General features: G+C 38.1%; 4 protein-coding genes across 12 annotated transcripts; 3 read left to right on the forward strand and 1 right to left on the reverse strand.

Moving 5' to 3' along the window:
* LOC109714120 (GDP-L-galactose phosphorylase 2-like) lies at window positions 22,730-23,789 on the forward strand. Its single transcript, XM_020238562.1, has 4 exons — window positions 22,730-22,922; window positions 23,001-23,060; window positions 23,199-23,385; window positions 23,484-23,789. The coding sequence occupies exons 1-4, from the start codon at window positions 22,852-22,854 to the stop codon at window positions 23,787-23,789; spliced, it is 624 nt and encodes a 207-aa protein (XP_020094151.1). The 5' UTR covers window positions 22,730-22,851.
* On the reverse strand, window positions 31,095-41,550 carry LOC109714106 (BUD13 homolog). Of its 7 annotated transcripts, none has more exons than XR_002217246.1 (11): window positions 41,155-41,548; window positions 39,989-41,039; window positions 39,826-39,890; window positions 39,637-39,692; window positions 35,426-35,529; window positions 34,291-34,363; window positions 34,037-34,217; window positions 32,023-32,116; window positions 31,810-31,862; window positions 31,459-31,549; window positions 31,095-31,247 (listed from the first exon to the last, which is right to left on the reverse strand). XR_002217246.1 is itself a non-coding variant. In XM_020238542.1 (8 exons), the coding sequence occupies exons 1-8, from the start codon at window positions 41,369-41,371 to the stop codon at window positions 32,031-32,033; spliced, it is 1,833 nt and encodes a 610-aa protein (XP_020094131.1). In that variant the 5' UTR covers window positions 41,372-41,548; the 3' UTR covers window positions 31,679-32,030. The 7 variants fall into 7 exon arrangements, 2 of the variants coding, with proteins under 2 accessions (XP_020094131.1, XP_020094130.1); XR_002217244.1 differs by having other exon boundaries at window positions 31,810-31,899; XR_002217245.1 differs by having other exon boundaries at window positions 32,018-32,116.
* LOC109714495 lies at window positions 50,262-58,527 on the forward strand. 2 transcript variants are annotated; one of them, XM_020239150.1, is made up of 4 exons: window positions 50,262-50,355; window positions 50,484-50,599; window positions 56,950-57,396; window positions 57,478-58,527. In XM_020239150.1, exons 2-4 carry the CDS (start codon window positions 50,489-50,491, stop codon window positions 58,141-58,143), a joined length of 1,224 nt encoding a protein of 407 aa, XP_020094739.1. In that variant the 5' UTR covers window positions 50,262-50,355; window positions 50,484-50,488; the 3' UTR covers window positions 58,144-58,527. The 2 variants fall into 2 exon arrangements, with proteins under 2 accessions (XP_020094739.1, XP_020094738.1); XM_020239149.1 differs by lacking the exon at window positions 50,262-50,355 and having other exon boundaries at window positions 50,380-50,599.
* Window positions 63,265-64,659, forward strand: LOC109714477 (E3 ubiquitin ligase complex SCF subunit sconC-like). Of its 2 annotated transcripts, none has more exons than XM_020239119.1 (2): window positions 63,265-63,815; window positions 64,339-64,659. In XM_020239119.1, the coding sequence occupies exons 1-2, from the start codon at window positions 63,582-63,584 to the stop codon at window positions 64,393-64,395; spliced, it is 291 nt and encodes a 96-aa protein (XP_020094708.1). In that variant the 5' UTR covers window positions 63,265-63,581; the 3' UTR covers window positions 64,396-64,659. The 2 variants fall into 2 exon arrangements, with proteins under 2 accessions (XP_020094708.1, XP_020094709.1); XM_020239120.1 differs by having other exon boundaries at window positions 64,343-64,659.

Here is a 65,658-nt window from a genome sequence, read left to right on the forward strand (position 1 = left end):
AAATTTAGATTTTAAATTTTAAATTTAAGTTTCAAATCTCAAATTTTAAATTTTAAGTTTAAGAGAAAATTTAAATTTTGACATTTCAGATTTTAAAAATTAAATTTAAAAATGTGAAAAATTAAAATTTAAAATTACAAGTTTTAATTTTCAAATTATAAAATTCAAAATTTTAATTTTTAATTTTAAATTTCAAATTCAAAATTTTAAATTTTAAATTTTCAAATTTAAAATTTTATTTTACTTTTTGTCACGCCCCGGATTATCACGTTTCCCCGGGCACACATAGAAATATTTCATGTATACGAAGCAATAGCTGTAATATACCGAAACTTCGGTAAAGAATATCGAACTTTAGTCAAATTGACCAAAGTGCGAAGTCGATAGCTTCGGAACGTTTCGGAAAGTCTGAAATGCATAAAAGTGAGTTATATAGGGTATAAGGACCTTTGAGAGCATCAAGGAGAAGAATCAGCCAAAACTGGGTAAAAGTGCTCTCGGGGACCGGTCCCTCAGTAGGAGACCGGACCCTGTACGCGTAGGAAGTCTGGCAGCATTCAGCGCGCAATTTTGCTCTCGAGGTCCGGTCCCTACATAGAGGGACCGGTCCCCGTACCCAAAATCTGCCTAGTTCGGGCAGTGCACAGTGTGGGTTGTTTGGGGGCCTAAATGCAATTGTGTGCACATGGGGTTAAGTATGAGGTTGTAACTCATTTCCCTCTCACTCTCCCTCACATTAGCAACAATGTGGAGCTCTCTCTCTCTAGGAAGTCTCTCTCTCTCTCTCTCTCTCTCAAGGGGTGGAGCAAGAGGTGGATTTGGTGGAGAAGAAGACAAAGGAGTGGAGCAACTTCCTCTTCTTCTTCTCTAGCACCAAGATAGGGGAGCTTTTAGAGGTAAGCCTTGAGCCCTCTCATGGTAGAACCCTAAAATGGAGTTGAAATGACCTAGAAATGGATTTAGTTGCATCTCTAGGTGTAAATGAGCTTGCTCTTGCTTATAGAAGAGATCAAAAATGGTGCTTGTTGTAAGGTAACATAGTTAGGGCACCCAAATTGAGGTTTTTGTCCTAGGATGATTGCAAGGCAAATTGACCTTATAGAAACCTAATTAGGAGTGTTTCCGACGCGTTGGTGAGCTCGGTTCGTCGAAACGACAAGTCTACGTAAGTATTTTGGGAAAAAAGCCTAATTTGGTTTCGTTTTGCCGCTGGCGAAGAAATAGGCGGCTAAAAATCACGAGAGTTGAATCCTAGCACCTTAGCAACCCTACGAGGTGGGTGGTGCTCTCCAAACTCTTTGAATTTCTTTTTATATCTAAATTGTCACTTATTGAGCATATGTATATGTTAATCTTCATGCATTGTAGGGTGATTGGGTATATGTTGTTGCATGCTTTGAGTTAAGATGCATATAAGATGATTGTGAACCAACAAAGAACTTGTAAACCCTATGTATGCGTGATTGGTGATGAAAAACCTTGATGAGGTAAATAACAATGTGACACTATGACAAGTAGATCGAGTGGCATTAGTAAATGCAATGAAACACTAGAGTTAGTGTGTGGCATTAAAGAGTCGAGAATTGCTAGTGAACAAGTGTGGCACTAATGAACGAATTGGATGCTAGAGCATGAAACACTAGAGTTAGTGTGTAGCATTAATGAGAATTGAATGCTAGAGAATTGAGAACAAAGGACATGTAGTGTAAATGACACTAACGAAAGTAGAGAATGCAGGTACATGTGAAAGTTGACAATATGACATAACAAACTTATAGTTAAGGGTCATATGAGCATTGCATCCTTATAGTTAAGGAATGGATTGAACTTAGAATCCTTATAATTAAGGATTGGATCATACTCGCCTTACGTCTTGGCTCCCCCTCGTGCGATGAGCTCCGGAGTAGTCATTACTGGGTCGTAGTAGTCTCCCCAGAGGACGGTCTCGTCGGATCGTAGTAGTCTCCCCAACAATTGGGATTATGAGTTAGTGAGTTGCTTTGGCGAAACCTACGGGTTAGCCAAGAGATTGGGCTTTGAGATTGAGATCTTGCATTCATCATGAGTATTATATTGAGCATAATCATTGATTATTTATTGTTCAGGCATATTAGCTGCATTTGTATAGTTCGGTTACTATCTATCTCGTATTTCTTCTATTATGCCTGATTTAGACCTAGTGGGAAAGTCGGTGAGGTTAGTGGCCGAACCCACTGGGAACTTTGTTGTAGTTCTCACCCTACTATTTTCACAGAGCCGGGACCTAGCGAGCCGGCCGACGATCGCGGTAAAGGTATCACGCCGTAGACAGTGACCGCCCGAGTCGGTTTATTACTTGTTTAGTTGCATACCCCATTTTGGTACATATCTTCTTTTGTCTTGAAGATGAAAATTGTATAAATGATAAATGAAAGTAAGATTTCTATTTTGAGAAGACCATGTGATGTTTAGTTTAGAATCTTTCACTTTTTGCTACTGTTTGCCCTCGTGCAAGCCATTGTGTATGTTTCCGCTTATGCATTCTCTCTACTTGAATTGTACATGTGTTGAGCCTTGGATGGACAGGGGAGGTGCTGTCCGTTCGGCGTCTGTTCGACGTGCCCGAACCGACCAAATAGGACCGGTCTCGGGGCGTGACAATAGCTGTATATGTAATCACAACATAACTACAACCAGTAGTATAGAGCTGCTAAACTGAAAATAAACATATATATAAAATCTCGAGGGGTTTCTGTACATACAAAATGTCCACAACACAACTCGCTCCAGCGAGTTTCCGGACAACATAACCATATGTACAAGAAAGTCACAAAACTACCTGTGGAAGGTACTCCTTTAGCACGGCAATAAGTTTGGTAGGGATCTAGCTCGCGACTCCCTCCCCACGGTCCGAATCAGTGACGGCAGCAGCCACGGACGAAGGCTCTGCAAAAAGGGGTCAACCACTAGGTGTGAGAACTACTGCAAAAAGGAGTAGTCCTCAGTGGGTATCGCCACCGATCTCAACGGCCCACCCACCAAGTCTACAAAAAATATGCACAAAGATAGTAAAAAAAACTGAAAAAACTCTACAACTATATGCCACTATACTATCGCTAACCCACACAGGCTATCTGTAGATAAATAGAATATGCATCACTCTGACCCAATCTCACTAGGACTGCCCAAACGGACCCACCCTACCTGTAGGCAAACTACACCGTACACCACTCTCGGGGATGGCCGGTCTAAGTAAACGGTCCAAAACGAACTCGGCACCCCAGCACGAGCGTAACTTCAACCTACACTAATCTCGGTAATCACCACGTACTAACAGCGGCGATACAAAAGAACCACAACTCCTAAAGCTAAAATTGGTAACTTTTCAGAAAATGACAGTGTCACGACCCAGATCCGACTGCTCAGATCTGAACCGCAACAACCGGCCACGAATTCAGAGGAAGAACCTCCGAAAACGGAAGGCCTTAAATTGATCCAAAGCCACCATCTCAGTTAAAAACTAAATAATTTATTAATTAAAACGAAACTAAACAATAACTCCTAAATGTCCATATGATCGATTTTTGCGGTTCAGATCCGAGCAGTCGGATCTGGGGCGTGACAGCTTTAGTGGTATCAGAGGAAGAACCTCCGAAAACGGAAGGCCTTAAATTGATCCAAAGCCACCATCTCAGTTAAAACTAAATAATTTATTAATTAAAACGAATCTAAACAATAATTCCTAAATGTCCATATAATCAATCTCATGTCAAAATAAATCATATGTCCAAAATTTGAAATCTATCTAACGAGTTCTCGCCGGCCAATTATCTCATACGCCCCGACTCTCGGTACCTGAAATAGTAGACAACAAAAGTAAGCGCAATGCTTAACAAGAAATCTACTTCAAGAATAACGATAATTTAAATTTGAAACCACAAAGGTCATAATTTAGAGCATCTCCACTCTGTCGCTCTAACTGCGAGAGCTATAATTACGCGCCGTTTCTCCTTGGAAACCGCGTACCGGATAAATCCCTCTCCTCCGAGGAATCCGACCGCAACAGTCATATCCAATAATAGAATATGATAATAATAATGTGCAAAATAAATGAACCATGTCTGTCAATAATAACTATAAAATCCACTCGGATGTATCAACAATTAGTAAACAAAACAGATAATAATTATGTCCCGAACCCACTCGGATCCGCATATTTTCTACCGTTTGCATAAAGTAGCTATTTACTTGTCTCTATTAGTGCTCACAAATTCGTCACGTTCTAAGATTGAGGTTTTACGGCCGTCTCAGCACCTCGCTCTCGTTTTTTTTCCTCTCCCCCACGATTGTCGGATCTTGCTCCCGCCGGCGGCCACGCTTGCACAAAGAATCTAGCAACAATATTTATTATTATAATATTTTTTTTGGCCGTACACCCTTCCTAAATTATCTATTTATAGGTGATTAATTAGGGCTAAATCTCAATCCTACTCTAACTAGTATTAGAGTATAATTAATCCGAAAATCAAATCCAACCGAATCCGCTTAATCCGACGGTACAAATAAATCAAAAAATATTTAATGACGGGTTTATCACAAAACTACAATCATGGCCACATATTTAAATTCTAATTTAAATTATTAGATATGGGTATTACATCCTTTTCCCTTCGATCCAATATCCGGATAGGCTACTCCTCGTATGATAGGTCCTCTCTCAGCTGAATTGGAGAATAGTCGATGACATGTTTTGGATCTTGAACATACTTTCGCAGCATCGACACATATGCACCCCAGCAAGAGAAGGCAATAATGCTACTTGGTACGCCATGTTGTTGACTCATTCCAGTATTTCAAAAGATCCAATGTAACACGGAGAATGAGGCGACGTGGGAGCCGGAAGAGGAGATACGGAGTAAGTATCCTCAGCTCTTTCCAGATTCTGTTAAGTAAATTTCGGGAACGAAATTTCTTTTAAGGGGGGTAAGATGTAATACCCGTATCTAATTAATTTAAATTAGAATTTAAATATGTGGCCATGATTGTAGTTTTGTGATAAATCCGTTATTAAATATTTTTGATTTATTTGTACCGTCGGATTAAGCAGATTTGGTTGGATTTGATTTTCAGATTAATTATACTCTAATACTAGTTAGAGTAGGATTGAGATTTAGCCCTAATTAATCACCTATAAATAGGTAATTTAGGGAGTGTGTACTGCCAAAAAAAATATTATAATAATAAATATTGTTGCCGGATTCTTTGTGCAAGCGTGGCCGCCGGCGGGAGCAAGATCCGACAATCGTAGGGGAGAGGAAAAAGAACGAGAGCGAGGTGCTGAGACGACCGTAAAACCTCAATCTTAGAACATGACGAATTTGTGAGCACTAATAGGGGCAAGTAAATAGCTACTTTATGCAAATGGTAGAAAATATGCGGATCCGAGTGGGTTTGGGATATAATTATTATTTGTTTTGTTTACTAATTGTTGATACATCCGAGTGGATTTTATAGTTATTATTGACAGACATGGTTTATTTATTTTGCACATTATTATTATCATATTCTATTATTGGATATGACTGTTGCGGTTAGATTCCTCGGAGGAGAGGGATTTATCCGGTACACGGTTTTGGAGGAGAAACGACGCTTAATTGTAGCTCTCGCGGTTAGAGCGACGGAGTGGAGATGCTCTAAATTATGACCTTTGTGGTTTCAAATTTAAATTATCGTTATTCTTGAAGTAGATTTCTTATTAAGCATTGCGCTTACATTTGTTGTCTACTGTTTCAGGTACCGAGAGTCGGGGCGTGTGAGATAATTGGCTGGCGAGAACTCGTTAGATAGATTTCAAATTTTGGACATATGATATATTTTGACATGAGATTGATTATATGGACATTTAGGAGTTATTGTTTAGTTTCGTTTTAATTAATAAGTTATTTAGTTTTTAACTGAGATGGTGGCTTTTGGATCAATTTAAGGCCTTCCATTTCGGAGGTTCTTCCTCTGAATTCGTGGCCGGTTGTTGCGGTTCAGATCCGAGCAGTCGGATCTTGGGCGTGACAGACAGTGTAAGGTTTAATAGGTTTTCTCCTAAGTTAATTCCAAGTCCAACATGTAAAATGATTCTAAGCTCTAAATTCAGATTCTATACAACCTATGCAAATCAATGAATTGAGCTATCAAACATGGTTCTACACATACAAGCATACATGATGACAAAATTCCAACTTAGGAGGAAATCCGTCGATTTCGGTAAACATCAACCCACCTCAAGAAGCTCGTTCAACAATGGCGAGAAGTCGAAAGGAGGGAATCCACGCGCTCACCCGGCCTCCAATGACGCAACCGCGATGCACACACGCTCGAACGGCCCTCCGTATCGATGTCGAAAACCACCCGAGCTCAAGCCTCGACCTCCACCACGAGCGACGTCCAAAACTAGAGAGAAAGATGGAGTAGAACAAAAGTCCTCATCTCTGAGCTCTCTACACCTATATAAAGGTGAAGGATAAGGTTGAGGTTATCGACACATCAAAGGACCAAACTACTCCTTCACCTACTCAAAAATCTAGCTGGAGTACCGGTACTCCACTTGAATATTGGTACTCGGCCTTCAACCCGCAGCCTCGCACACTGGGTACCGGTACCAGCCCTATGCAGTACCGATACCCGGGCTCGATACCGATACTCGAGAGATCGGTATCGGTACTCAGCATCACCTCACGCAAACGCGAGAGCATCATGTTCTGAAATTCTACTTGAGTACCGGTACTACTCTTTGGTACCGGTACTCAACACTGAAATCCTACACTTTGCGGATTTCAGTGTCAGAACTCTACTCTCGCCTCGCGTTGAGTCCGTTTAGCGTCCATTTCGCGCCAAAACGACTCCGACTTGTTCCGACACTCTCACGACGTGTCGACAAGTTGCAGATGTTGAAATCTCATGGGCAACCAAACACTAGAGACACTACACTTTTAAATTTCAAATTTCAAAATTTTAATTTTAATTTTAAATTTTAAATTTTAAATTTTAAATTTTAAATTTTAAATTTCAAATTTTAAATTTTAAATTTTAAATTTTAAATTTTAAATTTTATATTTTAAATTTTGAATTTGAAAATTCAAAATTCAAAATTCAAAATTTAAAATTTAAAATTTAAAATTTAAAATGTAAAATTTTAAATTTAAATTATGAGTTTTGAAATTAAATTTTAAATTTTAAATTTTGAATTTCAAATTTCAAATCTTAAATTTGAAATTCAAAATTTAAATTCAGATTGGAAAATTAAAAATATAAATTTAGATTTAAAAATTTAAAATATAAAATTTTCAAATTTATTTTTTGTACAAATTTAAAATTTAAAAATTATACTTTTAATTCATGTGGTATCCCTGATGTTCAGCTGGAGAGGCTTGTCGACAGTTCTGGAGAGTATCGGGACAAGTCCGAGTCACGTTGGCGCGAAATAGACGCAAAACGGACTCAGCGAAGACACGGGAGGAGGACTTGGCATTGGAATCTGCAAACAATAGATTTTCTGCTTGTTGTACCGGTATAACCATCAAGGCGTACCGATACACTTTCTGTACCGGTACAACATCAGGGGTGTACCGGTACACTTCGACAGATTTTGCGCAGCTGCTCTCGGGTTGCCATTTGTATTGGTACATTTGCCCGTGTACCGGTACACCAGGGTAGGTAAGGGGCTTTTTGGTCTTTTCTTCCCTCGTTGTTTTTACCCACCCCTTCTCCCTCCTATATAGGATAGAGAGAAGCAGAGAGGAGATGTTTTAGCTGTGCTCTCTCTCTCTCTTGAGCTTGGCCGTACGTGCGTAGGAGAAGCTTGGGTGGTATTGGAGTTTCGTCGACGTCGCGCCGCGGTGCCGTTCGAGTGTACGTTTATCGTCGTAGCATCGCGAGGAGGCCGGGCGAGGGTGCGATTTCGCCGTTCTCGATGTTGCGCCGGATTGGGATTAGCTATCGAGGTGGGTTAAACGTCGGTTTGTCTTCTAAGTATATAGTTGGTCGACATGTGTTGTTGTGTTGTTAGATTTTGCTCAGTTCATGAATTTTGGCATATTCCATGTAAAATCTGAATTGGAGCTTCCTCGTTGCATGTATCTACTAGCACATGTTGGACTGGAATTTGACTTAGGAGAAAACAACGATTATGACCTGTCATATGCTTAAACTACCTGATTTAGCTCTAGGAGCCGTTGTTATTTTGTATCGCTGCAGTATCAGTGTGGTGGATACCCCAGGTAGTTTAGATTTCAGTTACGCTCGCGCTGGGATGCTGAGTGTATTTTTACTGTAGTGTTCAGACTGTTTCGGATTGTTGGGGGCCGTCGGGGTTGACGGTGAACCCCCATCGCCGTTTTGGTGTAAGATTGTGCCGAGGGCACGTGACCTGTTGGTTGTTAAACCAGTTGGACCCGGTTACTTGACTTTGGCTTGTGAGAGCCTAATTGAGCTTGACAGAGATACGCTGCATACTCGGTTGGGTAGCTCCCACGAGTGCCACTCCGGAGACGGGTGTTGTGCTTTCGCGTTGGTGTCATTCGTGTAGGTTGGACTTGCTCTTCACGGACCGATTAGTGTAGAGGTAGCTGTATAGTCGCAATCGGGCGGGATGATTGTGTTCACAGTCCCAGGGACGGGTATGCTTACAATCCCAGTTGGATTGGGTCAGAATTGACATTTCCTACAGCTGGTTAGTATAGAGCATGATATTGTAGTGACTTGTAGCTGTAGATTTCCTTCCAGCATTCTTCTACTATCTTTGCTCTCTTCTGTAGACTTAGTGGGTGGACCGATGATGTTGAGGGCGGCACCCACTGAGGACTACTTGTTTTTACAGTAGTTCTCACGCTCTGTTGTTCCTTTTCGTTTTGCAGAGCCATTATCATCGGCTGCTGCTAATCCTGATCGTGGCAAGGGCGTCGCGAGTTAGAGCCCTACCAGACGAGCCAGAGCTAGTGGAGTAGCAGCTGCAGGTAGTTGTAGTTTTTGAGTTCTTATACATACTGTAATTACTGTTTCTCGCGAGGCGAGCTTTTGTATACGGATGTTGTATGTATAGTGAACTTCTATTTGCTACCAGGTTATGTTTTGTTCCTTATAGCTCTATACTACTAGTTGTAGTATTATTTTTTTTTCACAGGTACTGCTATCGCTTCGTATACAGGGAAAATTTTTTTATATACGCCAAATTTGTCGGCATGCCTGGGGAACGTGATATCCGGGGCATGACAATTCAAATTTTAATTTTTAATTTAAATTCAAATTTTAAATTATTTTAAAATAAAATTCAATAAAAATATTAATATATGCAAGCATCATAATTTTTTTGCTAAACAGCTTTAAAAAATCAATTTAGAAAAATCACTTTTATCTAGACTCAACCAAACACTCTACAGCGCGCTTTTCACCAAAATCAATTCTCCAAACCAAAACCACTTCTGCAGAAATCACTTTTCCAGAAGTTAGGCCAAACAGGCCCTATGGCACTGTTGTCTTTATTTTCTGATTTTAAGGATTAGATTGCTTTACTGAATATGATTGAAATTTGTTTCCTTCTATACACCCCCGCAAGATGGCGGATCTGTCGAATATGCCCATCTTTTATCGTAGAAGTTGAAACCGATTGGTAGAGAGTGCCTTGATGAGCGCATCGGCTAGTTGATCAAATGATGATATATGAGAAACCTGAAGTGATCCTTTAGATATGTGATCACGAACAAAATGATAATCTATAGCGATATGCTTCAGACAAGAGTGGAACATTGGATTGGCGCAAAGACAAGTAGCGCCAACATTATTGCAATATATAGTTGGCTGATTTTTTATCTTGATACCAAGTTCATGAAGAAGGGATTGTATCCATATTATTTCAGCTGTTGTGGCAGCAATAGCCTTATATTCTGCTTCTATTGACGACCGAGCTACGGAACGTTGCTTACGAGAGCACCAAGAGAGAGGATTATGGCCCAAAAATACCAAGTAGGCAGCAGTAGAGGTATAATCATCACGATTACCAGCCTAATCAGTATCCGAATAGGCTCGCTCATAGATGAAGTGAAGAATTTTTCTTGAGATGAAGACCATGGTAGATAGTAGCCTTGAGATAACGAAGTAGACGTTTTAGTGCAGTCCAATGATTTTGAGTTGGAGCATGCATGAATTGTGATAATTTATTTACGGTAAAGGAAATATCCGGTCGAGTAAGAGAGAGATATTGAAGGCNGCCTCCAACAAGTTGTCTACATTCTGTAGCATTAATTTGAGGTAAGCCATTATTGAGAACCAGCAGAGTGGAAGAAATTGGTGTTGACACCGGCTTAGCACCACACATAGTCGCTCGGTCAAGTAGGTCACATATATACTTTATGTTGCGAGAGAAATGGCCCACTTGGAGTAGGAATCACTTCAACACCCAAGAAATAGTAGAGTGGTCCAAGGTCCTTCAGAGAAAATTTATTGGATAGAGCATGAATAAACTTAGAGATAACGGCGGCATTATTACCTGTGATCAAAATGTCATCCACATAGACTAACAAATAGATAATGACGCCATCACAAAAGTAAATGAATAACAAAGCATCTGATTTAGACTGGACGAACCCATTGGCAGTGATAAAAGAGCTAAGTTCAGTATACCATGCACGCGGTGCTTGCTTAAGCCCATAAATAGCTTTTCGAAGCCGACACACATGAGTGGGGCGCGCCGAATCAATAAAACCAGGAGGTTGTTGCATGTAAACCTCTTCATGAAGAGTACCATGAAGAAATGCATTGTTAATGTCTAATTGTTGAATAGACCACCCCTTAGCAAGAGCAATATTCAAGACTAAGCGAATTGTTGTTGGTTTGATTACCAGGCTGAAAGTGTCCTCGAAATCGATGTCGTGGCATTGATGGAATCCTTTTGCAACGAGTCTAGCTTTATACTTATCGATGCTTCCATCTGAACGTCGCTTGATGCGAAAAATCCACTTGCAACCGACAAGATTTTGGGATGATGTTGCTGGAATGAGTTCCCATGTGCAATTTTGTATTAAGGCATTGAACTCAACGAACATTGCCTCTCGCCATTTCAGATCTTTCATAGCTTGAGAGATAGTTGTGGGTTCAAGAGAAGGTGGTAATGGATGTGTGGTGGTGGCAAAGACTTGTTTTGGTTTATAAATATTGTTTTGTGATCGTGTGACCATACGATGGGTCCATTGTGATGATGAGGGCTGAGAGTTAGGAGTATCAATAGGATTAGGGGAGAGTAGTAAGGAGTCATTTGTGGGTGAAGGTTCAGGGTTTAAAGAATGATCATGTTGGTTGGGAGAAGTATGCTCTGTTGGTGGAACAAGTGTAGAATCAGAGTCGGTAGCTAATGGTGAAGAGTTTGAGCTTGGGGGATTGCTCTCAATAGGTAAGATCTCATGTGGTGCTAAGTGCATTGGTTGCATATTGGAGTGGCATGACGACTTAGGTATGGGGTTTGTGGAACAAGGCACGAAATTGAAGATAAAAGCTATTGAAAAAATAGAAACACCAGGAAACTAAGATTCATCAAATACTACATGCCTTGAAATAAATACTTTATTAGTAGTTGGGTCAAAACATTTGTAGGTACTTTGCGTAAGAGAGTAGCCAATAAAAATGCATGGACGAGATAGTGAGTCAAGTTTGTGTTTAGAGTAAGGACAAAACCAAGGATAGCATAAGCATTCGAAGACCTTAAGCTTAGAGTAATTAGAAGGTTAACCGAATAATTTTTCAAAAGGAGATTTGAAGTCTAAAATAGGAGTAGGAAGGCGATTAATTAGATAAGTAACTGCAGAAAAAGCATGTGACTAAAATGTAGAGGGCAAAGATGCTTGATGATGTAAGACGGTGAGACCTGTCTCGGCAATTTAACGATGGCGACGTTTCGAAATGTCATTGTGTTTAGGTGTGTGAGGTGGGGTGGTAAAATGAGAAATATCATATTTAGAGAGAAATGATTTTATCTTTAGATATTCTCCCCCACCATTACAGTGCAATGAGATGTTATGAGTATTAAAGAAATTATCAACAAGTCTTTTGAAGTTAGAAAATATATTGCAAACATCTAATTTTTGCTGCATGGGGTAGAACCAAATATATTTAGTAAAATAATCAACAAAATGACATAATATGAAAAACCGTCAATAGAGGCAGTTGGTGCAGGCCCCCAAACATCAGTGAAGATAAGTTCAAGAGGTTTGCTACTTGTAAAACTAGATAAAGAGAAGGAAAGTTTATGACTTTTATTGCAATGACAAGATTCACAATTACTAATAGAATTAGATCTTGACGTACAAGGAAGAGAAAATTGCTTGATGACATAATAGAGAACACGTGAAGAAGGATGCCCAAGTCGTCTACGCCACTCATTCATAGAAGTTTTGATGCTCGTAAATGCAACCGGCGTAGCACTAGTCGTCTGAGAGAATCGATAGATGCCATTGTCATCAGGACCATGCAGGAGAGACGCCCCCGAGCTCAGATCCTTTACCACAAAATGAGAGGGAAAAAATTCAACAGAGACTTTATTAGTTTTGCAAAATTTTGAAACAGAGATAAGATTTTCTTTTATAGAAGGAACGAAAAGAACATTAGACAAATGAAAAGAAATAGAATGTGATGATAGAAGAGAAGAACCGGTATGTGTAATCGGCAAACTTGACCCATCTGTTGGTATTAGATTAGGATTCTCCCCTTATGGAATATCCTAATATTTATCCTAATCTAATTATAATTATTTAGTCCCATATTGAATAATAATCCTAATTGGATTATTGTATATTTCTATAAATATATGAGACTAAATCTCCCATGAAAATAATATATGAAATAAATATTCTCCTTCTCTCTTCGCGATCTACGGTACGTGCCTATCCATCCTTGGGCTAGGGTTTGCGGTATGGCTTTGCATCTGCTTCTCCTTAGGTGGAGCAGGACCGGATGCTGGAGCGGTTCTCTTCGACTTTGCATTCGTGAGGACGACAATAACACATTTCCGCTTGCGCACCAACATTGGTATCAGAGCAGGTTATATAAGGGCGATCAATTGTAAGTACCTTAATTTTTTTTTTTAACAATTTAGAAATTAAATGTTGCGGACGTAGTTGGCGGGCGCGGCAGGAAGTATTGTGATGATTTTTCTTTGGATGAGAGGCTAATATCTTTCGAAATTTAAAAATAAAAAAAAACAAACGTGGCCTCGTGATAATACACGATGAGGTGTATCACGACACATTCATCTAATTTTGTCATCACATAGCATGGCCGAAGCCATACGTCCTCATAGGCATGCATGCATGCCAGCACAATCATCATGACAACAATTAGCATTTATCTTTTCTTATTTCCAAAAGCATTGTTTTAAGTTTATATTTAATATCATCTTAGATTTTAATGCAATTAATTGATTAGTTAATTAGTTAGACTTATTAATCTGACTTGTTAACATGAATTTGCTAATTAAGGATTAGTTGCTCCAAGTGCTGTTATTTGCATCATACAACAAGTATATATTGATACAATGAGCATGCAATTTTGTCATTACGAGCCCATGAATCATAGCGTCTATGATCATTAAGGGGGGGGCTATCATCAGTTGGCTTCTCCATTGAGTTTTCAAGATGATCACCTAAGCCTTGCTCATGGAGAAGATATTGTATCTTATGCCGCCACACGTCATAATTTGTCCCTTGCAAGGTCTCGGCCTTCAGGACATCCGTCAAAAAGCTTTTCGATGCAATTTATACTACAGTTTAAATAGCACAATTAGCTAATAAGATGTCGGGTATACTTATTTATTTATTTATTTATTTATGTTGACACATGCTCAGACTTTCATATTTCAAAATTCTAATTAAATTAACGTAAGCGCACTCGATGCCCAAAACTATACTGAAACGTATAGAATCAAAGTTCGGAGTTAACGCTTTTGTTAATCCAATTAGGAAGTCAAATATGACAAGACCACTTTCGGAACAAACAAGGCCTATTGGTTTCAAGCACCATCAACCAATTAATGAACAGTAGGCCTGTTAACAAGGGCAACCCTTATCTCGTCAATCTAATTAAATGTAATTAGATTTACTTCACAGTCCAATAATAACATTGAGGTTTATACAAATATTCATTGATAATGATTAATATCCACTAATTAAGGAACGATTATAATATTTTGCTAGAACTCAATATACAGAGCATGTATGGCAAAGTAATTTAATATCTGCCACTACAACAGAATTAGGTTATAGGGACACATGTTTGGGATACTTTTGAGTAAGTGTCCCATTTATACTAAAACTTAAAAACACATCTACTAATGCCTAAATATAAAGCCCAATCCAACCAAAAATAAAAGATTACTCTACTCAACCCACCACACCCAGTCCATTTGGTCCGATTACAAACAGAAAAGAAAAAAAAAGAAAAATCAATTACCATCTTTTCTTCTCTCTTCACTCAATCCACTGAAATTCTAGACGAAGAGCCTTTACTGTCGTCCTCCTCCGCCACCGCAGCCAACGAGATAGAGTTTCGACAGTTGCTAAATGATTAAATAAGTATTGGTAAATTAGCAGCACTCTTTTAGGTTATAGCGACACTCTTTAACTGTCACTATATACCTAGCGACCCCACATATAGCAACACTTTTTAAAAGTGTCGGTAATTTTAGTTAGCAGCACTTTTTTGACATGTACCTACATTTAAAAGTGTCGCTATAGACCGTTTTTGTTGTAGTAAAACTGCTTGTTACTTGATACTTGGTAGCATGCGTAACGATTTAATTAAGCAATTTGAAATTCACAAAACTGCTAAAGAGATGTGGTCCGCTGTCAAGAAAGCATTTGGAAAATTGGACGTCTCGCGTATACAGGCTCTAACTATGATGTTCGAGACGTACAAGATGCCTACTGGTGATTCTATCATCTCAGAAAAATGGGCACCATGATTCGTGATCTTGAAGAAGCTGGAAGTCCCCTTTCTTCTACCCAACAAATTACAGGTGTACTTAGGTCTTTACCAGATTCCTGGGATACTATGAAAAAGGTGCTAATTCACAACAATCAGATTCAATCTTTTGAAGACCTATCACACCATCTTATCTTGGAGTCTGAGCTTGCAATCACTGAAGCCGCAGTCACCGCTCTCGTCACATAGCATAAGGAGCCAAAAGGTCAAAACTTTCGATCAAAAAGAAAGAATACTTTCTGGAAGCCATCAAAGAAGCAATTTAAGAAGAAAGGAAATAGACGGTTTGTTGGCCAGAAACCGGCCTCCAAACAAAAGCAAAAGTATCCTTTCAAAGGCAAAGGTTGCAACATTTGTTGGATTTGCGTACAGGAAGGCCACATGAAAAATGACTGTAACAAGTCCAAGGTATCCCATCTTGATAATTCTTTTTTTGATTCATCTATTCTTTCCCCATCTTTGGTTTGCACTGAGGCTTTCCTTGTTGATTCAAATTGTCCGTCTTGGATCCTTGACTCAGGAGCCTCAAAACACATAACTTTTGACCGGAGCGGTTTCGCCTATTTTAGGAGCATTCCAAGGGGACGGCACAAAATATTTCTTGGGAATGACGCCATAGAGGAAGTGATCTGGGTGGGAGAATACCATCTTCGGACACCGATTGGCCGGACGTTGATTCTCAAGGATGTTTTGTATTCCCCTAAAATGCGAAGAAATTTAGTCTCTGTTTTAGCATTAGTATCTGATTCATTTGATGTTAGATTTTTTAAAAATAGAGCTTCTATTAAATTTCATGACGTCTTGTATGCCTCGTGCAACATTCTCAATAGTCTATTTATTCTTGAGTTGGATTGCTGTGTTAATTGCACTTCTTCTTTCCATTCCTCTATCTCTTCTGGTGACACCCGAATCATTGATTTTGTCATTTGGCATAATAGATTAGGGCACATCAGTCAGGACCGTTTGACTAGATTAGCAAGGGATGGTCTCTTAGGGTCGCTACCTCATGTTCAGCTTCCCAAGTGTATTTCTTGTGTTCAAGGAAAACTTACTAGAAAGCCCTTTCCCAAAGCTACTAGATCAAATGGGTTACTAGATATCATTCATTCTGATATATATGGTCCAATGAATGTCCGAGCTAGAAATAATGCTTATTACTTTATCTCTTTCATCGATGATCACTCGCGATTCGGATATGTTTACCTTATTTCCCATAAGCCGGAAGCTCTAGATTGTCTTAAGAAGTATAAACTAGAAGTAGAGAATCAGCTTACTAGAAAGATCAAGATACTTCGCACTGACCGGGGTGGTGAATATACTTCTCTTTTGTTCAAAACTTTCTGTGAGGAGCATGGCATTAAAAGACAATTCGCTATGCCTTATTCTCCACAATCAAATGGTGTAGCTGAAAGGAGGAATAGGACACTTCTTAACATGATAACGTCAATGATAGGCCAAGCCAATCTTCCTTTATCTTTCTGGGGAGATGCCTTATTGACTGCAACATATATTTTGAATCGAGTTCCCTCAAAGTCTATTCCAAAAACACCATATGAGATATGGATCAGGAGAAAGCCAATTTTGGGACACATGCGCCCTTGGAGCTGTTCTGGACATGTTCGAATTCCCTCCCATTTGACAAGCAAATTGGATTCTCGAGCCGTGGAGTGCATTTTTATTCGCTATTCAGAACATTCTAAAGGGTATGTCTTTACGTAGTGGTGGAGAGTTAGCAGAGGTGGAGTCTCATGATGTCGAGTTTTTTGAAGACTCTTTTCCTTATAGATTTGTGCATCGTGAAGCTGATGAACTTCATGAGACTTTAGATCCAGAAATTCCTATTAATGTAAATGAGCCTAGTGGGAGCAATACTAATACATTGAATAGCTTCCAACTTATTCGACGAGGAGAGTGTCAACGAATTGCAAAGAAATATTTTGAAATTGAAGGAAGAACAACAGCCGTTGTTTCCATTGATGCAGATGAGCCAACAACTTTGCAAGAAGCACTTGATTCACCGAATGCTGACAAATGGCTAACTGCAATGCAGGAGGAACTTGACTCTATGATCAAAAATAAAGTTTGGGAGTTAGTTAGCCTTCCAGCTAACAGAAAAGCAGTTGCAAATAAATGGGTACTCAAAATAAAGAGAACGGCAGATGGATCCATTGACAAATTTAAAGCTCGGCTAGTAGCAAAGGGCTTCACTCAAATAGAGGGAATAGATTATGAAGAAACATTTTCACCTGTAGTAAAATTCACATCACTTCGGTTGATATTATCCCTTGTAGCCCGACTAGATTTAGAATTATTTCAAATTGGATGTAAAAACTACTTTTTTAAATGGTGATTTGGATGAAGAGATTTATATGAAGCAACCTACTGGTTTTGTTGTTCGAGGGCAAGAGGACAAAGTTTGCAAACTTAGAAAATCCATTTATGGTCTTAAACAATCCTCGCGAAAATGGTACACCAAATTTCACCTGGCCATTATCTCTTTCGGTTTTTCCATGATTGAAGAGGATCATTGTGTTTATGTGAAGCGACTAACAAAAAGTTTGTTGATTTTGTCGTTATATGTTGATGATATTTTACTTGCTGGAAACGACATGCAATTGATTAATGCAACTCGTGATTGGTTATCCTCAAATTTTGATATGAAGGACATCGGCGAAGCCAATTACATTCTTGGTGTGAAAATTGTGCGGGACAGCTCAAAAAAATTTCTTGGTCTTTCACAGGAGACCTATATTAAAAGGGTTTTAGAACATTTTCAAATGTAGGATTGCAAACCGATTGATTCTCCCATCGATAAAGGACAAAAACTCTCAACCGCTATGTGTCCTTCTTCTACTCAAGAAAAGGCTAATATGAATCGAGTACCTTATGCTAGCGCAGTTGGCAGTCTCATGCATGCAATATTATATACTCGACTAGATATAGCTTTTGCAGTAGGATTAGTAAGTAGATACCAAAGTAACCCAGGAATGGGTCATTGGAATGCTGTAAAGCGGATTCTGAGGTATCTTCGTGGCACTTCGGATTATATGCTTTGTTATGGGGGATTTGATCTACATATTAAGGCTTATACTGATGCCGATTGGGCAAATGACCTAGATGATCGTAAATCTACTTCAGGTTATCTGTTCTTGTCTTGGGGTGGTGCTGTATCTTGGAGGAGCAAGAAACAGAAAACTATTGCTTTATCAACGATGAAAGCGAAATATATTGCTTGCTGTTCTGCAACGAAGGAGGTAGTTTGGATTCGCCGTTTCTTATGTAGTCTTGGAATTCTTGACTCTGCCATAGAACCAATCAAGATCTTTTGTGATAGTACTGCTGCTATTGATTTTTCTAAAGATGCTAAGTTTCATGATAGAACTAAACATATTGATACTACGTACCATTTTGTCCGTCTCATGATAAACGAGAGAAAAAAAGTAGTGATATCTCATGTTCCGTCCAAAGAGATGTTGGCTGACTCTCTTACTAAGCTAATTCTTCGTGATGCTTTTTTGTCTCATGTTCGAGCCATGGGACTTCGTCGGTTTTGAGAGATTTGATAACCTAGTCTGTTATGAGATTGTAATATAGTTTTGATAGTTCTTTTATCTAACTGTTAAATATATATATAGTATTTTTGTCACTTGTGCTCATTGATGTCATAATCTAATTTCAAACTTGTAGCTTGTGTGGTGTGTTTTTGTCGGTATACCATTTTATATGTATTGCACATTATGACACATGCCGCGCCATTTTATAGCGCCATGTCAAGTTTATAAGGTTAAATTAGTCGGCGAGCTAAGGTATGCTTTATCTCAGGCAATACCACCCTCTAAGCCCAAGAGGCTCGATGAGGATGAGACTTGTGCGTTGCGCACGATCAGCCGCTCCGACCATATTATCTTAGTGGGAGATTGTGTCTTCGAGCAGATCTCCAATACGATCGGGCCTTTGGCAGGTCGCTAAAACCGAATGAGATCAATGCCTTGGGCATTGGACATCTCAAGATAGACTTTTAGTAAGTTGATTTCGGTTTGGTCGGAATGAGATTCTTATAGTAAATTGAGAATTGACATGAGAGATAGTATTGCACCTTAACACATATATATCACTCATGTGGCTCGTAGGGGCCGGTAGGTGTTGCACCTTAACCGTGTAGTGTGTTTTACCCGACTGTAATTGTTTAAAGGGCTTACGGAGCACCTTTGATACATACCTGACGTGTTGCACGTTCCCCAGGACCTCATTACCAACAACGACGTGATCACTCTAGAATCGTCGTTATGAGATATTACAGCCGGTCTTGTAGGTGACCTTCATGACCTGAAAACTCATTGTTCCATCATAGAGAGCAGTTGGCTAATACCTGCTTCTTTGATTTACGTACCTATGGTTATGTTTATGATTTAGCCGAATGGGCGTATTTTGGGAAAGCGATCAGCCATATGTTTCTCTAACATGGACAGAATAAGAAGAATCCATCAGTTTATACTTGATTTACATTCACTTTGACCTTTGACTAGCCCGGGCTTATAACTATTGTTGTAAAACAAAAGGACATATTTTAAATAAATCTATATATATGTAAATAAATAATTACAACATGTTTTCTTAAAAGGTCAGAGAGATTGTGCATGTAATGAACCATTGTGGTCTCGAGTTGAGAGCTTTGGTTTTAGTATTTACTTGATGGGTCCAGGTCAGGCTGGCAGAGCGAGATGTACCGTGATCGGTCAGGTGGAGATTTGACATGGTTTCTCTCAAGAATCGAGAGAGAGGCACTCCAGAGGTCCCACACTGCATCCCTTCTTATATGCACCGGTTAAGATCGTCTAGGGAGATGTGATAATTATGATGCCAAATTTTTAATTCTGTAATATCCCTCAGGGGAGAAGTGGGAGATGTTGGTATTAGATTAGGATTCTCCCCTTATGGGATATCCTAATATTTATCCTAATCTAATTATAATTATTTAGTCCCATATTGAATAATAATCCTAATTGGATTATTGTATATTCCTATAAATATATGAGACTAAATCTCCCATGATAATAATATATGAAATAAATATTCTCCTTCTCTCTTCGCGATCTACGGTACATGCCTATCCATCCTTGGGCTAGGGTTTGTGGCGTGGCTTTGCATCTGCTTCCCCTTAGGTGGAGCAGGATCGGACGCTGGAGCGGTTCTCTTCGACTCTGCATTCGTGAGGATGACAAAAACACGTTTCCGCTTGCGCACCAACACCATCACCCACTACTATCTCATCTGGATCATGATACTCCGTGAAAGGTTCACATGATGTGTTGCAGCCAAGTCCATCAACCAATCTTGAGCAGTAGGTCGGTTGGAAGATGTAAAGTTGATCATGGGTTCAGAAGGTGGATGTAGTTTGTAACACTTCTTGGCTGTATATCCTGAACGATCACAATATTGACATGTAACGTTGGTAGACAGTTTGTCGGTACTTTATCATCGCTGTGTATGTGATGGAGGAAATTCAGCTTTTCGATAGAAGTTGGGTGGCCGAGAGGGTCCGTGTTGATTGTTGTTGCGTTGACCATTGTTGGATCTTGGATTTTGTCGATTATAGCTGTAACCAAGAGATTTGGTACCTTGGCCACTAAATCTTCTAGTGAAATTTGCTATGAGGACTGTTGCATCATGTGACATTTCTTCTTTCTTCAAAAAATTTTCGTAGTCTATTAGTTTATCATGCAATTCTTCAATAGTAATTGGATTCTCTTGCGCTTTCATAGCAGTTNCTGAGATTTCTTTAAATTCTGGACCTAGTCCGTTAAGTGTATAAATGACAAGATCAATATCATCAAGTGGAGAATCCACTATAGCTAGCTCATCAGCTGTTGTCTTGATAAGTTGAAGATATTCAGAGACAGATTTTGTATCTCGCGAGAGGGAAGAAGGACGATCTTTTAGAGACATGACTCAAGATCGAGACTTATTGGCATATAGATGAGCAAGCTTTTGCCATGCCTCACACGACGTCGCCATGCCTCACACGACGTCTTGGCAGAGGCAATGAAGGACATGATATTCTCAGATGTTGATGCTATTATAGCATGCAACAATAGTTGATCTTGACGCACCCAAAGAGCAAAATCTGGATTTGGTGTGGGCTTCCCGTCATTCATAATTGTTGAGGGTGGACATGATTTGCTGCCATCAACAAATCCCGTCAGATAGTAGCCAAAAAGGAGTGCATTAAATTGTGCGCGTCATGACGGATAATTCAAAGGAGTTAATTTAAGAGGCAATTGAGCTGTTGCATTAATAGAGATAAGATTAGTTCTTGTATTTTGTGGTAGAGAGGTGGAGGCTATGTGAGGAGGACTATTATTTATAGGATTCTCTTTTTCCATAGCAGAGCATGTTGCCAGTTAGGCTTGTGGCTCTGTACCATATAACAAAGGTATTGGGTTAAAAGATTTCACACTTTATTATTCTTCAGGATAAATATTTATATACATATTAGAGAACATTCTAGAGACTATTTTACAAGAAAATAATAAAATATATGGCAAATAATTATCAGCTTGATATATTTTCTTCTATAGGATGATCCAATCAATTTCCTTATAAATGGGCCAGATTTGAAAAGCTTCTTTCTATGGCACTGCTATCTTTATTTTTTGATTTTGAGGATTAGATTGCTCCATTGAATATGATTGAAATTTGTTTCCTTCTATAGATCCAAGATCTTAGAAAACTAACTAATTAGCAAGTGATCAGCGCAATGCACGGCTTTGTTGCACTTTAATTTTCATCTTTACGTTTATAATATATATATTTTTTACGTTTGATCTAATTGAGAAGTCACTGATATTCAAATGCTTTTTAATTCTGTAACTTGTGTTAAAGTTTTTATTTTATTTTATATTTTAAACTACCCGTTTTTATTTTAAGAATTATATAAAGGTAGAAAAAAGAAATAAAAATTAATTATCTATTGTAAATTTCATATAAGAATTACAGAATAACTTGAAGAAAATAAATTTCTTAAATTGTATGGTTGATAAAAATTAGAAAAAATTTGTATTTAATCGTTATTTTGAAGAATCAAAAGGATATCTATCTATAATTCTTATGAAAGTCCGTTCTTTTTGTCCACGTGGCAACATTAGCTTAATTTAATTTTTGTGGCCCTACCTGTCATCTTAACATACTTTACTAATTAATTAATGGATGGATAATTTTAACTTTTGTGGGCCCTACCTGTCATCTTAAGATCCACCCAACCAAATTTCTTTTCGCACTCTGCTTCCCATTTAACTTTCCCTGCTTCTAATTAACTTCGTCTTCTACCTCCTGCTCCTTCGCTCGCCCCTCTAGATGCTGCTCCGACTCCTGTTCCCTCTCTGGACGGAATGTTGGGCCGAGTTCATGGTTGGCCCTTCTTCCGGTCGCGCCGTTTCGTTTTGGCTTATTCATCCCCTCCGGTCACGAAAATGATTCGGATTCATTCTCCGTGGTCCCTTCTTGCTGCCTATATAATATGCCTTTGAAAAAAATTTCTTTGCAACAAAAAAACTTTATTTCTCTCCTGATTTTTTCCATCTCTGATTTGGTAGCGATCGATGGTATATATATTTTTTCTTTCTTCCTTAGGGCTCTTTTTTTTAACACAATTGGAGCTATTATTGAATACCTTTAGCATATTGTTTGCAATGTGTTGTGACAGTTTGAAAATGGCTGAAAAGATTTTTTTTTTAAAAAAAAGAAAACAAGAAAGGAAGTCGAGCTCAAATTGCATCCTGTCTGATTCTTGCTTTGGGGCATTGTGAAATTTTCGGGTATCAAGACATCTTTACAGCCTTGGTGTTATTCCGAAGGACAATGATGCCTGCCGAGGTTCCTTCACTGCTGAGGATGGTCGGAGTTTACTGGACACTTTCCTCCTCTCTCAGGTTGATAACTTTCTAGAATTGGGATCTATTTCTAATTGCTTTTGGATTTTAATGTAATCTTCTACTTTACCATCATAGTGGGAATCTCATGCTTGGAGGGGTTAGCTTGAATACGATGTCACTGCCTGCGAATTTAAGGTGCATTTTCAAGGCTTTTAATTGACGCAATCAGTCTTCCAGTTTAGTTTTTAGGCTTTTAGCACATTCTCAGAATGACTCTGTCACTCTGCAGGTTATCAGTGGTAGAAAGAAGTTTATTGTCTAATTGAATAACAGATGGAATGCACAATTTCTTAAGGAATTTGAAAACAACTTCCTTGAACCGTTGGGATTTTTAAAGTCAAACTACATGAAAAATTGCAAGAAGGAAATACTCTTCTGCGTTTGCCAGGGAGAAAAGGAGAGCTCTGAGCTACTACCTTTGATAGTGCTACCTAAAGATGGAGTTCTGATCATTGCTAATGTAAGTATGAATCTCCAGTTCATACAAATTAAACTTAAACTATGTGCAGAATACTTTTTGAGTTGTGGTTATGATTGGTCCATGTCTTTTTGTCTAAGGGGAATCCTGTCGAGTACGGTCATGTCTACTTGGTGCCTTATGTTAGCCACCAGCTACCGCTGTTTTGGGACCGAAAGATATTAGGATTAGTCACACAGATTGCTGTTGAAGTTAATAATTCCTCATTTCGAGTTTTCCTTGACAATGCCTCTACAACTTCTGGTCATATACATTTTCAGGTAGTCTTGCTGACATTTTTTATTTTTTGTACAGCACGCAAATCATATCCATATCTGTCTATTAAACTTTTCTCCTTAATTTCATATATGGATCTCATAAGCATAAGCCCACCTATATATGCTTAATGTTACACTTTTTAACAACTGGTTCCAAGTAGAGAGACTTTGTTTGGAGAGCTCGACAACCGTCATGTTAGACCGGGTTTTTTTTTGTCTTGATTATGCTTTTTTAGTGAGGCCTAGGTATCTTATCTTTGAATTTCAGCTCCTTTGTTTCGAGTGATGGTTGCAAATGTTTGCATGTCTCAATGTCAGATTTTTAGGAAACTAAGGAGTCTATCTTATGGCCTTAACAGAGGCGACATGCCTACATGCCTACACATAATCCTAGATGTTGGGTATGAGTGAAATAGAATAAATTGCATGCTGCAGAGGAATTTTAGGGTAGCTCAAATAACTATAACTATGTGGGAAAGTTAAAGAGTGATGATGTTAGATGATTGTGATGGGTTAATGGGCAAGAATTTTGAAAGATTTCTTGAAAAATATGACATACAATATATTTGTGGTTGTAAATTAAAAATTGGAGTGCTCTCTAACGCAAACCTCCTCGCACTTTATGAGTACCACAAGTCTTCTAGCCATCTTTTATATTTTAAGGTTTACAATTTTGAAGTTGTCTCAACTATATTTTTCCTGCATTGATAGCGGATTGTTTCACATGGGCTTATTTGAGCTTAATCGGTAGTGGTTTTAAATGTGTTCACTTCTTGCGGTCATTATAAACCACAGGTTTTGTATCAGGAGTCCTCTGACCAAACATTTATCACATCAGTGAAGTTGACAACCTATCGTTTTCTTATGTTGTTTTTGTTTTACAAATATGAGTAGAGGGCATTCAATCACATAGATTATGAAACAATTCTGTTTTTTTTTCTTTGTCTGCAACATTTCTTTCATTATTACGTTCGCTGCAGTTGGGATGACAAAGATGCAACAATGGTGGATTGGAAACCAAATTCACTTTGTTGTTTTAAAGGAAATAAGGTAGATAATAAATTTGGTCTAAATTCTTTGAACATCTTCTAAGCTCCTCCAAACCTCAATTCGTATGTAATCATGCCTTACATTTCTCTAAAAAACCACAGGGTACTCACTTGATATAAAAATAAAATCATAGGGTACTAACTTGATACAAAAATAAAATCACAGGATACTAACTTGATACACTTTAAACCACAGGGTTCTAAAATGGAAAAATACGAAACCATAGGGGGTTTTTGAAGTTTTCTCTAAAGTTATTCTATAATTCTTTGTTATATATGCCTGTTAAGCAAACGTTGAAAAATTGAAGTAGGTGAGTTATACATATTTTAAATCTCAGTAGTTTTCTGGTACTTCATATAGTTTGATACTCTTTTGATATGCTATAATTGTTACACTAATTATATTTGATGATTGTTTTATGAAAGTTATTAGTATACCTGAGTTTTGCATGATATGCCATATCTCTTCAACATAGTTAATTCAATTTTTGAATGATTAATTTTTTTTTTCCAATCATAATGTATGTTTTTTTAAAAACAATATTTTTTTGTTGATATTTCATTCTCTACAAATTTTTACTTTAGTAGTATTTACCCGGTACAACGCGCGGGTCACTACACTAGTGATATAAGAAACCTTCATTATTATCTTTCATGGTGGAGGAAATTAATTTTTTATAAAAAAATTAATAGAAAAAAAAAGCATGAAGTTAAAAAGTGAAATTTGTATATGCTAGGGAAAAAAAATCAATAGAAAAAGAAAAGTGAACCTAAAAATTAAAGTGCATATTAGAAAAATCGTTAAGTTTAGAAACTTGCATATATTATAGTCTCATTGAAGAGAACGAAAATTTGACACTATCTTTTGGGAGTATTTTTAAGCTATTTCTAATTTAGCATGTTCTTAATTACTGGCAAGCTTTGACACGGGTTTATTTTAATTTTTTTGGTTTCAATAAACTTTTATAATTTTATTTTGAAAGATTTAAATAAATAATTATGAATATATACTATATATATCTTACTATACTCATCAATTAACATACATATAAGCTTTTTGTAAGTAAAGTACAACTATACCTGATGTAGAATAGAAATTAAGATACAATAATAAAATTCACAAGTATAATAATTATTTAAATTTACATCTTTACATAGAGATGACTGCTTAATTCCGCATAGATCGTCGCGCTTGATCATATGGCAGATTGTCATCTGCAGATACAAGATTTATTTGACAATATTGATATAAGTATTGCTCGTATTGTGAGAAAGTCATATATTCTCGATATTACATTCATATTTTTTTTCTTTCATTCTTTTTAAAAATATCTGATCAAAATTTATTTGGGAGATCGATTTTTATTCTCCTGATTCACCAAAAGCTTTGCGGTGCGACAAATTTTGACAAAATATTTTGTGAAAAAAATAGATGTCTGCGTTGGAAGCGGAGGGATCGCATATGTCAATTAAAAATTTGCTCATATATTGATAAATAAGAAGTTTAAAAAAAAGTATCCGTCAAAAAGCAAAAAAAAAAAAAGTTGAAAAAAAGATAACAAAAGTGAAAAAAAAAAGACAATATANGGGGGTGGGGGGTGGGTGGCTCGATACCCTAGAGAATAAAAGAAAAAAAGAAAATGCCAAAAAAAGGGCCAAAAAGGAAAAAATAAAATAAAATAAAATTGGGCGGCACGCACAGTACGTGTCGCCGGCACGCACCTGCGTGCCGCTTTGTCTCGAGCGAGACAGAGAGGGAGGGGGGGTTTCTCCAAGAGTCTACATTCCTTTGAAGTTATATTACACTATTTGGAGATACATTGCACCAATTGGTGAAATTGTTGTGCGGTAGCACCAATTTTCACTCTTTCATAAGTACCTTACTAGTAAAAAAACGTCGACGATATCATTACGTTTACGCTTATTCCTCGAGATATGTTCTTGCATAGTAAGGAAAATATTACAACATTTTTCTCTCGGGAAGGAAAACCGATCGGCTACTACACAACCCAAGGATAACAAACGTCTTTTCTCCTATTACCCAATGGTTCTTCACGTGCATTTTCCGTTGCATTACTGCACAGACAATTTGCACTCTTCAAAGTATATATTGCAGTATTTTCGTTTCTGCAGACAAAAGTTTGCATTATTGTGGTTATTGTTGTATGTTTAAGGCAATAAAGTAATCCTTTTAAGTGATGTTGCACAATTTCTAGCTAGTTAAAAGTAAATCTCCCATATAATTGTGAACTTCAATCCTTATGTTGCACTATTTGATACATTATTTCCACCAGGGCTTTAGGATTCTCCTAACATAAAAGGAGGGTAAAGGTGATGCTACCCTTCGTCAAGGAGGTGACGGCGATGTAGGGCGTTCCCTATAAACGCAACTAGTGCGACGGCGGCGTCAGATGATGGTCGTCCGTCGCATCTTCCTCATCTGCAGTGGCTATAGTGGCGGCAGGGCCGGTGGGCGAAGCTCTTCATCATCATGTTTGTTTCGGCGACGCAGGTGGAAGTTCTGGAGGTGGAAATAAAAGTCGTCATGGCTGCCGACGGGGTGGTGCCCACAGCGGCAGCTGCCGAAGGGGCAAGAGGCGAATGAATCGTCGATGAGAAGGTGGCAGTTGTGAGGGTACGATCTAATAAATCGACGTTAAGATCGACTCCCACTATCTGGAGTGCTTCAACTGCTGCAAGCCCATTGGCCCTCTTCTCTTTCAGGTTTGAAAACTTTTGTAGGTCTTTATTACTCTTGCTCGATTCTATTTTTTACTGATTGTGGAGTCTTTTTCCGAACATGATAGAGCGGAGATCCGAAGGGCTCACAGCAACTGAAGCGCTTCAGGTAGTGCGAATCAATCTTAATGCCGATCTGTTTGGTCCTATCCTTCCCAACAACATCCTCTTTCTCGACCTCTTCTTTGCCTCACTCCCCTTCAGTGGCGGTGGCCGCTATCAGTACCACCGCTGCTGCCAACCACGACGACTTTATTTTTCGCCCCCGTAACCACCGCCGCTGCCGCTGAAACAAGTACGACGAGGAAGACCTTCGCCCATTGCCGCCATAGCGACTGCGGACGAGGAAGACGACAACCCGGCGTAGACGAAGAAGACGACGATGACTAGAAGGTTGCATAACCCGACGCGGAGCTCATTTAATGCCCTGGTAGGCGCCGTACGACTCGCGTTCGACTCGATATTTGGCCCGCTCGAGCTCGACTCGAAATTAAATGAGCCGAGCTTGAACAAAAAAAAAAAGGCTCGAAATTCATTTTAAGCCGAGCTTGAGCATTACTCGGCTCGTTCGAATTAGGCTCGAAAAGCTCGAATGAATATATATATATATATATATATATATATATATATATATATATATATATATATATATATATATATATATATATATTATATATATATATATATCCCAAGCCGATGATATGATAATAATCATGCTAGCGGGAGCATGAGTATTCAGCAAAAGCTACTAACTCGAAGGCTTAGCTGCTAGGTATGACAATTTGCAATAGATCTTGTAAACTTTGTAGATCTTTAGTTTAAAGTATTAAAAAGCTGTAGTAAATGGAATGCTAGTTTTCGAGTGTTTTAACTATTAAAAATTGCCGGCCATATCTTATGAACGATCAAATTGCCACGTTTTCTTAGGCTTATCCAACTTAAAAACTATCTTTTAAGATAAGTGATGGATCTATTTCTAATTATTGAGGCTAGAATTTAACTTCCTAGGCTAGTAAGTAAAAATCCTGTAGCAAGCTAAAACTGGCAAGTAAAATACGGGTAAACTACCTGAAATAATACTAAAGCTTTTAAATGCTTTAAATAAAAGATCTCAAAGTTTATGTGATCTAGTATAAATTGCCTCACCTAGCAGCTAAGCCTTCGAGGTAGTACCTTTTGTTGAATACTCATACTACAGAGTATGCATGGCTACTATACTATTATGAGTATTGGAGCCCTATACTCATAATTGTTTCCATGTGGAGCTTCCGAATCGACGATCCACTCCGTTAAATATGATCTAGTGTATTTGAAATCTAGAAAATAAATTTCGTAAATTTCGAAATCATAATAAAGCTCCATCAAATGGGCATAAATGAACGGTCAAAATCGAACGATGTCCTAAAAATGAGATGATCGGATCTTCAATTTAAGATCGGATTATATAATCTTTATCTAGGTAGTGAATAGAATTTCTTATCAAAATTCAACCTATTCGGATTCTTTTGCACCGTTAAACTAGCAAGTATTCTATACGGCCGTTAAAAATTATCAATTTTGTGAGCTTTTTGATCTGTAAGGTAAATGATGTGAAAATTATGAAATTTGATTTCTAGATGTTTCAAATGTTCTAGATAACGTTTAACAGTATGATCGTCGATTCGGAAGCTCAATCATCGAAAACGACATATGAGTAGGCGATCGACTAATAATAGTATAGTAGCCGAACCCTATATATATATATATATATATAATATATATAATTATTATATATATATATATATATAGAGCTACTATGCTATCGACAGTATAGAGATCTGGTGCTTTCGATTTTTGATTCTTAGATCGCCCTTTAATCATTTTTCTATCTTTGGATTAATATTATTATTACCTTGTAGGAACCATTCAATATCCTAGCACGTTTGGTTCGGGGATAAGCAGGGATACGAAAGTTCCCTGCTATTCCGCCAAACGGATATTTTTTACCGGATATTTTATCGGTCAAGCTTGCTATTCCCGGTTATCCCGGAATAGCAAGCTTTTTACTATTCCACCATTTCGGTGGAATAGTGCTATTCCCATGCTTAATTTCAAACTTAATTATAATTATAAAATAAATTAACTAAATTATATAAATATAAATATTATATATTATAATACATTATTTTTATTATAAAATTATTAATTGTGCTATATTAATATCATATTATTTATATTTAAATATTATAATAATTTTATAATAATTATATTATATAAATAAATTAAAATTTAAATTAAAAAATTTAAAATTAAAATATTATAATAATTTATGCAATCATCCCAACCATACAATTCTTAATCAAATGGTCAAAAATTCGGAAGTATCAAATCCTCTATATTTTTTATAGCATAGTAATTCTACAATATATGTATATTAAAAAAATATATAAATATAATATATTTTAATTATATATAGGCTGAGTGAATAATCTGAGTTTAGTTAAAATTGGGCCAATGTTGTTGGCCCATAAAAACAAACCCAATAGACAAATAAAAGAGCAAAATTTCACTAAATTTATACATTTTTTCTTTCTTTCTTTCTTTCACAGAGCTCTAAATTTTCAATATGTTTCTCTCTTTCTCTTTTTCTGTCTCTCACCCTAAGTGGCCAAGCCGGAAGCCCTCCAAGTTACCAAGTAACAGTATATGCCCGTCGTTGCCTACCTTGCTATTAATTGTATGCTTGGGAAGATATACAGAATATTTTTAAAGTAAAAAATTTTTATTCATATAAAATTTTAATTTTAGTTATATAGGATTGAATAGTTTAATCTAATATTTACCTATATAATTTATTTATTTTTTACTGTGTAAATGAAAATAAATAATATGGAATTGAAGAGCTTAAATTTAGGCTCGAAATTAATTTCAAGCCGAATTTGAGCCGAGGTAAGCTCGCTCGAGCTCGGCTCGTTTCCACCCCTAAATTTTTGTTAGGTGGCGAAAAATTCGTACTAAATTTACAAAATCGAAAAAAGACGGCCCAATTTTGCAAAAGTTGTAGATTTTTTATGCAAATTGGCCTTCTTATAATCTTAATTTTTTTTTTTTGTACATGATGTAGAGTAGTTAATTTGTGGATTATTGGATAATTATAATTTAGATTCATTTTTTTTTTATTTTAGGTTCATCTCCCTTTTACCGTCCAAGGTGAAAATCCTCCCATTACTGTATCATTATTTATATTTTTTGGAACTTTAAAATTGATAAATAATTGATACTGCACCTACCATAGATGGTTAAAAAGCAGCATTTTATGTATTAAGTAGCGTTATGAATATTTTTTTTCTTCTAACAATTAGATTTTTTATTCATACATAGAAAATATTTTACACCGAATCGTTTAATTTTATTTGTATTTCAAGTCTATTCAACAATAAATTTGGCTTTTCAAGGAAAATTCTATAAGCATTTGATGATGTCAGTAGAAGAAATTAATAGTTGACCTTTCAAAAAAAAAAAATTATATTAGAAAACATGTAAGTTTCTTCCATTACTAATTAAGATTATATAGAAGATTCATTTGTTACCTTATTTCAAAATATATAGTTTTATATCTTCACCTTTTCAAAATTATTAGCACTAATATATTTATAAAATAGAGAAGTATAGGCAGCAAAGCGCAAACCCTACACTAATATAAAAAGCTAAAGAAAGAACAATAATACAAAACGAGGCCTGAGTTTTAGATTTTCCCATTGACAAACAAACCTCGTTTGGCGTCCTCGGCCATACATCATCGAGCTCCGCTGCTTAAAATCTGTGTTTAACAAAGCAAAAGAATTACCGACCGTCCCTAGCGCAAGTAGCAAAAAACTTGACAGTTGGTACCAAAGTTCCAAATTCGAATCCTAATTGATTCACATTTCCAGCTAAGTTTATTTCTAAAAAAAATAAACGAAACGGTTTCATGCTATCTTTCTTTCAAAAAAAATAAAAGAAAAACAAAGCAACAGAATTTGCAACAATACCAAAATGAGAACTTAGTCAAACATCTGCCCAATGGACCCAGGAGTTGCAACTGTTGTTATGCGACAATGACAGAGGCACGACAGTCCAATGCTACAAAAGGCAACAACTCAAATATCAGGAGAAAGGCAATGGCCGAATATTAGTTAGCATCACAAAAAGATCCAGCCATGTGAAAATTCTATTATCCTTGAAAAGAAAATTTTTTTAAAAAAATCTGAATTTACTAGTACAGTGATAAGCACGGCAAAAGATGCTACTATATTCATATATAATTGATCTAAACAGACAGTGAAAAATTACAAAGTAGTTATCCAGATTCGCAAACCGTGAAGAGCAAAAAATTTGCATACCTCTCCGCTCTAGAAACCAGGAGATTCCTGTCGTGTAGAAACACGATCGGTGACTGTGAATATCAAAAAGGAAGAACATTTCTCGCTCATCTAGGTTACAGCAAAACTTTTAAGAATGATACCAACTTACACAAAACAACAATATTCCAGTATAGCAGCAGAAGCTTTATAGTGCAAATATACAAGGAATTATCTAGCAGGATGGTACCATACTGAGCGTGTCACATATCAGAGACGGACCATAAAAAAGCTTCTTGCTCGGTTGCCTGCTTCTCGTTCTGTCTCTTAAACAATTCTTTCTCAAATCCTGCAAGTAGCGAAAGCAAAAATATCACAAACATCATTCTTTGCAATACACAACATGTGCTACCAAAATTCTTCAAACTTCTCTACAGACTGAATGTACTTTATAGAAGTGCTACACTTTACGGTCAACGACATTTTAATCACCAAAATGAAATATAACTACAAATACTAACCCCTTGACTGATGCTTCGACCATCTAATTCATCATAAACATGGGCAAACTATATAAAAGACTGGTGGAAAATACTATTATCTGTTACGCATTTTCAGTCCTTAACGTGTTGAGATCACTCAATTGCCTATTTCAGCTTTTTAAGGAACCTTAGGGTGGCATAGCAAGCCAGATTTCTTAATCAAAAGCTTGTGTTATATTATACATCATATATCTCACAAGATCTTCAAGTCTCCACCGCTAAAATTTATCCGTATTATTATAGCAGATGTTACTAAAAGAAAATGGTGGAAACAAGCATATATCTCACAAGATATATTAAAGCTTGTAACATATTATACGTCATATATCTGACAATACTTCCAAGTCTCTATTGATAGTTCTCCATATTATTACAGCAGATTTTACTCCAAAGATAGTAAAAACAAAATATATCATCAAACAAGTCAAGAACTAGGTAAATATAGAAAGCAGAGCAGTTGAAATGAACTAACTTGGGGCATCCTATTTACCTCTTAGGGCGTTTGGTTTGCGCTATCTTTTTAAGATTCCTAGTAATTCAATAGGAATAAAAAAATATGACGGTGTTTGGCTAAACATACTAAGTAATTTAGCTGGTAATATTAGATTTACTTGGGAATGAGATTCATCCCAAAATAGTAATCTCATTTCCTTGAGGGAGGGTGGGTATCCTCATATTAATGGATTAGAGTAATCATAATATATCTAATCTCTTTCTTTTTCCCTACCCGCCGGCTAGTTGGTATTATTTTTCTTTACATTCCAACCTCGTATCTCTCTCTAAACTTATTTTTTTCTCTCTAAACTTCAACTCTTTTTCTCTCTCTAAACTAAGCTCTCTCTCCCCCTCTAATCTCGACTCTATTTCTCTTCCTATTTCTTTAATTATGCTCTCTCTCTCTCTAACCTATGTTCTTTCTCTCCCTTTTTTCTAAAAAGATGTTGAAATTTTTTGTGGCATTATCTAAAATTAATTAAAAAAACAAATAAATAAATTGTATATTTTTTGTAAACTTAAATAACATGACTAAATAATATAACCGTGCGAACCAAACACAGAAATGCCACATTCTTAGTAATAGGATGAATAGAAATAAGATTCTCGGACATCTTTTTATTGCTAGTAATCTTTCATAGTGCGAACCAAACGCACCCTTAAAGCAATATAAGATCTTACAAACTGCATGTCAAGACAACAAGGACTGAGAAGAACACGCGGAGTTATTGATATAACATAATGACATTTAGACCTAACAGTATAAAAGCTAATCCTCAGATATATTGATAGATCAAACAATGTGATAAGATGTTTGTGCTAATCCTCAGATATGTCGATAGATCCAACATGTGATAAGATGTTATGACAAACCGATTGTCTAAATTTTCACCAAGATTATACAATCTGTTGGATGGCCGGTAGAAATATGTCAAAATTAAAAATCAACTAAAAGCATTACCAGCAACATAAAGGATCAGAATTACAGTAATAGGCATACTCAAATAGATGGTGAACGACTAGCTTGAGACAATGTCCGTTGACTTGGAAGTCTAGAAGGAAGCAACAACTAATCATCAAAACGAAAATGGCTTTCTGTTCTGAATGTAAGAAAAATTGTTTCCCTGTAGCTATAGAAAGTAAGTAGAAAGTAACAACTACGATCTATGAAAACAACCAAAAGCAGAAGAAATAAAGAAAAATGCCAAAATTGTGGTGGGAGAAGGGCAAACCATTGCTACGATCTACTCCATCCCAGTGCCGGCCTGGCCTTATACCATAGCGATTAGGAGGGAAATCTATTCCACGTTTCAGCCAACTGTGACTCGGAATTGTCTGAGGAATTATAAAGCCAGACTCTTTCATCTTCACATCAACACCTAAATCTTCCAAAATAGGCTCCGGGTTCTTCCGCTGCAATAGATAGATAAACGAGTCAATCACAGTGCTAACAGTAATGATATTTCCCCATAGCCAAATGATGTACCTTAACTAGATGTGCCATCGGATCACCCCATCGGATCCTCTCCTTCAACATTTTATCGAGATCTGGATCATCTCTGCGGGTAGAAATTAAATGAATCATTACATGAATTAGAGGTTGATACCTGATTAATGACAGCTATATTTATTTTTTGCAAAGGAGCCTAATCAAAGTTTGACTTGGGTTTTGATTCATCCACAAAATTTTCATTATAACAATTTAGTCCAGTAAGTATGACCTCGATTTCAGTTTCATTCTCAAGAGTTATAATTTTATTCCTGAACTTTGTTCTTGGTTTAAATTTCCTCCCTAACAACATTCGACCTCTGTTTCAATTTTTTTCCTTCAGAGTTTCAATCTTACTAAAGGAAGTCTAATAATATGATGCTAACATGGTACTTTTGCAACTTGTAGATTAAATACAGTAATTAATTGTTAGACAGAACGAACTTCAGGTACTAAATTGTTACAACTAAAACTCAGAAAATGTCAACGAAATCCAGGAAATCAACAGGGACCACATTTTAATTTACCCAAGAGCAATTGATTGCAAGGGAATACCTGCTAACAAGATCAGCCATCTAAAGTAACAACACCGCAAGTGTAATTTATTGCTGCAGCTTAAGCTAGAAAGACAATGAGAAGAAACCCCTTTTTATGGTAACGGATTATCAATGTGCTTATCATTATGAACGGATAAGTAGGAAACCAATCCTTAGTTGAACAGAAGTAACATGACATAAGGTAGTCCGCCCCTCTGTCCTTATGCCACAGATCGAGAAGAGACAATACATGTGCGAATTTCCATAAATTGGGAAGTTCGGAATCAGCTTTTCACAATCTTTTATCCTATGATCAAGAAAGATTTGATGTTGCAACTACATACACTTGGTCATACCAATCAGGGAGGTTTAGTAGATTTGAATTTATTATCCTTCATTAACAACGTGTTCCATATTTGTGATATGCAGAAAACATAGGTGAAGGAAACAGTTAATTGAGTAGGGGTTTCTTTGCACATCACACTAAACAGGATTTTTCTCATCAGAATTGATTTCTATAAGCTGTCAAATTATTATGACTGATTAAACCATTATAAATTGCAAAGAACTGGAGATCAATTATTCTTCATGCTTACCTTGATCGTGCAAAAGGTTTATCCTTCTCAATCTCTAGCTCTAGTGCTCTAGCCTCAGCTTCACGCTTTTGAGCTAAGCCCTTACCCCATTCCAATTTCACTTCCTGAAAGTAAAAAACAAAATGTCAATAGGGAATGCAGCAGAAATAACATTACAATTATAAAAATCATATGACATTGATATCTTCATAAAGCAATTGATAATATCATTGATAATGTACACTAGGAAAAAAATGGCAATTAATAAACAATGCGTGATAAAATTTACTTTGTAAGGGTTTTTCTTTTCTTTTTTTGTTTTAAGTATCTTTCTTTGTATAATCAGGACCCTTACTAAAACGCGTGAAATATTAAAAAACATCAGCTCCATACTGACGATGAGTCAAAACCGCTCTAGTAAAACATCAACTTCCTAGTTTAGGTAAACATTTTCCATAAAATAACTAAACCACCACAAGTTTTATAATTAACTACCAAACAAGTAAATTATTAGAATTCCACATTCATGCAAATAGAAGCTCCTTTCACCGCCGAGCGTAAAGGGTGAAATATTACTAAAAATATTACGATCTTCAAAAGCAACACATACCAATTACCTAAATATGTTTGCATTCTATATTGCTCTGTGTTTTGCTAGCAAATTGTGCAGTAGAAACAAGTATCAGATCCAACATGAATCAACTTGACCAACACATACCTGTTTCTAACACTCATGCATTAACATTACAGTAACATATTAAAAAACTCATGCAAGAAACTCAAAAGGAATTATTTTAAATAAGAAAGGGGCAAGTAGTTTTCTGCTATTAATAAACAAGAATATTAACCAAAACATCTCGGCTAGCAATACAGTAAAAAACCTAGTAATTCTCACCATCTCCATAAAGATACCCTTCACTGGTAAACAAATTAACTGGTCCCTAACTAATAAAAGTCATATAAGCAGAATCTTTGTGCTAGAAATCAGTCTCCAATTAAGGCAAATTGGTGCAAAATTCGATCACTTATATGTGCACAATGTTAACATATTAGGCACTTGTCAACAGTATTCTTCATCGCTTCAAAATGCGATATGCTACACACAATTGGAACCGAAAAAGATTTTTGGTGACAAACTTTGGAACCTTCACATTCCAATCCTTAATTCCAAAAAGATTCCCTCCTCCCGACACATGCACTTCCATATTTCACCTTCCACCTCTATATTACTTTTACAGTAACCATTAATATATCTATATCCACCACGTGACACTAAAACAGAACAAACATCTTTAAGGCATTATCCAATCTACCGGTCATTTTCTCAAAGAAAAGTTATTTCATGATAGCTCTTCAAATGCCTATTAGCGTTTAAGTTAGCAAAAAAACATTCTTATCTTAAGAGGTATTTGTATGATTAGAAAAAATTAGAGAAAGAAAGACACTAGTCAACATAGGCATGTATCTTTAAAGTGCTTATTTATATATAGCCCCCAAAACAAAGATATAATTATACAGATACAGACCCATTTAAATTTGAAGTGTTCAATGACATGCCAATTCACACCGCTAGGCAACTATAAGGCACTTTGCTAAGACATTAAAAACTGCATACGCAACATTTAATAACATATTTAACATGTAAAAGCATATTTACACTGTCAACGGACAAAAGAGAATGGTTGTCTGCATATTTACATAAAATATCAAGTAGAAAATTTTGCATATTAACACGATATATCAAGTAGAAAAGGATAGTTCTTCCATTAATAAAATTGTGAAAAAGAAAAATATCCCAAAGGGCAAAGGCCAACACACGGAATCTCATGCTTGTCAAGAAATGGCTTTCTTAAATGCTACTATGATCCATAGTAGTAGGGTAGATTTGTAACAATAAGCACCAGAACAGTGTGCATAAGCTTTAGGACCTGTTTGGATGTCAAAATGAGTTAATCATCATTTCACTGATAACTCGTGGACGACAATGATTTTCTTCTGTGATTGTAACATTGAAGTTTGATTTTAACTCCTTACAAGGTATCGAAGGCGAAAAGCTAGTTGCTTCACATTTCTAGCTAATGGGTTAATATTATAAAGTCGAAGGCCGAAAGCTACAAATCTACCCCACTACTAAATACTTATGTAATAGGTATTCCAAACTTATGATTTTCTTTTTACAAGACCTTTTAGATGTTATAGATCCCATATATCGAGTTAAATTTTGATTTTAAGGTGTTAGTAATCAAATATTTGCTGAAGTTTATGACATGCAGGGACAATCAGGGTGTAGACTATAACTTTTCCCTCTTAAGAGTTCATTATAAGAACTCTCCTTTGGAGAGGGCTTGCGTGCACAATGACGCCAACACTCTTTGCATCTATTTTTTTTCCTTTCAGTTATCTCCGGACGTGCATCGGATGCTCATTGTTCACGCATCTACTGCACATCCCCTGTCCAAGGCGTGCCTGGAGCCAAGTCATTGTTTCAAACATTTAGTCACACTTGATATTGTCATGAAAACAGAGACAAATCTGATAAAAGGTCAAGATGGATCAAATTATGCATCGGATTGTGAAACATTCGATTAACTCAATGTGTTAAAAGCAAAGAAAATATAAAAGATCAATATAAACAGTATTTCAAAATGAGATATGCCATCTATATTATACAAAATAAAAAAATCCAAAATAAACATAAATTCTTTGCTGATGTTCTGTTAGTTTGATGTAGTTTCATATGCTGGTTGCAACTGCCCATGTTACTTGGTGCGATTTTCAATGTTGTCTAGCAACTCCAATTTACATTTCAAGTGCAGCAACCTCATATATATGATGTTTATAGAGTTCATATTTTATAGGTGTCAATGTACTGAAGATCTTTGAATGTAGGATAAAAGTCATCGAATAGTGTTCATTGAAATTGATGCTCTATTTGGAAGGGAAAAATAAGAAAAATGAGGAATGGAACGAGAAAAAAAAACAAGGAGAAGATTAAGGTCTAAGGCCAAAAGCTAATTTTTCCTTACTAATTATATGACATACATTATACTGGGATATTCTCTTCTTTATGACATCAAGATGCCTTGGGACAGCATCCAAATTTACTATAACCTTATCTACAATCAAAATAAGGTTCTTGCAAACCATACTTGTAGCATGACTTACTTCTTTCCTCTATGAATCTTATTTAAGTGATATTTGCAACTAACTAGGTTGCTTCCTTATCAGTAAGGAATGGACAAAAATTTGTCCCAAGATGCCGAAAATCTAATAGCCACCTCCCTAAAAACTTAACTAATCATGACTAAAATTACCGAACTCAAGGATATTGGTAGCCAGTGTTGCTGTATTCATATACTGGACTCAACAATCTCATCATACAGTCTGGGGCGACAATTCCTTGATCAACAACAGTCAGCAAATCTTCAATCACAAACTCGACCGGCTCTTCAGTCGAGTTCTTCTTATCTCTCGTCTCCATCATCCTCTTTATCTTTAGAAAGAAGTCATGAGACTTCTTAATACTGCTTATCTGTAACAAAGGGAGATTCAATAGGGGTATCTTGAATTCCTCCTATCTGTTGCTCCACCGAAGTAGTGTAAAATTCTTTGCTATAATGGGCAGGACCTTTGAATTTTGAAAGTTGGCTTGAACATCTAACTATGAACAGATTTTTGACTCAAATGACAAGATCTTTCGCTCTAATAGTAATTTGATGCAACCTTGGGAATGTAGAGAATAATCATAGATGATTGTTTGTCTTCATTGGTAAGACAGAGGGAGAAAGAAGGTCATAGAACATCATTCAACAGATTGACGCTATCTTTTCATGAAGATATAATATAAGGAGAAATAGGACGAGAAAAGAGGAGGAAGGAAAATAAGGGCCACCACATCACAAACAGATTCAAAGAACTCAAAACTTACTCTACCATATCAACTATCATGGCATGTCCCTCAATGTATCTAAACTTAGTTTTCTCCTATTTGGACTATATTGGTAATTTTATTAAGAGTTTTCCCCGCACCCCACCCCACCAAAAACCCACCACCAACCACCACCCCCCACCCCCCTCTCCGGCACAAAAAAAAAAGTTGCACCAAAAAAAAGTCAAAAAACAAAACAAAATAGCAGATGATTTTTGTAATTATTTGGTAACAACGTAGCTCTGAAATACAGAAGCAAAGAGGAAACAACAATGGGAAAATGATCAAATAAACAACGATATACCTTTGGCTTGTCATCTTCCTTTGATTTTAACAGTTCTTCCTTTGATATAATTTTTCCTACAAGAGCAATAAACTCAGGTAACAATAAATTCTATAACAATAAATTCTAAAAACCAACTGCCAACTGAGGCACTAAAACCTAAAGCCAAGGCAAAAATGACTAGACATATAGCAAAAGAAATAAGCAAACCTGATTTATCGCGAAATACTGGCTCTGCTCCTCTTCCACTCTTCGAAGGATCAATGGAAGCAAATCTACACGTATCAAGTTCATTACATGTCAAAGTGACCATTTCACTAACAAGCCAACACAGAAAGCGAATGAACATAGATCAAACTTATTAGCTAGTTACCTAGATTTCTGTTCCTCCCTCTTCTTGTCGATCTCTTCTTTGAACTCCTGCTTGGAAAATAACCCGGCTCTAGGTGGCTCCTTTCCCAAAGCCACCTCCTTCCGTCTTCTAGGTGGAGAAAGATCTGGTGAAGAATCCTTCCGGTTCCTTCGCAGAGCAAGAAGGTCTGCAGCAGGAGAACCATGAGCTTTACGGGATGGAGATTGGTCGACGGCCCGTCCCTTTTGGCTTCGCCTTGGAGGAGAAAGGTCCGTAGGCTCCTCTGAGTCATGGGGGCCGCGCTGCCAAGGAGGAGAAATGTCCTCTGGCGGGCCCTCCCCAGCTTTCCGTTCGGGGGAACGATCAGTAGCTACCGTCCTCCAAGCTTTTCTCAGAGGAGATAGATCCTCAGATACCTTCCTCCTAGGGGGTGACATATCCTCCACCTTGCCGTCGCCCTTGTGACTTCTCCTCGAAAGAGAACGGTCCAGAAGCTCCTCAGAGTCATGGCGCACACGCCTACGGGGAGGAGAGAGCTCCTCACCATCAGCAACCTGCCTACGACCCTTTCTCGGAGGAGATAAATTCTCAGGTAACTTCCTCCTCGGCGGTGACATATCCTTCACCTTCGCATCACCCCTGCGGCTCCTCGGAGGAGAAATGTCCGGAGGCTCCTTTGAGTCATGGCGCACATGCCGCCGGGGAGGAGAATCAATTCGGCCCCGACCCTTTCTCGGAGGCGCTAAATCCTCAGATAACTTCCTGGTCGGCGGTGGCGTATACTCCACATTTTCATCACTCTTTTGCTGCCGCCGCAGAGGAGATAGGTCCGGCCGGTCCGGACTCCGCTCTGGAGAGGGGGTGTCAAACCGCGCACGGGGCTGCCGCGGTGGGGAGAGATCACCAACGCCGCCGCCTTTGGCGACATCAGAGAGCTTCGAGGGATCCGACACCGACACCCAGCCGCTCCCGTCCTCAGCAATTGCGTGGTAGGGCTTCCGTGCGCGGATAGCCTCGAGGCGCTTCATGCGCTTCACCTCTATATCCTCGTCGATCTGAGGTTGCTCTTCTCCTTCGCCCGAGCAACAACAACAACAACAAAAGGCAATCCAATAATAAATCAGGGAAAAGCAACAACAACCATTAGGGTTAGGGTTCGGGTTAGGATGAGGGCTTGGGGAGTATACCGGGGGAGTCGGCTTCGTCCTCTTCGATCCGAACGGGCTTTTGCCACACGGGGTCTTCGTCGACGACGAGGACGCCGCCCGTCGAGTGGGGCTTGGACTTCCGCTTCTTCTTCTTCGCCTTCGCCTTCGCCTTGTTGGGGTCGTCGGCGTCGGATTGGTACCTCTTGAGGTACTCTTTTAGGGATAGGGCGGCGGTGGAGGTCGAGGCAGGCGCCATGGCGAACAGCGTTTCCTGCGTGTCTGAGCTCACGGAAGGAGAAGATTCGAGGGCGGCCTTTCACCCCTGTCACTGGAATAAGCCGACGGGCCGGGTGCGAGCGGGGCGCAGGCGGCAGCGCGGCGCGCGCGGGCGCGGGCGCAGGCGCGGGGAGCGGGCGGGGTGCGGGCGCAGGCGCGGGGAGCGGGCGGGGTGCTCGCGCAGGCGCGGGTGGGGTGGGCTCGGTGCGGCCCAATGAGTTCGGCGTGATAGTTCCACTAGCAATAATAACTCATTGGGTCAAAACCATCCTCCCAAAATACTTAAGCTCAGTTATTATTGCTAAGCTGGAGTTTTCTTATATACCCAATAGCAATCACATTCCTATCCGAAGTGGAATTATTGGGGTGTCACAAAGAATCTTTCTTACAATTTAAAATTCTGAGATTTTCTCTTCCATATTAGCACATATATTAATAATATCTTCCAGTCTAGTAAAATAATCAGTAAAAAATTCATACTCCTCCATACGAATAGAATCAAATTGGCTAGTAAGCATTTTGAACTTCTAAATTTTTACTAGACGTATACCCTCATGTGTAACTCGTAGAATATCCGAAATCTCCTTATCTGTTTCACACGCCGAGATGCGTGAAAACTCAGTTTGAAACAGAGCATTAAATAAAGTATTAATTCCTTTTTTCATTGTAAGAAGTCTCGCTCTCATCCTTTGACCACTTATTTCGTGGCTTAGGTATGGTTGCATTGCAGTTTAATCTGTTGGATGTTTCCATCCGAATTCCATGGATTGCCATACTCCCCCATCTATTGTGATGAGGAAGGCTCTCATCTGGACTTTTCAATAAGCATACTTGGTCCGATAAAAAAGAGGAGATCTATTAATATTATCATCTTCACCCATTATGATAAAAAAATCTAGACCCTACTGTGATACCACTTATAAGTTATGGGACTTTCAAGAATCTACCTAGAAACTATCAATTACCCAGAGGGGGGTTAATAGGTATGACGACGGCTAAAACACATAATTCGATGCAATAAAAATAAATGCAAAAAAAAGGAGCACACTGAGATTTACGTGGAAAAAACTCCAACTAGGAGTAAAAAATCCACGGGACCAATACACAATAACAATCCACTAAAAAATAAAAGATTATAAGGTGATTACCGACTCCACGAACTCAAACCTCTCTTTTATCTTCTTTGGATTTTGCGCACACCAACAAGTTGTCTACACCCCATGTTCGAATCCATGAACGCCACTCGAATCCACGAGCACCAACGATCCCAATCCATGAATCATCTTGATCACGTCGAATCCACAGCGCCACTCCGTCCGAAGTAAAACGAACAAAGTTGGTGATGATTTATTGCTTAGATGATCATGAAAGAACCATAGAAGATACCTTTAAGCAAATCTCAAATTGATTCTAGAAGAACATTACAGATCTAAGACACCAAGAATCAATTTGAGAGAAACTTGTTGTAGAATATGAGAAATACAGTTTTCTACAAGTTTCTAGAGTTTTTAAAAGATAAAATATGCTTAACCACGTTTTAGAGACACCTCCCACATCTTATTTATAGATTTGAAAGTAATTAGAATTAGATTAGGATTGAAAAACTTATTTTTAAAAAAATCACGACGGGTTTAGGGTCTGAACTCTACATTAGGGTTCGGACTTTGAAGTTTCAAAAACATCAAAGTCTGGATCTTACCGTCAAAGTTCAAATTCTCCCTACATACCAACCAAGAAAGCTTACAGGATCCGCACCTTGTAACCAGGGTTCAAATTTTGAAACTTGGAAAACTTTAGTTTTGAATATTTATCAATTTATACCTATTCTATATCTTTCAAACACATGTATATGATTATAAGTAACCATCAATATTATTTAAACTTACCAAGTGTTGTGGATTTATGTTCTGTGTCTTCGAGTTTTCTAACTTCATCTTTTCTTTCTTGATCCTTTAAGACTCCGACTCACTTCACAAAATATGCCAATATAAAATTTGTAACACAGTTGTCGGCAATGCTTGTTCACATAGTTTAATGTCGAACTTGTGCTATCATAAGTTACTCGCACGCGAAGCGAACGTTTTCCTTGGCCGCTTGCAGTGGGTCCGGTCCCAAGGCAGATTTTCTTACCAATCTTGCCCCTATGCAATGGGCAATTAGCATTTCCTTCATTCAAGGCTCCACAAAGTGCCATTCCAATGCTTCCTAAATATTATTATTGTAGGCGAACTCTTCAAATACTAGCATTGGTGTCATGTTCATCCATAGTCTGATTCTTCTCCGTGATAATGCTCGACTCTATGGTTCAACGACCCCACTAATTAGGTGGATGCTTAGACTAAGCCTCCACTCTCAAGGTCGCCATTCCTTACCATCCGCACGCTGCTAACGCTCTTGCCACAAGAGCACATTGGCTAAACCACTTATTTTGGGTTATAGAGAAAGGTCCTTTGACAAACAATCTCATTCGGGCTTGCCGCTTAATGCCCTAATCAACAATATGTGATGTTCCCATGTTCACATGTACAGGCTAGCTCATCACGTGGCAGAATCCTCATTTGGAACTTTCGCACACACACTCCAACCAAGAGCAGCCAAACTCCAAGCATCACAAATTATATATGGTAACCACGTCCCCGGGTCATAGCTCGGACTACCGCCCCGATCGTAATATCTCTGCCAAGCCTTACCCTCAGGTCTTGGGCTGTCGTCATGCAAAGTCGATTGCGCCTGTCCCTACAGGCCCCAGGCTCCATAGTCATCATGTGATCCAAGCACAGGTAGTCCCTAAGCAAACCTTACTAATCATCACCACACACAACTAAGACGTTCCCAACATAACGTGTTTTGAGCCGTCCAAATCTTTAGGTACTAACCAGATGGCTTACCTTAAATAGAACAATTGTTATTCTTCAAGTCATCAAACATCTAAGTCTTACTAATCCAACTCGTGGTTTCACTTTGATGGGGCAACCAACACTTCCCTTGGCCTTTAGAGACCCGGAAAAACTATTGGTCATTTCAAGCGGTCCTCGGCCTCCTTCACACCTAGCCGAAGCTCAAGTGTTACTGCCAACTAACCCTCTTTGGCTGAATATTCAATCAACACCCTATGGATGCGTTCCACTATCAAGCACACTATGCCTCTATTTACTTCCCTCACGGTCAAGATCATTAAGCAATTATGCTCCAACGCACAATACCATTTAGGTGCTCTTCCGCATTTCGGTTATGGCACTTTAAGGCTAACTCACCCAAACTTGGTGTTCGTCACACCAACTCTATGGCAGTGAAATCACTCCCACTACAAAGCTACCGGAGAGCTTCGAACTTAGGGAATGGTTTCATGCCACTTATCCCTTCGTACCCATTCATCACTATAACCATGAAGGCCTTATACCCTTCTTTTACTTGCCATTTAACATATGGCTTTGAGATCGACATCTCATTGAGAGGTCCTTACAACCACCCCAATATACTCCCGCTGTTATGGCTCATAGGAGGCTATGATACTCCTTCTACCATAAATTGTTATTAGACTCTCTAGAAGTCATCCCATATGTAGCGTTATGCCCAACTTACAGTTGTCCGCTAACAACCAAGCTACGACGAATACTACGCTCCCACAGTGGACAATGTCCATAACTCTAATGGCATTCACCAAGATCTCAGCTCTATTACACAAGGTGTATATCATATGCACAGAATCACTTTTGACTTGGCTTTCACCTCACTAGATTCCCTTTACTTTTGGACACTCTTCTACATTACCCGATTTAGATGTTATTCGTACAACTTATTGGCATTATGACGAATACTACGCTCCCACAGTGGACAATGTCCATAACTCTAATAGCATTCACCAAGATCTTAGCTCTATTACACAAGATGTATATCATATGCACAGAATCACTTTTGACTTGGCTTTCACCTCGTTAGATTCCCTTTACTGTTGGACACTCTTCTACATTACCCGATTTAGATGTTATTCGTACAACTTATTGGCATTATGATCAGGTTATTTACCCACTCAATCCACCAACTTACAGTCTTCTAGAAGATATCCACCAACACATTCAACACAGTGTGTACACACCGTATGTTGGGCTATTAACTTGAGTCAACATGTTTCTACAAGCCACGTTAATGTTCCCCCACCTTTAAAGGATGAGGCTATTATCTCTATGATATTATTCTCGATCATATCAGCTAGGCGAAAGGAACAACCATGAGGAAAAGCCTTTCTTAGTTCGACTTCACTTTCAATAGTTGTCACTCGGCTACTTCACCCCAGTTGACTGACCACAGCTCTATCCTACTCATACTATTGCCTCAAGGGCCGCGCCTTTGCATCCCCCAAGATGGAAGTGACTAAAACCTCCACAACTACAGGTCCTGAAACAAAGTTAGTGCTCGTGTTTGCTCTTACAGGTCTCACATATCGACCATAAAAAGAGGCCTTACGCCTTTAGTGACACTTAGATTGTAAGAATCGAAGAGCTATCTAGTCCTCCACAACAACCGTCCTACCAAGTCATTCCTCAACATTACTCGAGGGATAACATCTGCACACGTAGGCGACCTGATGATCCGTCAGACACAAAGTTGACCCAATTAAGTGAAAGTTCTTGAGGAACACTCTTTTTTATTCCTGACATCATGTAGTCAATTGCTCAACATAATTATTCAGAGAATGAAAGGATTATCTCCCTCAATTCGTCCTGAATATTTTGTTTGGGAACATATAAAATACAATCAATCACACACTTTCGCCAAGGTTCACACATCACTCACGATCCTAAGTTCTTAGAGTCATCTTAAGGTTTATATTTTACTACCTACCTAGAAACTTTTTCTAGACTCTGATACCACTCTTATCTATCACATCTCGAGGCCGCTAATAGGCATGCTCAGGCACGTGCAACAGACCCGCCGAACGGGCTAGGATTTTTCTACCTGGACGAAGCAAAAACATAATTCAACATGTACATTTTTGCACGAACTGGCTACATAAAGCATCAGAGTATACTACTAACATCTAATCCATTTAACATAACTTTAAATGTAAAGTTTACATTTATTCATTCCAACTCCAAAATTTGACAATTTTTATTGTTTTACAAAATGGTGCTTTCTAGACTTCTCACTTGGTCTATCTATTTTGTGACACTTTTGTTGCGATCCTGTGTTGCACCGACGATACTGGGATTTGAAAATAGGTAAACAACAATGAGGTGAGGACTTTAGATAAGTTTTTGGTGGGTGCAACCACAAAATGTGGCGCTCTGCACTCATTCGTCCACATGATGCATTAGTAGATAATTTTATAACAACAGATATTTCTACTAGAGAAATACAATAATTTAAAATACAACCATAATACCTCGATGTAAACAAGATGCTACTATGTCAATGATCAAATGCTTATCCTAATTGCCACAATGCTACCATGTCATAATTCTACTTTACTAATCACTTTATTTCACACGTTGACCAACTTCTTGTTAACTTTCACTTTCTTACATTCAACCTATGTTCATACTCTTTATGCCATATGTCACTATCTATTTGATTGGTTCCATTGCTCACTATAGCTCATGGAGAGCCAAGGGACATCGTACTACTCTCCAGTTGGTAGACACTTGAAATTAAGGGAGATCATCCCTCTAAGTATCCGCATGTGGAGTCGAGAGGATCAACACTTCGATGCATAGCGGGAATCGAGCGTGATCAGTCCTCCCAATGCAAATGAGGGAGTCGAGGGTGATCGGCACTCCATTTAGACACTTTCGAAAGGTCGCGACAAACTCACTATTACACTCTAAAAGTTCATATGATTTATTGGGTTTACATTTGTTGTTCATTATACACAACTCGTTCTCTAGTTCATATTTATTCTAGAGTTCACATGCCACTATATCACATCTTAGGTTTTGACCTAAGTTTAGATGCCACACGTGTTTAACCTATATTCTAGGTTCACATTACCATTACATGCACATAATTAATTTTTCTATTTTCATACAAGGGTCAAAACCCAAGTTTTCCTAGCACACAACTAAAATCCCATTTAGTTAATTATCTCATATACATGCCATACATTTTCTTTTTCATCCTACAAGGGATTGAAATTCTATTTTTTCTATGTTAAGTGCTTATTCGCAAACTTGACCACCAAACCCATAACATACAACTAAAATATCTTTAGCATGCAACTTACTCATATATCCATTTCTTACAAAAGAAAAAAAATCCTAATTCCTCTAGTATGCAACTAAAACATGTTTAGTTTGATTACTACCTATTATACATGCTATTATTCCAAGAAACTATTGACAAAGTGGAGATCAAACCATTTTAGAGAAATTCTCCACCTTTTCTTGGATCTCGCATAAGGAGATGGACTTGATCTCCTAGAATACTAAGAAAATTCCAAAAAATGGTTCTAGCACAATTAGAACCCCAAAAATTCATTTGAAAATTTTTTTTTTCCTAAAATCAAAATCTTAAACCTCTAATTCTCTAGCACCTAAAACGTGGATGGAAAGGGCTTCTTCATCCCCCTCCTAGATCTTTCTCTTGAAGCTCTTCACCATTTCCAAGCTTCCCACCATTTCCAAGCTCCCAATGAGATCAATCTCAAGGTTTCAACAATAGAAAAATTAGATTTCCTCTTTATTTCTAGAGAGAGAATGAGGAGAGAGAGAGTGCAGAGGGGGCAAATGGCTGTAGGGATTAGGGTTTCAACCTAAATCCATTTATAGGGTTGCAACAATAGCAACTAAACCCCTCAAAATCTCTATTTGCATTCACTTTACAATTTCAAACCTGCGGCATTCCGGGCGCTTGCAAGAACTTTCGTGCATTCTAAAGTTCATAGAAGCACATTGCATTAACTTCAGGTTGAACGTCCGGAACATGTTTCGGGTGGAGGTCCCGGAAGATTTGGATCCATATTTTGGGTGCCTTCAAGAGGGCTCAAAAGTTTTGGATCTATATTTCGGGTGCTCACAAAAGAGCTTTGAAGTTTCAGATTCCCATAGGAGAACCTGTAAGACAGCTTGGATGTTTTGGATTAATATTTCGGGCGCCAATAAAAAAGCCCAAAAGTTTTAGATTTTGTAGGAGAATTTGCAAGATAGCCCAGAAGTTTCAGATCAATGATTCGGACGCCCAAGTTCGAATCCTAGTTGATTCACATGTTCCAGCTAAGTTTATTTCTAAATGAAATAAACGAAGCGGGTAACGTGCTACCTATCTCTCTATCTCAAAAAAAAAAGATTCGGGCGTCCAGAAGAGAGTCTAGAAGTTTCGAATTTGCGTAGGAGATCTATGTTTTTTGGATGGTCCCTAGAGCAAGTGGCAAAAGGCTTGGTGGTTGGTATCCGAGACTCAAGTTCGAATCTTAGTTGATTCACATTTTTCAGCTAAGTTTATTTCTAAATGAAATAAACGAAACGGGTAGCGTGCTTCATTCTCTCTCTAAAAAAAAAAGAAGATTTGGGGCCCCCGAAGAGAGCTAGAAGTTTCGAATTGCGTAGGAGATCTATGTTTTTGGATGTTTTGTAAGTTAAATATGATTTTTTTTTTTCCAAAAGATAGTTTACATTGGTTGTTCTTTTTTTGTTTTCAATATTTCTGTGTTATTTTTTCGTTTCTTTTATATTGAAAGCTGTCTCCTTTTTAAAGAATAACATATTAGTGTAATTAAATTATTAAATTATCTCAATGTATGATTTTTTTTCTTTTTCTTTTCTTTTCTCAATTGTACTATTTATTGCTACTAATTTCAGTTGTTAATTTGTGTGCAAAATAAGTCAGAACTGGCGAAAGATCGTGCAGAATTGAATGCGAAATCTATTTTAGATAATATTTTACCACTGGACTTAAAAATTAATTCTTTGTTTTTCTATTCTTATTAGAGAACTGGTAAAGAATTATCTTGCAGTGAATTCGAAACCTCTAAAATCTATTTTAGATGGAGATTAATTCATTACTTGAATAAAAAATAATTTCTTTGTCATTTTGTTTTTATTACCTTATTTAGAGTATATAAAATACATGACATGTATGGAATATTTAATTTTTTTTCAAATTTGTTTATATTTTATATGCTTTTTGAATGAATAATATAGTTTATACTAATGTTACTTATAATTTTTTATTTTATATTAATTAATTTTTATATATTCAAAATTTAAAAGCAGAATTGAAATAAAATTTATCAACAATATGATATCCACCGTAATGATTAGTTTCAAAAATGTCTATTCTTGGTGAAGCGTTGCTCTTAAACTAGTGTAGAGAATTATTTTATATATATATATATGTTTCGCCTCCAGAAGGCTATTGTATCGTGATAATTTATTTTTCTTATTAATGATTGGTTAGGTGTTAGATTATATAATAAATAGTGAAAGTTAAAAATTGAAATTATAATTTGGATTCATAATATATTTATTAATTGACAATTTGACTTTCGATTTAAATTTAAATGTAAATTCGAATAGACAAAATTTTTGAAAGGCTAAACAATCGAATTGAAATTAAATTTTGAATTCATATTATTATATTTGAAACCAAATTTAACTGACGCAATTAAAATTAAAATTAAAAATTTAAAATAAAAATTTTAATAGACACCAATTTTAAGTTGGAATGTCAAATGTACTATTTTAACTTATATTCAAACTTGAGAGTAAGGAATCTCAAAATCTGTTTAGCTCGATGGAATTTTGGTCCTCATTCAAGTAAAGGGCATAAAGAAAAAGAAAAAGGGAAAAAGAACAAAAAAGAAATAATGAAAATGGAGAAGCAAAGAATAAAGGAAAAGGAGGTATAAAATAAACGTACACACAAATAAAAAAAAAAGAAAAAAGAAGAAAGCTCAAGGAGCTTCAAATGGGGACAAAAGCAAACGGTAGCGCCATTTGTACAGGAAGCAGAAGAAGAAGAGAAGCATCGGTAGGGTTTGTTTTTTTTTGTTTTTTTGTTTTTTTTAAGCGGAGCTTCCCCGCCACTTCTCCCTCACTTTTCCCCCCTTTATCACCTCTCCTTCTCTCTCTGTCTCTCTCTGTCTCTCTCTCGTTTAGCGGCGATGGAGACCAAACCTTCGCTAGTTGATAACATTAAAGGGATCATGAAATCGGGGGAGGAGTTCGTCAAGGGCGCCTTCCTCAGGATCTCCGACTCTCCCAATCACAACCCGGTAATTATCACCTCTTCAAATTCCCCTCTTTTTTGTTTGATTGATGGTATTTGACGCTAATTTTGTGTTTATCGTGCGTGTTGGATTCTTGATGCTTGAGATCACTTGTAGGATGATCTTGGTCTGTATGCAATTGGGCGTGAATTCCAATGACGTTTGCTGTTTTCCGATTAGTTTTAAGGCTTTGCAGTTGCAGTTGCAGTTGCAGCTGCAGTTGCAGTGTCTATTGTGCTGCTAAAAAATGGAATGTGCTGCCAAGTTTTTATGGGGTGTTTGAGTTGTGTGGTATTAGGACTTAGGAGAAGCAGCTATATTGGAAAATAAATACCCTCAGACAGCCTCCTTCTGCACCGTCACAATCGGAGACACCGAACTGGAGCTTCTGCTTCTGAGGCTAAGAATCTTACTTTTGCTTCTGTTGCAGCAAAAGCCCCGGAGCCTGCTGCTACTGAAAGTACAATTACAAGCAGGGCCAAATAGGCCCTTAATAGATTGCGCTTCTAAGTTGCTTTTGTTTGAATCATGTCCGCCGTGTCCTTCTTGCTGGGTATCTCTTTCCTTTTTTGCTTAATATTTATACTCCTTGCAACTGATTTAGAGGTAGAAGCAAAATATTTCTTTTCCGATCTAGTCTATGGTAGATATCTCCTTTACGGCTACGGGTTTTCTTTAGACCGGTGGGAGGTTCGGAGCAATTGGGAGAAATCATGTTGAGATTCTTTTCACAGAAAGGAGAACCTAGTTGTCAATTAAACACCCTTGTATAGTAGATTTTTAGCTTCCTCAGCAATAGCGAGGCGCAGCGCTATTTCTGAGGAAAAATACTGTTACAGTGATTATGGATCCATTGAATGATTAGAAAATTGAAATTAAGATGAATGAACATGTGCATGGTTTTGCTATTAGCTAGTGATTGATATCACATTCTTTAAAAGTATTGGTGGTAGAATACAAAGGTTAATCTGAAGGAATTAATGGGTATTGAAATTCAAGCTTGCTGTCTTGTTCAACATTATTACCTTAGAATTTTGCAAGGATGGTATCTTTTAGTATTGTTTTGCCTCTTTTATTGTAAAGTGATAGTTCCCCCTTCTAAGAAATTTGCAAACCCCTAGTTGTTGAGGATTGCATAATGAAAATGAGGGTCTCCTTTCTCATTGCTCTCTGAAACTAAGACCTCCATCAATCATTTCAGAATAACTTACATGCGTAAGCAAGTCTTGTTTTCCCAGCTTGGTATCTTTGATGCCTTGTTTGACATTGTTGCCTTTTTTTTTTTTTTAAAAAAAATAGAATTTTTGTATAAATAAGTATAGGAGTGGATTGTGGGTTGTTTCCAGTTCTTGCATCCTAGGTGTTTGTTTGAAAACAGAAAAAAAAAAGAAAACTTGGAAGTAGCCATTTCTTACTTCGATTTTTATTTTTATTTTTTTTTGGTAAGAAGTTGTCATCATTTACTTGGCTGTGGGGCATTGCAAGCTAATCATTCATGAAAAAAGAAGGATGCCCATCTTCCAATATATCCAATTACATGGCATTTGTGTTTTAAAAGAAAAAGCAACGATGCCAAACAAGGCCTTAAACTCTTGAACCCATATCCTTCATGAAGAATTGTTTAGTTGCCCTCTGATCCATTTAATAGCAATATAAGTGGTATTAAGGATTGCCCTTGCTACCCCATGCTGCTTGTATCGTACTATGCCAAGGCCGTGCCAACATGTTGCATATGGATGTGCTACCCCCGTATCGAAAAAAATGTTATTTTTTGCATTTTTTGAAATATTTTCGAGTTTTCTTGAGGTAAAAGTTGTATAAAAGATTTTTCATACTTAAAATTTGTCGATCTTATAAATCTACTTTCATTTGGAGCAATTAGTAAGCTTCATTGCACAATAAGACTAGGTTTAAGTAACAAACTTCAAATAAGAATTCCTCTAATTTCTTTTATCATTTTAGAACTAAGGAATTCACCTATGATAGCGTTTCCTACAAAGTTTTATCCAACTATGATTTTGGTTTTATTTTCATGCATATAGTTTAATAATGCATATAAAATAATTTTTATAGTTATTATGATGTTAATGACTCTATTTCTACTAGATACTATGAGATATAATATATAGGGTTAATTGCATACAGCTCCCTGTAAACATAACGAATAGCAAATATATTCCGACAAAGTTCAACTTTTAACTCTTATCCCTGCAAAATTCCAGTGATATTCATATTTGTCCCTCTGGTTTGTTACCATTAGAGAACTGTTTATTTTTTAATAGCAGATAAGTAATATGTCAATTTTGCCATCATAAATATGTCCCTCCAAATGTCCCAATTGCTATAATTGTGTAGAAATGTCCCTTCCTCCCACCCCTCAAAAAAAAAATTTCAATGATCATCTTCTTCCTTATCTTCTTCCTTTTTAAAATCCAATCCAATTCACCATTGTTGCAACCTTTTCTTTCACTTCTTTTCTCCTATATCTTTTATTTTGAGCAAAATAAGAAAAAATTATAGAGAAAATTGAATGGGGAAGCAACACGCGTTCGACATGGGTGAAGCAATACACGTCGTGGATGAATAGGGATGGAAAAATTCTAGTTTAGAGTTCGAAACTAGCATGAGGAAGAGAGAGGAAGAGGAAGAGGAATACGAATAAGAGTTCTGATTGCTAGGGTTTTGATTGAGAGAAGAAGGTAAAATATAAGAGGGGTAAAAATGTCAATTTAACTCATTGACTAAACAGGGTTAAGTATTTTACCTATGGTTAACTAAATTTTTCTAACGGATTCTAACGGCAGGGGCATATTTGAAAATATTAGGACTTTTGCATGGATAACATAAGAAAGTTGAACTTTGTAGGGATATATTTGCAATTTCCTATGTTTATAGAAAGTTGTATGCAATTGACCTTAATATATAAGCTATTTTTACAATCATTAGAGATATTAAAATACTTTAAAAAGCTATTTTTATTACAATTTAATAAAAAGTCTATGCAAATGCATGCCAAAGTATCAATGGCGTGCCACTGAAGTGGGACAGCATGACAATGATGCATGCCAAAGTATCAGTGATGTGCCACTGAAGTAGGATGGCGTGCCATTGAAGTGGGAGGGCGTGCCGACATTGGCACGCTCCATGCCAGTGGTACTGTGACACCCCAATAATTGCATACAGGATAATGTGGGATGTGGTCTCACATTGCTTGGCGATCTTGGATAGTTTGTGTAATTGTGTCTGATGAGGATGTCAGGACTTAAAAAGAGGAGAGTCTGTGACATCTCTAGCTAGTCGGATAGTCAAGGACATGGTGTGGGGTATATAAGGCTCGGTAGCCTAGATACAATAACTGTGCTTAAGCATTTTGGGTTGGTTGTTAATGCTCCACGAGTTATTAGTGTTAGTAAACTGAGCTGTTATAGTTAGTGTCAGAGCCAGATCGCCAGCTGGAAGTGTGAGATAAATCTCACAAAACCTGGTGAATCTTGGGCTATTTGTGTGATTGCGTCGGGCTGTTGAAGATGCTAGGGCCAAAAAACGGAAGGAGCATGTGACATCCCAATAGTTGCACATTGAATAATATGGTGCAACGGGCTTATATGTGACAGGTATATCAGAATTAATAATTGGGCCTAAGCATTTTGGGCAGGTGGTTTAGGCCCAACAAGTTATTAGTGCAAGTGGGTTAGGTTGTTACAAGTAAGACAATCCTTGAGTGGTATATTCATTGATTGTTTGTTGTGGTATAAATTTTGTAGTCTAACAAATAGATTTATGTGAATAATAAAGATAATTTAAAACAAGTATGCAATTTAAATGAATTTTCCAGTAATTTACTTGCCATGAACTGCCTAACTGTACAGGCAATCGACCTAGGCCCTTAAGGAGCTTTTAACTGAGGACCAGTAGTCAGTTTAAAATCACCATTTGATAGGCTGGTCTCACCTTGCATAAACTAATCTAATAGCTTAGCCTATGTCATTATTTATGGTTTCATGACTTGAGTTTTTCAACTGAGTGGTCAATTATATGAGTTTGTGGAAGTACATGTGTTTCAAATAGTTGCATGTAGACATCTAAATTCTGCACAAAATGAGCTTAAATCAAGGGCTTTACCATGTTGTGAATGTTTTTGCAACTCACAAGTGAATTTGAGTAATGTCTTGCAATTATAATCCTTTGGCGTATGTTTCTAGTGACTCAAATGTGAACACAGTATTACGAAATTACAACACAAAAGCCTCATAATACAGGTTCTCACATGCGTCTAAGTTGGATATAACATATGCAGTTTAGTTGAAAGGAAATTAGTACTGAAAAGGAGCCCCCCTGCGCAAGCTAGTGGAGCATTATTTCTTTCACAATCTAAAAGTTTGCTTTAGGGAATGGGCCAGTAGATCACATAGATGAACTGACATAGGTTGCAATCTTATAGCCATTCATCTAGGGGCATTTGAAATTACTACCAATGGAGGTAAGAGGTTAATAGCTTCTAACCTCTTAACTTACAAAGTGATTGGCGATCGATGTTCCTTAATGTCTTGCCGTCAGTGTAATCACAATATTACATCATGGAAATTGAGGGGAATATTATACAAATGGAATATCTTCTGGTCTTTAACTTTCCTCAATTTATATGGCACATTTAGGCTTATGTAGATGCATTAGTATCTTGTTCAATACATCTCTTTTATATAGTAAAGAAGCTTGTATATTTTGTTGATGAGAAGTATGATCAAATGTCTCAAAAGACATATCATATTTGGCTTTCGAACCGTTTTCTCAGAATGAGATTAATCACATGTAGAGGAAATATGCTATCCTACCGAATTATGGGTGCGAAGGCCTTTTAAGGAGCTAAATCAAACTCCTAGCTTGTAATCATAAAAGAAAATCTTCGTAGTGAATAACTTATCGCTAGATAATTCGTTTGACATCCAAACAGAGCAACAGTGAGAGGATATTCAGTCTGCCTTGATTATGAGCCTATGTATTATATTTTGTAACCTGACAGGACATATCAGAAGAACGAGGATTATCGACTTTTGCTCGTGTCCTATGCTTTTGACCTTTCACTTTGTTAATGTTGAAGACAAAATGATAGTTCTTTACTATTCAAATATTGTGACTTGCTCTTAAGCACTGTAGTCTCGCAATATTCTCATATCTTGCAATCACTTCCCTAACAGTTAAAAAGTTGAAATGACCGTTTCTCAATTTGCTTACAGACCTTGTTGAAATTGTCATATAAGGAAAAACTTTAAGAATTTTTTTATATTATTAGTCTTGGATGGATTTGCAACATATGAAAATGTTCCAGGACAAAAGAATCTAAGTGAAAATCGGGGACTAAATCGCAATGTTGGGATAGTACAGGGATTGTCTATTCTGCTATAGTGTATTACCATAATTTTGGGACCAAGTCAGAAAAAAAATAAAAAAAGGAAAGAAAAATTCTTGTTTAGGGTTGGAAGTACAAAGGAAACAGTCTGCTTTTGTTTGTTCATAAATGCATAAGCATTTTGTTAGCACCCTCTTACAAATCAGTCTTGTGTACTACATACAACATAACACACATACATCAAGTACTAAGATTCCAACTGGTGGTTATGAATGAAGTAACTGGAAAATTAAAAGCATCATGATTTATATTTAATTCAAAGAAGTCATAATGAGTGTAAATAATTAAATATTAAATGTTTTTGGTAATATGAGGTCACCATTGCTTTTGCCAAGGTTCCTAGATTGATTAACCGAAATATATGCTCTGCACACAAATGATTTAGACCATTGAATATTTTACTTAAATAATTAAGTAGTGTTATTTTAGAATAAGTTTACTTCTAGCGGGAGTTTATTGGGTCTTTGCTATTTTTTGGATGTGTTGCCATGTAATAGATACATTTTAGTCTTCCTTTTTGTGTATAGTTTCTTAAAAAGTAATGTCGAAAATGATTATGTTGAATGGATTTGGTCAGTATCTAGCAGCTGGCTATGCATTTGTTGTTGTTCTAAAGATATCAGACAGCTATGACAAAACATTGTTTAGAAGGTAGGGTAAGTAAGATGGGGATTTAATATCCATGACAAGTACTACCAACAGCAAGAATTGTACGTTTCTCTAACATGCTGTTTTTTTCTCTCACCTAACTTTATCTATCTTCAGAAAACATTGTCTGTGATTCCATAGAAAAAGGTCGATTTTATATAAATAGAAGTTATAAGGCTTTAAATACATGTGCTACATCATGATCTTCTGCTCACCTCTTAAAGAGGACTAGAACTTGTGCTTTATAGCTAATGTTATTTTACTCGGTGCACTGATTTTGCTATTCTTCTTAAAACTCTAGATTGAGATATTAAAGCGCTTGCAACGAGAAGCATTCTCCGACCTAATGAAACTTAGGGATAGGCAGGACAAAGTAGAAAGTGTTCTTTCCTTCTATAAATTTAGCAAAGGATTTCCATTCCAGGAAGCTACTACACGAGTGAAAGCAGTCATCGATGTGGTCGCAGCATTGCCCTATGTTGAGGATGATTTTCTTCAGGCTATGGGTAGCCTTGATAGAACTGGAACTAAAACAGGCATCAATACCAGATTTATTTTCGAGACGGTGCTCAGGCAGAAAGATGCCTTAGTAGCAGAGCTGACAACCACTCAACAAAGAACGGCTCATCAAAGCAGGATATTCGAGAGCCCTCTATCATTGACTACGCTAATGTATTCCGCAAATATCAACTATTGGCTCTCGTTAGTTTCAATTCCGTTGGGTGCTCGATGCACTAATTTTGCCCAGGTAATTTCTTGCCGCATTTGATTGTGATTTCAAATTGAAGCCATTTATGCCTGTTAACACGCTGGATATAGCTTTTGGCAGGGGCATAATATTGGGGGGTTTTCTTCAGATGGACCACCTTCATTTAACCAGTATCATAATTGCGCTGCTGGTTTGACTGTTAAAGGGATTAATCTTTCGGCTTCTCTAGCTGCATTGGCTTCTGGGCCAGCAACCCAACAAGCTACTGCTGGCAGTAAGTGCTGCTTGGCGACATTCGGGCAAGTTTCTTATCACCCCATTGACGGGTTGAAAATAACTTTATCTGGCCTCTGGCAAATATATCGATCCTCCCCTCGGCTAGCCAAACTTGGATCACTTGCTATTCCGCTGGGCCGGTTGAGAGAGCAAAAAACATCCGAGGTAACGCAGAATATTGCTGACAATAATTCAGCAGGAACTATCGCTGTGATGTTAGATTCGGAATTTGACGAGAGCACTAAAATTAAGGGTTGGTTCGAGGTAGAGAAGAGTACCGCTAGATCTGTGCGATGGGGTATGTCTATTTTCGATACCCCAGAAAATGAGCTGGGATGGGGTTTGAGAATGGGGGGAATGGGGAAGGGGCAGTTGAATCACTTGCACTTGGGAGGATTTCTGAATTTTGACCTTGGTAGGGGGGCGAAGCTGCAGCCCGGTGTTGTTTATGTGATGGAGGGAAGAAGTCATTTTCCGGCTTTAGTTTTTGAGTCTTCTTGGTCTATGTGACCCTGCCCAGGATACATAACACCTTATGGCCATAAATCTGTCGTCATAAAACTTTGTTAACTTTTCTCTGTACTACGGGCACACATGATGGCGGAAGCGAGAAAAGGAAAGGTGGGTTTCATTTTGAGATGTGTTTGGGCGTCAAGTGTTTTGATTCATCCCGCAATGAGTGTCTCACATGTCAGTGTTGTTCTATTACTTACTGTTGTTTCACTTTTTGAATATTGTTTCTTTCTTTTTATTTAATATTTTTTCCTTTGAATTCTCTCTCGTATCGGTCTTTGAATAAGCTGTGTGGTTACCCTGGAAGATAACTATTTATGATCGTGCAGCTTCAGGCTTTTGGCACATCTCAATATATATATATATATATTTTTTTGTTTAGCTTGGTTATTTTATATTTGTTATATTTGGTGTTATTTTGTAATTAAAATTTCATCATATAATGTAGTTTTATTGATCTTTAATTTGTTGTCATGTTTAGTATTTTTTGTAATTTGAAATTCTATTTCATAAGAAAGTTTTTCTTGGTCTACTTAAATTTTGGTAACAGCAGCTTAAATCAAGTAGAAATGTTATTTCTTAATTTGAGCTCTCATAATGATCAATAACTATGATCATTAATTGATACTTATTATCTGGAATCATATATTTACTAGTGTAGTAATCTGCGCGATACGGTGAAAAGATATTATTATAGTAAAATTTTTTCTTCATTATGGCTCGAAAAAAGATAATGATAGAAAATCTAAAGAATATCTCGTAAATTATCTCATAAATTTGCAAAATAAAAGTGACATATCCTAACATTCCACAAATTTCTAAATAATACACCAAAATTATACTTCTCTTTTGTCATGCATACAACTCTCCAAGGGTAATGGAGAAACTACAATATGCGAGTTTTTAAACACCAGCAGATATACAATATTTGCAAGAGAATCGTAGGCATAAAAAATAATTTCTTAAAAAAAAAAAAAAGAAAGCCCTGAACCTTTTGCCAAGCTCATAGAGATTACAAAGCGAAGATAATGCATAAATATTTTCAGTAAATGAGAATCAGATCACGATTTTGCCCCACCAATTTTAAGCCAACATTCATTCCCTTTTGTCGGTCAACATTTTTGACATAGGAGAAGCTTGCGAATTTCATTCCAGTCATTCCAGTCACCAGCAAATAAGTGTGAACGAAGTGGGATATGGATGTATCTTTCATGATATTTTCTTTCATATTTGGTATGGTTAGATATTCTGGGATATCAACATTGATGTCTCCAAAACCCCTATAGCTAAGGAAAAAAAGAAAAGAAAAAAAAAAAATCAAGTAGTTGGAACAGAAGCCCAAAGCAGGAAATTCTGGGCCTATGTAAGGCATGGCTCAAGGCCCATGAAGATATCGACAAGCCCATGACCACATCCAAGCTACAAAAAGAAAGGACAAAAAACCGTAATCAGCCATTGCCTTAGATAAGTTACTTACAATATCAAGGAGTGCGTTTGGTATGCTTCTGTAAGCACGGAGCGCTCCGTGCTTTTAAGTTATTTTCGTTGTTCGGATTTTCGAATCGACGATCAGTTTCGTTAGACTTGATCTAGAGTATTTGAAGTATCTAGAAAATAAATTTTGTGATTTTTCGATATCATTTGCCTAGTGATCGAAGTGGCTCAAAATTATCTGTTATGCCCCGGCACCCGCCTATTTGGTCGGATTCGGGCACGCCAACAGATTGCCGAACGGACAGAATTTTTCCTATACGTCCTAGGCGTCGCAATCAATACAATTCGTGAGGTTCCAATCAGGAACAAATTTCAAGCAAAGATTGCATAAGAAAGTATCAAAAATATAAAACGACTAAGTTATTACAAGTATTCAACTCACTTGCATTTTACATTATATTTTTATTTTACATTCGACTTTCAAATACAATCAACTATTACGAGATTATTACAAGTTTGTTTCCTCCATTTCTATATCCCTAAGCTAGACCACCTCGGAGTACTACTATCTCTGGTCAGAATGGTAGGGCGCTATCTACGGAGCTACGCCCTTTCCTTGCGCCACCGCGCCGCTCGCGTGTGAACCTGAAATCCCCCAAAACAACGTAGGGTGAGAACTATATAAATATAGTTCCCAGTGGGTATCGGTACTCCTCTCAGGTACCAGTACTCAGTACTGAAATCCTGTACTTTGCGGATTTCAGTATCAGAACTCTACTTTCGCCTCGCGCTGAGCCCGTTTTGCGTCCAATTTGCACTAAAACGACTCCGACTTGTCCCGACACTCTCCAAGTATGTCAACAAGTCTCAGATGCTGAAGTCTCGCAAATAGCGAAGCACCTGCATGGGACACTACAATATGATTTTATATTTTCATATTACCTCTGCTAGAGAATTATGGACCACATTGGAATTAAAGTAAATAGGAGATTTCATCATTCTGCTTTTTTTATTCCTATTTTGTTCTAATTTCTATTCCAATTTCAAATATAATTTTGAAACAAACATGCCCATGCAACTATTGTATATTTATATTCTTTTGCAATCACACAGTCTGTTAGAGGAATAGATAGAACCATATGTAATTCTTTAAGTTTATAGGAATATTTATACAAATGACACAAAACATAAAAAAAGAAGCACGTTTCCTTTATATCCAAAAAGGGTGTAAATTAACTTACACCCTCTTAACAAAGAAGGAAAACTGTTATATTACACTTCCATCACATTATTAATAACTAGTTAATTATATATCTTTTTTTGAAAAAAAAATATAATAAAATATATTTTTAATAATTATAATAGAATGAGTGAATTTAAAAAAAAAATAATATGATTGATTAGAAATACAATACCAGCAATACAATTGGTGCATTTTAAATTTTTTTCTACTAAATGGTCCGTAATAACCCTTGTCATGTTAAATGTTTTTTTTCTTATACTAATTTTTTTTTGGCCAATCTGCATAAAGAATCCACTAGTTTTGGGCTTTTGCAAAATCGGGCCACATTTTTCGTTTTTGCAGATTCGGTCCACTTTTTCAACCGCATGCCCAAAATACCCTTGTACTTTTTTCTCTCTCCTCTTTTTTTTTTTCTCTCGTTCTTTTTTTTTTCTTTTCCAGGAGAGTGGCGAAGGCAGAAACGCCACACCCCCTGCCCCGGCGACGTCGCCCTCGCTCGCTCCGCGCGATGTCGCGGCGATCGTGACGCCTCGCGCCGTCCGGCACGATCGCCAGGCGACGAGGTTCTGCCTCCCACCGCCTCGGCCTCTCCCTGGACCTTTCCTTCCTGCGGCTCTATCCCCGACCTTCCTCCTCCGCACGAGCCTTGCCTCCTCCCCGGACTCGGCCCTCTCCTCAGCCTCTCCCTTCGACCTTCCTCTATCACGAACACGCATCCGTCACAGAAGCGCAATGCACACACGCATCAACCCACCCACACGAACATCGTCGACGACGACGACGACGACGATGGTGGAGACGCAAGATGGAGGAAGGGGAAACGGAGAGGATCAAAAAGCGCGTGAGCGCGGCGCGCCTGGGTGCGGCGGCGGCACGCGGTCGGCGTGACTTCAATGCGGCTGCTTCCTTTTCTGTCCGTTCGTAATGGTGTTTAACGGTGCACATTACACCATTATGGTTTGTGAATTGGTGTATTGGCACATTAAATGGCTGGCAATGGTATACACCTTAATTGGTGACAAGCGAAATGAGCCGGGCAGTAGGCGATGCGGTTAGACGATGGTAATCAGCGAGGGTCCGTCCGCGTAATCGCCGAGTATGGCCCCAGCACGCGCGGGGATGGGGCGAACTCCTGCGGCTTGAGGACCAGGGGGGGGGCCCACGACTTGCTGTTCGTAGGCGACCGACGCTAGTTGAGGCGCTTCCAGCCCAGCTGCGCGAGCACCCCACGCACACCCACGCAACTCTCAACCCACCTACCACAACATCCGTTCGCACTCGAGCGCGACGACTTGAGTGGGTGAACGAAGATGGAGAGACGGGAAACAGAGAGGATCAAAGGCTGAGCGCGTGACGCGCGGATTGTGCGCGCTGTGCGGGAGGCGGGGGGGCGTCTGATCGTGTGCGGCGCGCGGGCGGCAGGCGATGGTGTAATGGTGCACCATATAACCATTAATGTTGATGATATGGTGCACATTAATGGTGACAGCGAAGAGCGGGGCAGAGGAGACAGACGGTTTGTTGACGAAAGAGTATCGCGAGGCCGATGGGTAATAGGGCGCCGACAGCGAAGAGCCGAGCCAGAGGGAGAAGGAGACGTATGGCGGCGTTTCGGCCGCAGGCGCCGGTGCGGGCCGTCTCATGGCTTCGGCGTTCGCGAGAGAGCTGGTCGACGCTGTCAGGCCATGATCTCGAGCAGTCACGGACGGGGCCAGAGCCGGAGCCGCGGTATGCGGTGGGGGACGCGGCGAGGCGGGCGACGTTCGGAGCAGGCCCGGTCGGTGTGCCTGGACGGTGAGCGCGGAAAGCGGTGCGACGCTCCTGGGGCTGCGGCGGACTGGGCGGCGAGGTGCAATTTCTGTAGGATGATAAGAAAGAGAAGAAAAGAGGAAAAAGAAAGAAAGAAAAAGAAAAGAAGAAGAAGACAGAATAGGGAAAAAAAATAAAGTGTTGCTCCAGCACGGAGGAAGCAACGAGAAAAAGAAAGAAGAAAAAGGAGAGACAAAATATATGATGATAGGATGAAGAAGAAGAGAAAGAGGAGAAAACGAAAAAGAAAGAAAAGAAAAAGAAGAAGAAGGAGGGAAAAAAAGAGTGCTCCAAGCGAAGGAAGGAGAAGAGAAAAAAAAAAGAAGAAAAAATTGCTCCGCCTGTCCTTCGCTTTTTTTTTTCGGCGGAAAAAAAAAGAACGAGAGAACAAAGAGGAGAGAGAATGAGGAAAGAGAAAATGTAATAAGGGTATTTTGGTCAGTTTGCTGAAAAAGCGGACCGAATCTGCAAAAACAAAAAATGTGATCTGATATTGCAAAAGTCCAAAATAAGTGGATTTTTTATGCAAATTGGCATTTTTTTTTTTTTTTTTTAAATCCTCTCCCACCCTACGCCGCACCAAAAACCAAAAAAAAAAGAAAAAAGAAAAATCCCGCCAGAGCGCAGGATACGGTACAAACCAAGAGAGAGCGCGAACGGGACTGAGCACCAAGAACTAGAAGCTTCTCGATATTTCCAGGAGCGTCTTCGTTGTTTCCTCTCTCGGCTCCTCCTCGATGGTTCCGTCTTCCTCATCGGAACCCAGAGCGATGGAGATCGAAGGAGGAGTAGGCGGGGACGATGACGACCACGCGGCGGCGGCGGCCATGGAGCTCTACGGAGGAGGAGGCAGCGATGACCACGGCGAGCCGCCGCCGCCGCCCCCGCGGATGTTCCGCGGATGGGGTGGAGGCGGAGGCGGACGAGGCGACGCTGAGCCAGTCCCGTGATGCTGAAGTTTCGCGCTGACGTCGGCGACGGCGAGGTCATCGTCCCTGTACGCGAGGTCACGGGGCGGGTGCTCAGGCAGGTTCTAGAATACTGCGAGATGCACGCACGCCATGACGCCGCGTCTTCGGCGTGCGGCGACGAGGCTGCGCGGGAGCGCCTGCGGAAGGAGATTGAGGAGTGGGACGCGCGGTTCATCGACGTTGACCTCTCCGCGTTCTACGACCTCCTCATGGTGAGTTCGGATCGTAAGTTTCTCAATTGCTCCTGCTGTCGACTCTTATCTATCTCTTTAATTTGCTCTCTTCTTTTATTGCAGTTGTTACCGAGTACTAAGAATTAATTTCTACTCTTATTAATTAGTGTTTCAACTTGCTTCTGTTGCTCTTATCCGTGTCTTTGCTTTTCTACTGCAGCTGCTGTAAATATCTGAGAATATATTTAGCCTCAGTTTTCCGATCAACCTAGACAAGTACGGTTTTTCTTGCATTTGGTTAGGGTTCGATCGATGAATTGTAGGATCAAGTAACAAAGGCCATTTTGAATAATTATAGGGTTTGCTAAGAAATTAATTCTTGATGTATCTAATTCGTCATCATTCTTTCTCTCCTGTCCTCATTGCAGTTAGTTTAGATGTTCGGTATTGTACTCCTTAATTTGACAACTAATTTGGTACAAATTAAACATTGCACACCCAAGAAATTAATTGCGTTATTAATTGTTTAAAGTGTTTCGATTCTCGTCTTTCGCATACGAAGGCAGGTGGGGGGCCTTCAAGACCTAGCTGTGCTCGAATAAGTTCGCTAGTATGGTAAAGGGGAAGAGTCTGAAGCAGATCCACACACTTTTTAGCATCGAGGAAGATGAGTTCACGCCTGAGCAACGGGTGGACATCCTGAACGAGCTATTGAAGCATCAAATCAAACCACATTGAGCCAGTTCAACCAACTTACTAAATCAAAATCAATTCGGAATCAAGAGGACAACCGAACCACACCAAACGATCCAACTGCACCAATCACAACTTGATAGTTTTCGAATTTATAAATTTGTATTCTTGAGAGTATATGGTTGTAACCTCCTCCACAATATAGGAGTAACCTCCTCCACAATAAGTGTGAGAAGTTCTCCTTTAGTTGTATAAGTTTGTTTCTTTTTCAATTGGTAACATTAAGAAGTGTGTGATGACTTACCAATTTCCTTTACTGTATCCAGAGCCACGCTAGAACACACCAAGATCTTAAAAAAAAAATGGCAATCCTTAGCTACTGGAAAAATAAATTGCCCTTCTTCCTTTCCCCCCATCCACCATTAATGTGGCAAATTCGTTACAACATTTTGGAAGCTCAATGACAATAACAACTATTCTCTTCTGGGAAGACACAATATGTCAGTCAGTATTGATCGAGAAGTCAGGACTTACTTGGTTTTCCTCATGGAGGGAGTAAATAGACCCTTATTGCAGCTCATCGACCACCTATAGATTCGACTTCAGAAAGTGAAGCCAACACGAGCCCAATCCAACCACATACAAACCACACCCGCAAAACCCATACACGCCAGACAGCAAAATCTTTGGGTACGACACGGTCGCTGCTTGGAAATCACATTGCGATGCGTGGGCACTCTAGTGGGGCCTCTCCGAAGAGGATTCTCGCCATGCCGTCGGTCTTCAAAGCGGCATCAGCTGAAGTGTGGACACATTGAACTCAACGTACGTTTCAAGCAAGAGCTCGATCGCCCCGTTGAATTCGACCTACTCGCACAGCTCAAACACATTCAGGAAAGGAAATAATCTTTACCTACTTACCTTTCGTAATTTTAAAGCAATTTGTGATCAACTGCATGCTATTGGCAAGCCCTGTTTCGATTCTAACCAAAGTTGCAGGTATTATTAGAAGGGCTCCGAGAAAGCTAGAGGCCATTCAAGACGACTATGTTCCGACCTCGCTATTCCGCTATATACAAGGTGTTCCCCTCAACCCAAAGCTATGAATTACGAATCAAGCGACAACTCAAGGCCGCAGTCCTGATGTGTCTATTGGCCTTTTGTCATAACGGAGGACGCGAAAGCAAGA

Source organism: Ananas comosus, linkage group 8 (genome assembly GCF_001540865.1).
Source record: "Ananas comosus cultivar F153 linkage group 8, ASM154086v1, whole genome shotgun sequence".
Lineage (NCBI taxonomy): Eukaryota > Viridiplantae > Streptophyta > Magnoliopsida > Poales > Bromeliaceae > Ananas > Ananas comosus.

Excerpts from the sequence above, each read along its gene's own strand:
- LOC109714120 (XM_020238562.1), top strand. The coding sequence starts at position 22,852 with ATGATGCCTGCCGAGGTTCCTTCACTGCTGAGGATGGTCGGAGTTTAC. Across the intron at positions 22,923-23,000 it reads ACACTTTCCTCCTCTCTCAG|TGGGAATCTCATGCTTGGAG; the intron begins GTTGATAACTTT and ends TTACCATCATAG. Across the intron at positions 23,386-23,483 it reads GAGTTCTGATCATTGCTAAT|GGGAATCCTGTCGAGTACGG; the intron begins GTAAGTATGAAT and ends TTTTTGTCTAAG.
- LOC109714106 (XM_020238541.1), bottom strand. The coding sequence starts at position 41,371 with ATGGCGCCTGCCTCGACCTCCACCGCCGCCCTATCCCTAAAAGAGTAC. Across the intron at positions 39,891-39,988 it reads AGGGAGGAACAGAAATCTAG|ATTTGCTTCCATTGATCCTT; the intron begins GTAACTAGCTAA and ends TGATACGTGTAG. Across the intron at positions 34,218-34,290 it reads CGATGGCACATCTAGTTAAG|CGGAAGAACCCGGAGCCTAT; the intron begins GTACATCATTTG and ends TATCTATTGCAG.
- LOC109714495 (XM_020239150.1), top strand. The coding sequence starts at position 50,489 with ATGGAGACCAAACCTTCGCTAGTTGATAACATTAAAGGGATCATGAAA. Across the intron at positions 50,600-56,949 it reads ACTCTCCCAATCACAACCCG|ATTGAGATATTAAAGCGCTT; the intron begins GTAATTATCACC and ends TTAAAACTCTAG. Across the intron at positions 57,397-57,477 it reads GATGCACTAATTTTGCCCAG|GGGCATAATATTGGGGGGTT; the intron begins GTAATTTCTTGC and ends AGCTTTTGGCAG.
- LOC109714477 (XM_020239119.1), top strand. The coding sequence starts at position 63,582 with ATGCTGAAGTTTCGCGCTGACGTCGGCGACGGCGAGGTCATCGTCCCT. Across the intron at positions 63,816-64,338 it reads CGTTCTACGACCTCCTCATG|GCAGGTGGGGGGCCTTCAAG; the intron begins GTGAGTTCGGAT and ends TCGCATACGAAG.